General features: G+C 33.0%; 1 protein-coding gene across 1 annotated transcript; it reads left to right on the top strand.

The window, feature by feature from the left end:
• Positions 1-24,055: 24,055 nt before the first annotated feature.
• LOC145296795 (uncharacterized) lies at positions 24,056-33,366 on the top strand. Its single transcript, XM_080142904.1, has 5 exons — positions 24,056-24,152; positions 26,123-26,179; positions 26,606-26,644; positions 27,348-28,215; positions 33,263-33,366. Exons 2-4 carry the CDS (start codon positions 26,143-26,145, stop codon positions 28,181-28,183), a joined length of 912 nt encoding a protein of 303 aa, XP_079999030.1. The 5' UTR covers positions 24,056-24,152; positions 26,123-26,142; the 3' UTR covers positions 28,184-28,215; positions 33,263-33,366.
• The last annotated feature ends 38,723 nt before the right edge of the window (positions 33,367-72,089 follow it).

The following is a 72,089-nucleotide window of genomic DNA, read 5'->3' as shown; positions in this document are numbered from 1 at the left end:
TTGTACATGGTCCATTTATGCGGCTACATTAATTACTGGTGTTCAAGAGTTCGTGTATTCTTGTTATGTGTGTTTCATGTTGTTGTCTGTTGCCTCAGTGTGAGCCCAGTGTGTATATGTTGCATATCTAGACCCCCCTCTTATGTATGGCTTTGCTGATAGCGGTTGTAGTCATACCGTTGAAGTGTGGCAGATTCAGGTAGAAGGTGTTTGAAATAGCCTGCCGCATTCGTCTTCGGGGTTTGCTGATGTTTCCAATACTTGGTAAACGGTAGAAGTTAATCGCTAGTACTTGGCGAGGTTTGTTGCTTCTAGTGGTCTTATCGGTCTCTTTGCTGAATTCATAGTGAATGCGCGCCAACTCGTTCTTTGCATAGCTTATTGAGGGCCGATCGGGTAGGTGTGAAAATGTTTCTACATAAAGAATTCATGAGTCGGTGTTTATATCTAATTTGTGAAGATTACTTCATATTCAAGTGATTCTGTCTTGCAGTTTCGATGAAGAGTTCATTTTTCTTTGAACCTGCCAAAACAGCTCTTACTATTTTTTCTTTTTTTTTTTTTTTTTTTGCTTATCTTCTATAAAGATGATTCTCCTGATCCGTGGAGTCTTTTTGTAGCTAACTTTAAAGGCGTATATGAAAACAATTGTATTGTTTATGCAGTAGACAAATTTTGATTAAGACCTTTTCAGATTTATGCTTATAGTGGTATTGAATGTTAATTCTTTTTTTTTACATAGGCATCATCACTTCTCAAGGCCTAGAGACCACTCGAGGATAAGGGTTAAGAGTGTACAGTAGTCAATTGGACAATATAGTAATCGTTAGTAATGTAAATTCGGTAATTTTATTAACTTAAGTGGAACGGCTCATCAGGAACTTGTTTACGCTGGACTTGAAGACAATCAGATTGTATTCAGCTGAAAAACAGGAAAACGGAAGACAGTTCCACGGGCATGCACTTATAAGAAAGAAGCTTTTTTCATGGAATCTACGTTTATGTTTAGGCACAGATAAAGAGTGGGGGAATTATTGACAGTGTTTTCAGCTAGACGATTGTTTCTTATGAAAGTTTGGCGAGGAGGGATCATAGATTGTAGCTCAGTCGAACACTTGCCATGAAAATAACGATAAAGTAGAGACAAACTCGCAACATATTTTCTGTGAGATATTTGGGACTCTATCAAGGCAGGACAAGTTCTTTCTATCAGCTCCTGTCCAGATGTGGCAACAGTACTCCATCCTTATATAGATCTTATATAGATATAGAATTGCATCAGCAGTGAGATATCTACTGGATCGATAGGAGGATCCCATCATTTTCCAGCGTCCTTGGCAACAGATTTGATGTACGTATTCCATTTCATATCAGGAGTACAGGTCAAGCCTAGAACCTTGTCAAAACATAAAGCCTCCCTAAGACGAGAGCCATTCGTTTTAATTGACGCCAGATGGGGATCAGAGCGTTGATGATGTAAAGATAGAAGCTTAGTTTTAGATGCATTAAAGGAACCAGTCAGTCCTTTACCTATTGTACCACGTGCTCAAGATCAAAGGAGAGAGAATCTGAGAGAACTTGGTCGTTTACGGTCTTAGATGTACTATCATAGATGTCATCAGCATAAATGTCTACGAATGATGTAAGGATGTGATTTGGAAGATCATTAATGTAAATCAGAAAGAGAGTTGGGCCCAGGATGGGCCCCTGAGGGACTCCAGCAGTAATACCGTGAGCCTCTGATTTCTGCCCATTAACTATTACTCTTATGAACCTATCAGACAGAATTGATTTAATAATTTAGAAGACATTTCCAACTATACCATAGTTGGAGATCTTGTGAAGTAAACTTTTATGCCACACCCTATTAAAGGCCTTCGATATATCAAGAGCAATTGCTCTAGAAAGGTTGCCTCCGTTGAGAGATTCGCTAATCCTGTGAGATATAATTGTAAGCACATCTGCTGTAGATCTAGCAGAACGGAAACCATATTGTGTGTTACTAAGGAGGTTATTTTTGCTGAGATGATTGATTACGTCTCTATTGAACACAAATTACAGCACTTTACTCATGACGCGTAGGAGACTTATTGGCCTGTACTGAGAGGGAGATGAACGATCACCTGAATTCTTAAATACAGTGCATACTGATGAGATTTTCCACAATGATGGGAAGCAATTCTCCTTAAGACAACGTTTTGTAAGTATAGGCGCTTGTTCTGTTTTTTTTTTTGTTGTTGTTGTTGTGTTTTTTTAGTACTATAATTGGAACACCACCAGGACCGGTTGCTTCACTGGAATCAAGGTTTTTGATTAGTTGTGCAACATCACGTACAGATATTTGTATATCACATAGCGTGTTTTCTGATACAGGGGGAAATATTAGGGGTTGGCGGCCTTGGTCGCAAAGAGTAGAATGAGCTGCAAAGTTCTTGACAAAGAGTTTGGCTTTGTCTGATGGTGAGGAGATTACCTCAGGTCTATTGATTATAGTTGGGATAGAGCACACGCTTCTGATCAGAATCATGTTTGCTATTTACCAAAACTGGTGGGAACCAAGCTGCTGCTCAGCTACTTTGGACTTGAGGGACTGAGCATACAACTCTCTTGCGTTCTTTATTACTTTCTTATAATGGTTGCTGGCAGTCCTGAAAGCTGTTTTAGTCTCAATACATCTATTACGTTGGAAGTAATGGAAACAAGTGATTCTGTGCGCAATGACAGCAGCACATTCTGGAGAGAACCATGGCTGGCTATTAGGGTTATGGCTGGAACTTTTTCGAGGGTATGAAACGGTTTATATCTACAATTAACCATTCAGTCAGGTCTGATACTATAGAAGACACATCCTGTTTAAACATGGAACGCAGAAGTAGATTCGATATAAATGTACGGAAGCTATCCCAATCAGCCGTAGAGTATCGATATATTATAAGATTGAGAGGTACGTCTGAGGACTTATTACATTTCATTTTTATCTTAATTGATACAACAGAGTGGTCGGAAGATCCAAGTGGAGACAGAACAGAAACAACATAATTCAGGTGATATTGCGGCGTTCTGAGCTGATTTATCTGGTATGTCTTGCAAAAAACTTGTAAGTTTCAAGAAGTGTATTGGGCGAAATAAAACTTATCCAATGGTTCTTCAAAGTCTGTGTGTGTATACCTGAGTACGGTTGTTCGGATTTAGCTCAGTGTTTGTGAATACTAGTCTATACCTTTGCTACTAAGGCACACCGTTTACATGTTTTTACCATATTAGTGATATCTTCGCCTATAGACGGCTAGTACATAAAGCATGTTTGCTAGTTACTTCCAGGATGGCCCATGTCGAAGATTTTCAGTATTTTGTTCCTCTGTGTTTGGGGAATAATAACTTCCTCACTATAAAGCAGGAAGATGTTACATAATATACATGTGTGACGTAAATTCTCTTTGTTCTAATTTTTGCTTTGTGGGTTTGATAAATTTATCATCTACTGCGTCTGTCTTAATTTCTTGGAGAGTCACCGGTAGTTCCGAAATTGTGTTGCCAATCATCGTTTTTATCTCACTATTAATGCGAAATGCGGCGATTACAGACTCTAGCGGGGCGAGGCTCCTTCTGAATCGAAATTAACCTAGTCAATATGCGTGCGCGAATTTCTTGACAGAAATTGATTCAGATTCGAATTCGCAATTTAATAAACGGCTGCCAGTAAATGTGGGTTGTCCTTTACAGGCCCAAGTATTATTGGAACAGGTTTGTGATCTGTTTGAAGAGAAATTTCAAGACTGCGTAGATAAGGCTGATACTTTCTTTCTCTATTAAGGAGTATTGTTTTTAGCCGAAATAGTTTACTGGGTGCATAGGCAATTGTTTGTTTTTTTTATCCATCAACCATTTTATGTAGCAAATATGCGCCTATATCGTATTGGTTAGCATCACTCGCAATTAGGATGACGAGATTCGGATTAAAATATGTGATAAAAGGATGTGATGTTAAAACATTTATGTTTGCTTCAAAATCTGACTGGCATTCGTTAGTTTATTTCAAACGTCTTCACGTTTTAAAAAGCTGGTTTAGTAGTGAACGCAAAACATGCATTTTTAGAATAAATTTGGGAATATAGATCTGATAATAATTAACGAGACATAAAATCTTGTGGCGCTTCATACTACCGACATGTGACATAAATCGGTTCTATCCATATCAAGACGTTTGCTTTTTTTTATCAATTATGTGCCCCAAAGATCTTATTTTGGGTAAGAACAATTCGCATTTGCTATCATTTACTTCGAAGCCGAATTTTTTATTCGTCTGAATACTTTTTGTATATGATCATTATGTTATTCCATGTTTTTTTTCTGGTTTTAATAATGTCGTCAAGATATGCGATGATAAAGTCAAGTCCGCCTAGCGTAATGTTTATAACATGTTGAAAATTGACAAACGCTAGTCTTTCCTATCTGTAAAGACCTCGATGGGTATTCATACAGACTAATTTAGCACTTATTTTTACCTGAGATTTGAGATATGCATTGCTTAGATCGATTTTACAAAAACCCCTTACAACCATTTACTGTTGTACATACTTCCTCTGGACTTAGTAGGAGATTAATGAATTTTTTCTAATGACGCGTTCAGACCAGTCGAAAAGTCTGTAGTAACACGGATTACCTCTGATCTCTTTTCACGTAGACATTGAGTGTGGCCATCCCACCGACTGTTTTTTTTTTCGATAGTTCCAATCCGTCCAGCTCCTAATAATTTTTCAAAGGACGCAAATGACAGATTGCGTTTTCTTTTTAATACTGGTTGTATGTTTCGTTTTTATCAAAGTTCTGGGGCATCTTTTTACAGATCAGGTGCGAATACTTCTGTAAATTCGTTTCAAGTTCAAGATTTCATTCTCAGTTTCAGATGGAATTGATTTTCTTTTCCTGCAGAACGTAGATATCGGCAGGTCTTTTAACATAAAACCATGCATCTAGTCCGAAACGATAAGGTTCGTGGCATGTCTTAATACATAGATTTTTAACTTTTTGTTGTTATTTAATTATTGGAATTCTTTTGAGATGAGTAATTGGTATATTTTATTTATTTATATGCGGACTATATCCTCATCTTCCTTAGTTGTTGTCGGGGCCCGTGACGCAGTGGATAGAGACGTTTAATCTCTACAATTCCAGGTGAGCTTGTCTGAATATAGCGGTTTCAATCTTACCCAAATCTGGCCAGAGGATTAGTAGGATAAAACGTGGTGAGACGACAACAACTACGGAAGGCAGTAATGTTGAATAGCAGGGACTCATATTGAAGATGACGCGGAGAGTTCATATTGCGGCCATATAATACACGAAATACGATGATGATGATGAGAGAGACATTTATACATATTACAGTTCTGAGATGTTTCTTATAGCATATATTAGAGAGGAGAGAGAGTGATAGGGTGATAGATGCACAATTCTTATATTTCTTATAACACATAGAGCTAGGAGGAGAGATACATATTCTTGTAAGGGTTACACAATGTGCATTACGAATGATTAACACATTAACTTCTTGAGTGTTGAAAGATGACACATGACGATAGTTTTATAAAAACACAAACATTTGTCGAATGATGATGACGTCAGGAATTCACATTTGTTCTACATGGTTAAATCTTCTACCCTTCGCTTCCAAAGAGTCAGCTGACCACTGACTTCTAACTGACTGACTCTCCTGATCTCTGCTGACTAACTGTTGACTCTTTTTCCCTGATCTGACTAATTCTAGCTCCTATATTAAGAATCCCCCTTTTGCTATGACGTCAGAAGTATGTTTCCCAAACGTGACCAATTCACGTGGCTATGCGCACGTTTTTAAAAAAAAACACACTTCTGCAAACAAAGAATCCTCCTAACCTAGTTTTTAACTTAACTTATTTTTAACAATATATTTTTTATTTATATTGTTCATTCTTTTTGGCTAACATTATTCAGTTTTGTAACAGAAGGGACAATTAATTCTTTTTACGATATAAACAATATCTAGCTATTTATAATAAAATTTAACAATAGATATTTTTAACATTCCGATTTCTAACATTTTATTTCTTAACCTTGCTTACAAGGTTCGAGTCTCGGCTTATCCTAATCTCATTTTCACTCATCTAATGTTCTTATTTACATGGAAAGGGGACAGCCCTTTTCCTGTAACAGTAATTACTGAAGATACAGGTGAAGATTCGATATTCCTATCCCGTCGTGGTTAACAACCTTGCTAGGCAAAAGAAAGAGTTGGTCGAAACGTCGTTAAGCAACAACTATAAAAGATGCGGATAATAGTCTGCATATAAATAACATATTTTTGTTTTTTCCCAATATGGTCAAAATTTCTCCTTCAAAGTTAATATGTCTGCAATTTATGATCTCAGGAGTTGGGGTCTATTCATTTCTTAATGTATTTAAATGTAATATCGAATTTTCTGAACTTGTGTCTAATTGAAATTTAAATTCGTTATCCATATGTTTTATCGTCACATATTTGCGTAATTATGCTTAATTATTTTCGCTTTCTGGTTATATTTTAAATTTTATTTCTGAAATGGAAACGTTTGTGGCCTATTTTTTTACTCGCTAAGCATACTTTTAGCAGACATGAACTCTCTCGAACCCAATGTACATTTCTGCATCCAATACAATGGTATTGAAATTTCTTTTCTGAAAATTACTTTTCAGATGCATGTGGCCATTTTCCCGGGTTTTATTTGTTATGTGTGTTTTAGATTGTTTTACTTATTTATATGTGTGAGATGGAAGATTCAATATCCTTCGGGTTTGTTTTTAATTTATATATTTTGATAGTCTTCTGTTAATTTTTCAAGAGTTAAATTTAGTTCATTTTCTAGTGTTTATTTTTAAACAAGCCTACTGATTTCAGCATGTAGACCTGATGCCAGCTATTATACAAATACTAGGCGTTTGAAATTGTCTGCACTGAGGTCTGATAGTTTCAATTCGTTGCAAAATCATCTCCTCCATTTTACACTTAATTCAAGCAGTCCAATCGTTTATGAAATGAAGAAAATTAAACTTAAAAAGTTCTGTAGTAAACGAACATTTTTGGATCGGTGCAATGCTGACAGTTCTTGTATCTTCTGCAGTACGACGAAAATTACTTATCTTCGACATTAGCAAATAACTCTTCTATATGCTGTTTTTTTTTATTACATTTTCACCCCAAACAAGGCAAATTGCCACTTTGGTGTAGGGGGCTACTATCAGGGGCAACAACTACTGGGGTACTATGTAGAGATTTGGGCAGCAAGATGTCGGTTCACGTTACACTTGAACTTCTGCACGTCAGTACTGTTGGGGAAGCAGGGACCTGGAATGGAATTCCAGAGTCTAGCGGTTCTGGGGAAGAAACTATTGGAGTAAAAAAATATTTTACATCTAGTGATCTCTACTGTGTGGAGGTGGGATTTAGCAGCCTGTCGGGTTTGCCGAGGGTGCTCACGTCGTGGGGGCACAAGTGATTGCAGTTCGTCAGAGCATTCGCCACTAAAATACTTGTAGAAAAGGTAGAGGGATGCAACATTTCGTCGATTGGACAGAAGCTGAAGCTTAGATGCCAGTTCAAGGCCTATCAGGTTTGCGACTCTCTTTTGAACCTTGTCAAGGAGCGAGAGACTAGTAGCAGATGCACCAGCCCAGATGTGACAGCAATACTCCATACATGGGCGAATGGTGGCCTTATAGAGGTACAGGATACTTTCGGGTGTTAGTAGTTTTCTAGCACGGTAGAGATAGCCCACCTTTCTTGCAGCGGCCCTGGTAATGCCTTCAATGTAATTGTTCCAGCTCATGTTTCTTGTGAACGTTAGGCCAAAGAGTTTGAAAGATGTACTCTCAGATAAAGAGTCGTTGGCCATTGCTATAGGTGGTAGAGAGGGTTTCTTGTAATTATTGAATGAAACTAGTTTAGTCTTGGCAGCATTGAACGCGACCAACCACTTTTATCCCCATTCCACCACACATTGGAGGTCTTCCTCTAGTGTTTCTGCCATTTCTTTAGAAATGTGTTCATTCGTCTTCCTGTCGTGCCTGCTATAGAGTGTAATGTCATCAGCATATATACCCATCTCAGAGGCAATTTTGTCGGGGAGGTCATTTATGAATATCAGGAACAATAGAGGTCCAAGGATAGAACCCTGGGGCACTCCCGCATTTACATCATATTTTTTAGATGTACGACCGTCGAGGACAACGTGGATTTTTTTCTTATTTAAGAAGGATTTAATTATGTTAAGTATTCTACCAGTGATAGTGTATGATCTAATTTACCTGAGGGGACCCTCATGCCATACCCTGTCAAAAGCCTTAGATATATCTAGAGCTACTGCTCTGCTCTCCCCCGCTTTGTCCAGTGAATGGTATATACGTTCAGAGATCACAGTTAGGATGTCTGCTGTGGAACGGGCTTGTCTAAATCCATATTGTTTGTCAGTCAGAAGTTTAGCATCTGTAAGATGATAGACTAGAGCATGGTTAATTAAGGTCTCAAATATTTTGGCAAAAAGTGGGAGGAGGCTAATGGGGCGATAATTTGATGGGTCAGTCCTTTCGCCAGAATTCTTGAATACTGGTACAACAGAAGCAGTTTTCCAACAGGCCGGAAAGCAAGCTTCATTAAGGCATTTGTTGTAAAGTTTGGAGAGAACTGGAGCTACTTCGGCTGAGCACATTTTTAATAGCACAGCTGGGATAAGATCGGGTCCACATGCTTTTGAAGTGTCAAGGTTTTTTTATGATAGCATGCACCTGAGCAGGGGTGGTTTTCAGATCGTCTAGCGTGGCGTCTGTCCGCATAGGAAAGTCAGGTATGGGGTGGTTTGAAGGGTCCAGTGTGGAGTTTGAGGCAAACCGACCGACAAGTATGTTAGCCTTGTCGGTTGCTAAGGAGACAACCTCGTGATTGTTGGTTAGTGTTGACGGACAAGATTGTTGGTTAGTGTTGACGTGATTGTTGGTTAGTGTTGACGCACAAGATTGTTTCAGTATTTGCTGTTAGCTTTCAGGTTGTTGTTCCTTTATGCGTTCCTGTTATTTTACCATTTTTCCCTATATATGATGTTTTTTTCTTTGCGTTCTTGGTATTTTAATAATTTTTGTTACTGTTGGATTTGTAGTTTTACTAATTGTTCCACCGTGGTCTGGAATACGCCCATCTTTGGGCAAAATAAAGAGCGTACATATTATTATTTTTTTCTTTATTAAAACCGTGTCCGCTTAAACAAAGTTTTATTATTTTAGAATAACTGGTTAGAATAACTGTTAGGGTTAGGGTTATGGGTGGTAAACAGTGATTCATTTTCCACTGATTTTGCGCTAAAACACACGCTGGTACTTACATTTTTAAGGCTTTGTGTTAATTTATAATCATTTAGAAATAATACTATTGTTTTTATGTCTTTTTCTATAGAAAAAAATATGTTTGCGATACACAATTGATCTAAAATATTTAACAGCGAAGAAAAAGACACGAAAAATGTGTATCTCTTTTTTCAGTGCACACTAGTTTACGATCAACTGTAGTGGACAAACGGAGAAAAAGCAAACAAATCTTTTTCACGCATATATTTCTTACTTTTTTCGATATCATTCAAGACACTACATTAGTTTTGACGTGAAGGTTCACTCAGTGTAAAACAGGCTATTGGATATTTTCCCCGTCTTTGTTTCAGTTCTACACTCAACTCGCATTTGTTTTTTTTTTTGTTTTTTTTTTCAATACAAAGAGGTTTCGTTGGTTATTTTAATGTTTGTGTTTTGGACATTGGAATCTTTTGTTCGTCAGTGTTATATGAACACTAAGATATTTAAACTCTGGTATCCTTCGTAAATTCTCGAATCCTCATTTTGCCAGTATTATACTACATTGAGGTATTTAAACTCAGGTTTCCGTTATGAGTTCTTCGAAAACTCGTTTCGTCAGTGTTATAACCCCTTAATGGTAGAACTTCGCACGGTAATAGAGTAGCAAAATATATTAACAAGAATATCAAAAAGTGTAAGTTCTTTGTCTAGCCGAGGCACAACCTCACTTGCTTCCGCAGATATCGCCTCCCCGGTAATGGCTTGTCTGCCGGTATTTATTGTGTATGGATCAGTGCAATCGTAGGTAACATAGGTAGTTCTACGAAAACACATACACAACTTAAAGAATGACGATTTTAATTTGAAAAAAAAAAGATGTTTTAAACTAGCTTTACAAAACAAAAATAAGGGTTCGAGTTGAAGGGTAAAAAGAAAAGATAACACGGTGATGATTTAATTAGAAACAATGAAAAAGAAACGATAGTATTGATATGCCGAAAATGGGGGTGAATTTTATAAATTAATAAGTATAAAAAACATGAAATAAAAATATTTTGTAAGAATTAATTGTAAAGTAATTGTGTTGGTCTTACTGTGCTAGGGGGAAATTGTTTTAATTCAACTGCTTTCATATAAAAAAAGCATTTGACACACTCAGTGTTATGCAATGTTGGTTTTGAGAAATGGTACGTTTTCTTATGTTTATCGTTTAAGTTTTTAAAGAACAATAACAAACACAACAAGGGCAATGTTCTTAAAGTCGGCAATTTTTGTTTTTCCCTGATTTGTGACTAAATTTTGGCATGTTTTGTGCCTTCATAAATGGATTTGAACGATGTTTTCGTGATGTATGTGTAGCGTGTTTTGTAGCTGCTGTAATTAGATTGTATATATATATATATATACATATATATATATATATATGTGTGTGTGTGTGTGTGTGTGTGTGTGTGTGTGTGTGTATATTTGAATATTTTTTGGGCTGACTCGTAAAGGAGCAGGAAAAACCTGTTTTGTTTGACCATTATGAGTCTTGAATGGCTTGTTGCGATTACATACCGAGGAGACATATGAGAAATCTTTCCCTACATACGGAAAACAGACAGTTCATAATTGGACAATAGGCTATTATGTTACGAATCAGAAAATTTAAAAGAGGTGAATAGATAAATAGAATACCCAGTTATTCAAAGGACATGAAAGAGTGAAATTTAGTAAATCGAATTTGTGGTTCCAAATGGGAATTATATTGTTAATTCTCGACACACTTGAGGTAGCTTGACCTTAACAGTGTAGATAATAAGATACAACATTAAGTAACACTGAGCGGTGTTAATGTGGGATGATTCAGCTTCGTGTTCTGTAGTATTCCGGCGGCGCATTAAAAATAGTAGCTTACCTTTGACCTGAGTACGGTAGTTACGGGTTTAGCTGTAGGAACACTGTCAGTACAAGTCCAACAGTGCGATGCTGGAGTTGAAGGCTTTATCTTTCCTTTCGAATTAATAGTAATAATTAGGAGAAAGATGATTTTTTTCCAAAGGTTTGTGCCGGGATTGCTGAGGGGCCCAGAGATTTTAATCGAATCAGTATAATAAAACAGATACCTCCTGTTATTGTGAGTTGATCATTTAAGACATTGCAAGTAAGGTATTTACTGTTTTGATCACAAACGCATCTATAAGTACGAGTGATTTAGAGCGATCTGTTTGATCTGCTAGGAAAATGCATGAGTGTGCTTGAAAGTTGTTGACATTTATAGAGAGGAAGAATTAGAGGTTCAAGCGGGTGATATTTCGTCGAATTATGCGGTGTGGCGAAACATGTGCCTCTGATTGATAGTGGCAAAAGGTTGGATTGTTGGACATATGCTCTTGACCGTTAATTCGTAGAATTTACCCCTCTGCAGACAAATGCAATAGGGCTGTATAAAAAATCAAGCTTCAATAAAATAAAAAGCGGCCAACGACTTATGAAAGCTGAAAACAATAAGGATGGATAGATTTTGACTTTTTAATTGACTCGGAGTGTGTAAGAAAATGTTAAGATTGTTTTGTATTAAAAAGTGGAATGTCATTGAGTGTGGCCCTGCGATTAGCTTCATACAAATTATTTGTCTTCGCTCGTTTAGCTATGCAGTTTTCATACGTAAATATAATGTATAGAAATGGAATATTTGACAGTTAAGTGAATGGCTGTAACAATAATAATCGAAATAATAGTTGATAGTTGAGGCAAATAATAGAAAGACAAATTAAGATAAGTTAATATTTTAAGCAAATAGGAATTAAAAAAATAATTAACTAAGTGATGGAAGTGGAATTGTAAACAAATGGCAACCGTTTCCATTGTTGTTGTTTTGCCTCAACATTACAGCCAACTCATTTTATGGCTTTCTTCAGGTAATTAACCGCGACGAGATAGAGATCCTAAGTCAAGTAACTGTATCCTCAACAATTACTGCCTCCCATAATTGTGTGGTCTCACCAGGATTCCAATAAAAATAACATGTAATACCATTCGGTACGGATATGACAGTGGAAAACCAGATAAGAACGAAAACTCGGATTTCAAAGATCCAAAAACATCCGACCATAATCAGCTTTCGAGGTCCGTGGAGCAGTTGATAGATGTGTCTAATATCTACGGTTCCAGATGAGCATTCTCTTAAGATAGTGGTTTCAATCCTACTCAAAGCAGACCAGAGGTTTAGATAAGGGAATATTAACTATGGAAAGCAATAAATGCTGAGTATAAAGTTGCGAGACTCAGCATTCCGATCCCGTCGCGGTCAATCACCTGAGGAAGGCCTGAGTATGATTTGACCAAAATGTGGTAAAACAACAAAATCAACAACTATGAAGATGAGGATAACAATCTGCAAATAAATAATTAAATATATACAAAAATTATTGAACTCAAAAGATTCTAATTAACACACACACACACGTATATATATATATATATATATATATATATATATATATATATATATATATATATATATATATATGGCAATCAATATGAATTTAAGAAATACTTAGGAGAATAACACAGGGTGGACTTCATTGCTGAAGAAAAAAATCGTATGTGGGCCACGCATGCATAACATATTTACAAACTGTTTGGTTAGTAATTTGAACAACACAAGCCGCCTTCTCTGTACAGATCGATTGAATGATCGGATGGTATTTTTTTAGTGTTTCTGGTAGACACAGATATACTAAATCACAAACGTATATACTGCCGTAAATCCCGGGGATTCACCAAATTAATCCATTTTATTACCCAGGTTTTTTTTTCAAATAGAAGAATTTGTCATACGTGGTCTCTTGTTTGTGTTCTTTAATATCTGTTTATATTGATGCAAACGTTAATGATGTTCTCTGATGTTTTATAATGATTTTTTCTATGTTATATTATAATACATCTATAAATATATAAATATACATATTAAACTTTCATGCTTAAAAAATTTCTTAATCATTGCGCACATCTTAGGTTGTCTCCCACAAAGTTTATGTAATAAAAATCAATCTCGCAAACGACCTCATGTTTGCTTAGCCTGTAAAATCTCAGCAGAAAATGTAGAAAAGAAAAGACAAGCATAATTTTGGTGGTGTCAACGACAGAATGTTAAGCTGTGACTTTTTGGTGGCCTTACCTGAGGATGTCAGTAGACTTTTACGGGCGTCGTCATGTATCGACATATTACCAACGGATGAGTTATTGGTCCGGAAGCGAAACCAGAACCAATTACAGCAGCAGAAGGCACTAGTTGTGCAGCATCTAAACCGTATGGAGACAATGTGGATTCTCTCCCAGCTAATGCTAAGCATGAGAGCCTGTCTGCTCTAAATGTGGGGGTCTTAACCATTTTGTTAAGGAGTACCGGAATCGAAGTGGTACAACAAATCTTTATGCACGAGCACACAGAATACTACGATGTTATTGCTGCAATAGGTTAGATCACATATCTCGCAATTGTTCGGGAAACGAAGTTCGGGACAAGGTACTGTCGCCACCTTTGCCCCTTACCAAGCAAGTAATTCAGCATTGCCTGTTGTCGGCATCAAAATTAATGAGGTGTAATGTTCGGCACTTGTAGACACGGGATTTTCCGGTCTATAGTTAGCTCAAATCGCTGTCGGAAGTGGAGACAGTAACAAGCGGATGTAATGACCATTAATGGCTTATCCCAAGCATGTTGTGGTATAGGGACTGTCACAATCTGCACTGAGAAAGGTGACAGGAAAAGTTGACGTCCCGGTAATGCAGCAATAAACCCTTGGATACTACTTATTACTTGGAATTGATGCATTAAGAGCTCTAGGAGGCGTCAGTATTATAGCAGCCGGAGGTATAACGTTTGGTAGAGGGAAAGAGGTATGTGCATCTATTTCTGTTGAGGAAAAGGACTTCTCTGCTACGTTTGGCGACAAAGAAAGGGCCTGGGCTGCGAAATGGAAATGGACCATGATCGAATCGCCGGATCGGTTATGCAATACCATTTCAGAGTATGCAGTTTCTACCAAGAATCGGGTTGGATATGAAAAGGAACTGCAGGTGTGGATTGATAATGGTTGGTTAATACTATACCCATAAAAACGTCTAGGACCACCCAAAGGATTAATTCCACTTATGGCTATTGAACAACCGACTAAAAACAAAATTCGACCCGTGATGGATTATCGAAAATTGAATCAGAGTGTTGATGCCTTTACCAGAAATGCAGATGTGTGTGCGGCATCAGAAAGGGAGTAATGTAGCACTGCTGGATTTGAACAGAGCCTACCTACACATACGGGTTCATGAGTCACTGTGGTCATTTCAGACAATGATAATCAAGGGTGAACGATTCTGTTTGACGCACTTACGTTTTGTGCTTAAACGTAGCACCCATAATAATGATAGCTATTATGAAAACTGTTTTGATGCAAGATGCAGTGAAAGCTACTTCAGCTTACATTGATGGCATCTATGTTAATGAAGACATAATGTCTGCAGATGCGCTTTAAATGAAACTGGAATCTTTCGGTTTAATAAGCAAGCGCTTAGAGGATGGGGCGCTCGTGTTGGGCCTTGAGATCCGGGAGGAATGTAATATTTTACGATGGAAACGAGGGAGCCTGAGTCCAGATGTATCTAGTGTGTGAACGCGGTGCATCACGTTTTCTATTTGCGGTAAATTAGTAGGATATTTACCTGTCTGTATATGGCTCTGAGTGGCAACAGGAGTACTAAAAAGATTAGCAACTGCGGTTACAAAAGGATGGGATGACATAGTCAATGACGATTCTCTCCAGCAAATGATGATTGAAACATTGACTAAACTATGTAGAAATTACCCTGTCCGTGGAGAGTGGCATGTATCTGGACACGAACTGAATGCATGGGTTGACGCGAGTTCTTTAGTTACAGGTGCAGTGTTGGAATGATTGGGTTAGTTGTAGAAGATGCGTGCTGGCCTCGTCCGAAAGATAATGATCAGCATATCAATTTGACGGAACTTGATGCCACGCTGAATGGGCTTAATCTTCGCTGCAGTGACAGGCCTGGGTTTTATACCTCCACATTGACTCATTGTGGGTTTATCACTGGTTGACTGACACCTTAACGGGAAAGGCACGAGTTAAGACTAAAGCCGCAAGTTGATACGAAGAAGACTAGCGATAATAAAGCGTCTAGTTGACGAAAACAGTTTACAGGTTGACATTACCTTAGTTCCATTAGAGCAGAATGGGCTGATAATCTGAGTCGAGTGCCAAAAAGATGAATGGATATAATGAAGCAGGGATCTAATCCTCTCCCACTGGCATGCGCAAGCTTAACATATCAGTTACCAATTAATGGCAAACATTTCTTGACCTTAACAGACTGTGGCCGAGCGTGATTCACAATTTACAATATATGGCGTCTGTTGGCACAACGGGATACATCGGGCATTGCGCGACAATTAAGATCCATCTTTTTTTAACGTGGTTCCCCCGCTTGAAATCTTCAGTGATAATGCCTCTACATTATTATGTCAAGTATTTCAGTAATTCACAACCGAATTGAGGGAGGGGTAGCCTGCGTTACCGATGTACATATTTTCCTGAAGGTAACGGCATAGCGGAGCAGTGTCACCATACCGTGTTCGATTCCAGAAGCTGTGTACTGGTATAATGTGACAGCCAAGGACGATGCAACACCATCAACTGCGTCAGCCAATGGGATTTACTGGTACGAACAGCGTATAAAAGGGATACATGTCACACCATCAGTAGTTAGAATTGTCGATACACCGTATAAAGCTGAAGATCATGTTTGGATACAACCATCAAATGCTCGGTGCACGTTTGAGAGTGGACGAATAGAAAAAAATAATAAGTCCTCCGACTATGTTATTCAATGGTGTCCCACGTCATGTGAAAGATGTCCGCCCCTGTTGTGCCTCGTCTACCTCGGAGAACGATACGGAAGAAAACATACAATTCGAGGATGATCTTGATCCCCTACTGTCCCTTCAGATGAGCTCAGAAATGGTATCTACAGAAACCAGAAGAAGAAATTGTGGAACGTACCGGTGACGATGACGATAGTGATTAGGAAGATGGGAACAAGGAAATTATACCCCCAATTTTCCGTAGAAGTACGCGTCGAAGGCGATAGCCATCTCCCTGCTATTTATGTGATAGTGATATCAGGAGGAGGTATAATAGAAATCAATCTCGCAAAAGACCTCGTGTTTGCTTAGCCTGTAAAATACCAGCAGAAAATGTAGAAAAGAAAAGACAAGCATAATTTTGTAGGTCACGTGTTGGTGAACGTATGCCATTAATTTGCATATGTGCACAATTGATAAAAATGGGATGAATTCTACAGCAGGTTGGTTAAGTGGGATGAATCTTAAAGCAGGGCGTTGAGTTGAGTTTTTTGTTGGACAGCTTAGAACGAGAGCAAAGGCGGAAGATAATATCGAATACACGAGGATTTGTTGCGAGTTGAGAGAAGAAAGGAAAAAAGATTTTCATGCGTTATGTCGACAACAGGACGGTTTGACACTGGCAGTTTTTTTTTTTCCTTTTCCATTTTATAGTTTAGATACATGTGTTTGTATGTATAAAGCTTGCATGTGTGGGGGACCTATTGTGCAATCTTGTTACCGGTTGTATAGTTGGATCCCCTCTTTGTATATTGCGTGTATAAACCGGTTACTGGAATAGGCTGCGTGTTCGATAAGTTGGATAGTTGGAGGTCGTTGTTTGCAGATCATACAGCATAATAAAAAAACAATAAACAATATGTTACGAGTTCATTTAAGACATTGAAATGAAGCACGCTGAAACAGGATCATATATTTACATATGTACAAGGAATATTTATTTACATAGAAAGGTTACGAACGTTACAGAGTGTTTGTGTGCTTATAAACTAGCATGCATGTAGATAAACGTTCGTTGCGTTTATGCGATTGTGAATATATTCGAGAGTTCATCGAAGCATACGTTGGAAGTTAATTGTGTATCTAAGTGTTTGTTTCTTATCTTGAGAAAGGTAAACGCCCTGTCGAGGCGTGGACGTAATTTGCATGCCACTCACATTTTAGGTTTGAATTGAAGGGAAACTGGTGTTGTCAGCCCGATATCGAATGGGAAGAGAAAAAAGAGACAGAGAAAACAGAAGCAGGAATTCAGAGCGCCACCAGTTGGGCAAAACGGAGGTTACTACAAGGGGACAACCGATGCGTTGTTTAAAAGGTGTATGTATGAATGTGTGTGCGGTTTGCTTAAACGCCTATTAGATTAAAAAGGCATGTCCCTATACATGTTATTATTATAACCCGATGAAGATCCCAAGGAGTGTTTGCCGATATAAGAGTTCCGTTTTAGACAGTTCAAATCAGGGAACGCCTAAGAAAGTTCAGCGTCTATTTTGGTTACTCAGAACAACTTTCACAATACGATAGCTTGGCCTTGATTGTCTACAAACAAACAGTTTAATTACGGATTATGGTTATACTGTTTCCAAAAAAATCAGCAAATTCATGGAGATAGGAACGGCCATACGTCACATTTTTTTTTTAACAGCGGACCACAGTCCTTCTCAGGCGTTGTGGTAGGCACTTCTCTTTCAATAAGAATAACTGAAAAATAACTCAAGTTGAACGTCGTGTCCGGTAGCACTGTTAAGCAACCTCGCAGAATTAATAAATAAAACTATCAGTCTTTTTCTGTTTATAAAAATTATATTAACAGTAAACTATATAATTACAGATGTCTAATATAATAAGAGAGTCGCCCGTAGTTCCAAAACACTTTTTCATAATAAACACGAACTAATAAACAGTTAGTTTGAGAATCTGTCAGTCACAACGATCTTCTGTTTTCTCCCTTTCTAGTTCTACTTCTTGTCGGCTTGGCAGTAAGCCGACTATTCACAGTGAGAGTTGCGCGGGGGAGGTGGTAGAATCAGCGAGCGTTAAAATTCCATTTGAAGGCCAGTTAATAATAAGGGAATTAGGGAAAAAATTCACGTTCTCAGCCTGCGGTTTTGGGAGTCGCCGCTAAGAGCTCATTCAGACTTTCTGCAATCGAGATTCCTGATCTAACTACGAAATATGTTCAAAATCCCTTGGGCATAAGCTCATATAATAGGGTGTCTGGCGCTCTCAAGATAGTCGGTGATGACCGCGTCACATCCCCTTCTCTTCTAATTGGTCCAGTACCAATTATACATAATCACCTCTCCAGGGTCCTTGTCCATCATGGTGGTTCTCGCGCCGACGATTCTTGAGGGAATGACCTCTCTGTCATGTACTTCTCTCGGTGTTACCATTATTAGCAAAACAATGTTAGTTAAAAATATTATCAATCTCAAATCAATTCAGCTGAAGTTATTTTTCCTTATTTTGGTTTGCGTCATTGACCAAACAAATGGAGTCAGCAAGGCTATCTGAAATTTTCTGGATTTGTTCACATAATAACAGCTCTAACTGAGATATATGATAACCCTTATTCGGCCATCATAGGTAGATAAGTCCCATTATCATTCATTGTTATACATTTATCTAATATATGAATTTAACTTTTAAAATGTTTACACATAAACATTTATTTCATTTTATTTACTCTATCGTTTCATTCTTATCTTGAGATACATATATTAAAAATTGTTCTGGACGAGACGTTAGACCGCATTCATTTTGTTTGTATTAACACTTATAACATACTTATGCAAAACAAATGTTTAAACTTTTACTAAAATAAAACAAATCAATGTTTGAAAACATTTACTTTGTATTTTTACAAATACTTTTTACATTCTTCTTTTAAGGCTCACATAACTCACATAATTTAAAATTAGATTTGTTTTTATTTTGTGCACTATACTCTTTCTAATTTATCGAAAATCTCTTTTTTCTCCTGTCGATTTGTTTTAATTTTACTTTATACAAAAAAAAAAATTTTAAAAATGAAACAAATTCTATTTTACAGATACATATTACATGTATATTTATAGAAATCCCTCGCAACTGAAGACAAATTTCTATTTTAAAATTTGATACCTTTCTGGGGGAAATCATGCATGATAGGGGACAAATTCTAAGTATATATGTTGATAGAAAAGATGACCTGGGTTAAAGCCAGATTCCTACGTTTCTTTTCTGATTTCAAGTAATAGGAAGCTATTGCTCGAGATACTGAAATTGAAAATATTAATAGTCTCGCCTAAGTTTAATTATATGTTATGTTTATTTTAACTGTTTCTTCTGTTCCCTTTAGATACTTTCTTTTTCTCTGAAGAGATTTTTCCTTTCTGTAAATAACTGTTCACCTTTTCTTTAAATAATTCCTCCAATTTTTCTTCAAGTAATTTTCTTATCCCGTAAATAAATAAAAATTTAGGAGCTGTAAACGTTAAATTGAATATATAAAGATATACTTATCTTTTGTCATCCATTTCGCGATTAGATATATTTATATTAATTTCAATTATATTTCTAAGGCATTTGTCTGTTTGACTAAAATACTAATTATTCTGACAATTGTTCGATATTTCAACAAATTTATGTTACATTTAGATTCCGTTTTTCCTAATATAAATTAAAACATTAAAATGTCATACCATAAACAGATTAATTACTCTATATACTTTATATTTTAAATATATGATAAAACAAATACAGTCAGTTATCTTTGACACTTCATATTGAGTTATCCTACAAGAAGAATATTTAATTTCAGTGAATACACTTTTCACAATAACAACAAAAGCGAAATCCAAAAAATGTCTTCACCATCGAAACCTCATTCGACAAAAAACCGCACAAATCCTCAAATTGTCGTTTGCCAATATTTACAATCCAAAAGCCACTACACGACTCAAATCAACCAATGACACACAAGCAATTATTAAAATATAAACAGAAGTTCTCTTGGCTGTTATTTTTAAACGAATTTCAATATTTTAATTTGTGCAAAAACGAATTATAAGATATATTTTCATCAACCCTGCGTCAGTAGAAGTGCCGAGTGGCAGTATCCAAGTCATTAAACACAACTTAGCAACGCCTAGTAATTCAGTTAGTATATATATATATATATATATATATATATATATATATATATATATATATATATATATATGTATATACTAGCCGGGGTACCCAGTTGTTTGAAGATGTGTGTTTAACGAGGAGGGGGGTAAACTAAATATTAAGCGAAGAAATAACCCTGTTTAAATAAAAAGAAAGCGATGCTAAACTTCTTTAAAAAATCGGCAAAATGAAAACAAGAAACAAAAAAAAACAGCGAACAAACGTAAATCTTCTTTAAAAAAGAAATCGATAAACACAAAGCATAAATCAGGGACAAATGATAGGCGTGTTCGGAAAAACAAAAATAAATAAACACAGCGAAAGGCGAAAAAAATCCCATTCCAGTTTTTCTAAGCAACTACGAAATAAAGAAAAAACAAACCGGTGTTCTTTTGTAACTGTCCCTTGTGGGCGATCCCGCAACGGTGGTAAGTGGTGGTGCGGAAAGGAGGAATTTATTAGAGAGAAAAGATTTTACCACTTCCATAGACTTTAGGCGATTTTGGCAGTGAACTCTCAACAGAAAGAATATAGAAATCTACGAAAATCGAGGAAGTGGATAGGTAATAGGCCTATACCACACCTCAGATATTGTGCTGCAGTTTGTGCATATTACATTTGCATGAAATGTCTTGATTTTTAATCCTATTAAGGTCAAAATCAGGGGAGGGAATGAGTTCGTTATATATATATATATATATATATATATATATATATATATATATATAAGGAATATATGTATATATATTCTAGTCAGGATTTCCCTGGAAATCAAATAAAACGTTTTTGTGTAGTTTACAATAATATTTAACTAATATATATTTCAATACACACATACCACGTATATAAATAGATATACATTATATAAATATATATTTTTAACTTAATGATTTCCTCAAATTAAAATTAATAAGGATACGTGTAGCCAACTTACCTTTAGCATGATTTTATCGTATATATATATATATATATATATATATATATATATATATATATATATATATTATAAGAAAGCTCTATTCTTAATGTATATATTTCATTAATTATATTTACAATTGTAATAAATATAAATCTCAATGAAATTGAATGTTTGCTTTTTATTCCAAATACCAAAATATGCAATCAATTTATATGGATAAGTTTCATTATGTTTGTTTGTTTTGTTTTCGGTATTACATTACACATTACAAGTGTTTCGTTCAATAGCGGAAAATTACTAAATAATTCTTTAGAGATAAATAGATATTACTCGGAAAATGTGTAATAGTTTTTTTTTAATGAAAAATGATTTAGAGATCTTTCGCCATGTAACGAAACACTTGTGAGATAGAATCCTATGGAATTGTAAATGCCTGCTTAAAAGAAAATAGGAGAGAAAAAAAAGAAATATTTAACATTGTGTTAATTATTTCCATGATGTAGGATTTAGAATAAAATTATGATACGTATATATATTTTTTGAAGGTTAATATATTTTCCAGAGGTAAAGTAACAAATTATTTTAAGGGGGTTCACACAAAAGTACTCAATACCGAAGTAGGGCAATATATACTTTCTATTAGCTTTACATAAGCATTAGTAACTTCTGACTGGCTGAACGAAACATGTCAGATTATTAGCGACATATAAATGCTTATGTAAATATATAAAACAAATAAAATGTATATATATTTATATTAATATTAATATATATATATATATATATATATATATATTTCTGTAGAAATATATTTTTCTTATTATATATCAATCCTTGTATAAGAAGCTCAATGTGAATACAGAGCAATATATAGAATAAATGACAAAAATTTATATTCCAAAATGCATGATGTTGACAATTTTATATTTTATTCCTTTACATCAATTGATTTGTATAGTTCTTGACAGTGTCTGTTTCGTAGCGCAAAATCAATCACTTAATAATTATATCAATTAGTGAATCTATTATGCCCTTAACTCACCAGAGGAATTAAAATGTAACACGACATGGTGAGAATCCGAAAGTTTGGAAGAGAAGCTGCAGTTACCTTTATATTTTACCATTACGTCATCTTGGAGTTTAATCAAACAAAGTCCTTCTTCTGATGAGTTAAGGGCATAATAGATTCACTAATTGATATAATTATTAAGTGATTGATTTTGTTGATTTTGCGCTACGAAAGGGTTACTGTCAAGAAGTGTAAGGATCAATTGATGTAAAGGAATAAAATATAAAATTGTCAACATCATGTATTTTGGAATATAATTTTTTGACATTTATTATATATATATATATATATATATATATATATATATATATGTTTAAAGAAAAAATAGAAAAAACCGAATGAAATTATTAAAAAATCAACGTTTCGTCCTTGTTTCCGAGGACATCTTCAGGATAATTGAAATAAAAATGTGATAAAAGAAAAAGTCATAGATCACATTTTTATTTCAATTATCCTGAAGATGTCCTCGGAAACAAGGACGAAACGTTGATTTTTTAATAATTTCATTCGGTTTTTTCTATTTTTTCTTTAAACATAACGTCAACCACCGCTGGTATATTTTTTCATTCCTTATACATATATATATATATATATATATATATATATATATATATATATATATATATATATATATATATATTGAGGGAATTAGACCAACAGTCTAAAGAGCGGAGTTTCTTTTAATGTATTAGTAAATGCATTAATATTATTAAAAGAAAACAGTGCTCGGTTTAATGTAGATATATAATAAGCTCGATAGGCATATATATCCTAAAGCTATTTTAATATTGAGTAAAATGATTCATAATTTATAATTAAATATCGGTTTCAAAAGGAAAAACAAACAAAATCAATAAATCGGACGATCGTTTCGGAAACGATGTTTTTATTGAAATAGACAATACGTCTTGAACCATAATTTTATCATTTGATTTTATAAAACAAAGTCTCCTCATCAGCAAAAAGAGTGGGGGGTGTAAGACAGCAAAAATAAAACTAGCATTTTTTAATTAAGGCAGATATTTCTGGAAAATATTTTTTAAAATAAGGAAAAAAGTTTCATGTTGATAAACAAAATTAAATAAAATAAAAAATAAAAATAATATCGAGTTGAAAAGAGGGGATATCTTTAATATTTCTAATAATAATAATAATAATAATAATAATAATAATAATAATAATAATAATAATAATAATAATAATAATATATAGACTTATATATGCATATATATATATATATATATATATATATATATATATATATATATATATATATATATGCATGAACGTTGCAAATGTTTATTTAGTGTACATGTACACAAAAGTAGAATTAATATATTCTTTCACCATTTTCGAATCAGTCACTTCATATTTTTCATATAACGTGTTACTTACTTATACACGTATGCAGGTTATATGTATGTAGGTGGAAAAACTAGGTTCTTGATTTTTCGGAATTGTTTTGTTTACTTAATTTACTTAGTTGCATTTTAATTTTAAACATTTGCATAAAAACAATTCTCATTTGCAATTCTCGGTGCAGAATTAAAACATTCTTTTCAAGTTCTCATATAAAGTTGACATTGTGGAGGCTAAAAATGCACCAAAGCTGTCTAACCACTACTGGTGTTCCACATAATGAGAGCGTAGGCTCAGGACATTCTATAAAAACAGCCTCTTTTCGAAGAATATCAGTTCTCAGCGACTCATTCGTCCACCAGCGTCTTCGGGTAAGTAGTTTTGTTTTACTTTTTAACGCTGGTCTGAAAATAACGTTATTCTCTTTCACTATATTTTGTCTTTGCGATTTTGAAATACAGTTTTCTAAGATATTCTGCTTCAGGTATTTTGTTTGGCCTTTAATAAGTGCAAACCATATCTTATTATGTGTTTTATACTAAGGATAAAAACCATCATTTATTTGTGTTAATATGATCAGTTATTAATTATTCGTAAATAAATGAAGAAATATTTCCAAAAACTTTTTTAAAAAAACTACACCTGTTTTCTGTCAGGTAAGGCAACCGTTTTTAAATACAGCAACTATTTAATCGGTTATGTTGTATTTCTTTTCATATGTTTTTTGTGTGTAAAACTAGCGATAATTATTTTATCCTGAAAACTATAAGGTCGTTATTGTTTTGTAAAAATACCAAATCCTAAACGAATGTTTTCAACCTTCTTATATCGTGCAAATTAAACAGATATCTTAATAGATAGAAACTGCTATGTAAATTAAATATTTGATTTTATATATTTTATTTATGGAAAGTATAGAAAGTATAATAATACATTTTCTAAATACTTATTATAAAATCAATTAACATATACGCTCGTCGTTCTTTAGATAACACAGGGTGGAACGATAAATTTGTCACCTTAAACAACACTCCACTACAGCTTTATTTTATAGCTTTTATTTAAAAAAACAATTTAGGTAACTTGATTTAATGTAGTGCTGACATCTATTCAATTTAGCCGCGTTCAGCCTCAAACACCGCATCTATACGGGTCCGGAACTAAGAGCAAGCCTTTTTGTAAAAGCTCCAGCGGGAGCTCGGCGAATACTAAGCGGATAACATTAATAATGCTGGCTTCGATGTTGTGGGAGGTCATATTGGTGATGTTACCGACGTATGATCAAACGAAATAGTCCAGCGGTTCAGATCAGTGGATGAGGGACAGTGAGAAAAAAATACAAAGTCCTGTCACTCCTTCTGAAGTCAAGCATGGATCTCTTTAGACTTGCAGGCAAGCGCCGAGTCCCGCTGCTACACTCACTGTTTGCCAGCGGTCACCTGATGGCACAAGGGTATCACCACACTCTTCAGCACATCCAGATACACTTTGGTGTTGATTTTAAGCCGATTTCGAAGATGTGAGGTGGCATGTTGTGGCCCTCACTTGTAACCACACTGTGGCCGGAGACTTCGTTGAACTGTGCCCTAAAGCGTTTAACCGTCCGGATTTACATTTTGAGGGTACTGGCAATGGTCATGTTGACATAACTTGGATCGGTAGAGAGCATGAGTTGTACAACGACGCATTTCCGATCTCGTTCCTTAAACATTGTGTCAAAGGCCCCTATCGCTGTTGGAATTTGTACACAACTGTCCAGTTAGTAAATGGTCTGCAACAAAAAAAGAAAAAACCTGTTTTCATCAAACGGAAATGGAATAATGCTGTCTTTTCTCGGACGACAATTTCATCCTTTCATCCCGTAATATATGAGGATCTAATTTCGTATTTGTTAATTAAATTTGAATCAAAACCTAGCTTTTGTAAATAGATGAATACTTATCACAAATGCCCTTGTAATCCGAAAATTGCAGTAAAGTGTTGCCTTGTTTTCGAGCAAGAAAATACCAAATTGAATCCGAATATTTACCCTATTTTGAAAGTACATTTAGTTACGACTCGTTGAATATTCGAAAGAAAAATGAATTAACATCAACAGTACAAAAAAAAAATTCATGACACATTTTTGTGAAAATTTGTAAAACATTATCCGTTACAGAAATTCCAAAGATCATTAAATTATTTTGAGCTAAATTTTACTTCTCATTCATAATGTCCCTTGTTGCAGTGACCTTCGACAATTGATGTCGTTTTTTGAGATATATAATGGAATTCTGATATTATTTAAAGGGTAAAAAAATATACTTATATAAATTTATCTTCTGGTAAAATTTATTTGCAGTCAATATCCGAGAAGACAAAATGGCAACCGGTCATATTGTTTCAACCTTGCTTGCAGGTAAATCATTTTTCTGTTGTTGTGATTTAAACTTGATAAAATACAATTCGGAATTTGATTAGATTACTTAGTAACATTTTAAAGTACCTAAAGTAAATATTTTAGGGTTATTTCTCTTATTTCAATGATGTTTTAAATAATTTAATAAAGTTGAGTTATGTTTGAAATAGACTTCTTTTCAAAGAGCATAGTGTATAGAGTAAAATGTTACTAAACAGTCATATTGAGATTCACAATTATTATATATACATACATAAAGTCTGTTTTAACAAAGATTTAATTTTTAACAATTTGTAATGATTAACTGAAAGTGATCGTTATGCGGGTACTTATTAGAGAATACCGTTTCCATCAAGTTTGCTTGAAATTTTTATTGTTGTTTGGATCCGTTTTGATTTTATCTAAAATCATTCTATTTTTTTGCAGTTATTGCACTAAGCAGCTTTACCGATGCCACAATTCCAGGTAAGAATTTAATGTGATTTTTATTATTATTATTATTATTATTATTATTATTATTATTATTATTATTATTATTATTATTATTATTATTATTATTATTATTATTATTATTATTTTAAATGTACCATTGTAATTCTAATTAACGTTAATTCTATCCAGGTTAGACGAGTAAACGCACAAAATGTCAATGATTTTACTGCGGTAACAATATGCTTTCTTGAATGACCTTTCTATATGAATATCAGGAATTACTGACATGTGTCTTATAAACAAACACAGAGTGTATGTAGAAATGATTCATAAAACCAACACAAGTAGAAATAAATAAACCAGTATCTCTTTCACTGTTATATTTATGCATACAACTTATATATGAACAATGCGATACTCGTAATGAAATAAAATGAAACGTTCCTTGAATCAGTAATCGTTTTTACATGAGAAATTATTATTAGAAAATGATAAAATGTTTTATCTATGTCTAAATAGAATGCAATCTTAGGAACTATTTTTAACAAAGCGATTAATTTACGAGTAATTCAGCATCGACCTAACCATGTATAAAATGTATTAGAAAATAAAATTACAATAATTTAGAAAATAATGTAAACATGTTGTTATGTGTTTTTATGTTTGTTATTACGAAAATATTTGGCATAAATTTCCATTTGGTTTAGATGAAGCAATTCATTCTTCCATATTACAGCGTTCCCATATTCCGGTTGGGGTTATGGACATGGACTTGGTGGACTCTATGGTGGATACGGGCTTGGTGCAGGCATTTACGGTGGATACGGACTTGGTGGATTATATGGTGGATACGGTGGATACGGACTTGGTGGATTATATGGTGGATACGGTGGATACGGTGGATACGGACTTGGTGGATTCAATGGTGGATACGGTGGATACGGACTTGGTGGACTCTATGGCGGCTACGTATCTCATGGTCCAGTTCATTTTGGTGCTGGTTTCGGAGGCCTCTACGGTGGGTATGGTGGATATGGTGTTGGAGGTTTCTATGGTGGTTATGGTTTTGGAGGTCTTCACAGTCACTATGGTATTGGTGCTCATACAGTAAACGAAGTATCCCACAGGATTCAACCCCTCGGCTACGGCATTGCCTATCAAGCTGGACATGCAGTTCACAGAGTAACTCGACCAGTCGCTCATCATGGTGTCATTTCTCAACGTTATGCCATTCCTCACTATGAAGTTCGTTATGTTAACTATCCAGTTGTAAATCGTTACATCCAAATGATCACTGTTACCAAACCATACATTGTACCCCGATATGAAACACACTTTCAACAATATCAAGTTCCAGTGCCTCGATACTACGTATCTATGGCTCAATACCCCGTCGTCATTCCGAAAGTTCACATTGCCGAAAGCCATCAACCAGTGACACATTACAGCCATGTGACCCAGGATTTCCATCAACCAATCTACGGTGTACATTACCCAGTTGGCCACACTGTTGAATCAAAAGTTCATCATGTGCCATTCGTTTATGGTGCAACACATTTCGGTCCGTACTAAAAGATCATCTCAACATATGGACATTAATCGATGTGAGTATCTAGTTTGATATTTAACGTTTATATATTTCCCTTATTGTGTACGTTTGCTTCTTATAATAATTCCAAATATGATCAGTATAGAATAATTTTAAATGCGTTAGACAAGGCTAATGCTTGTAAATTGAAAGCGATAGAACATGTTTGCCAAATGCAGGTACAGGCGTGCGCACAGCATTAAAAAAAATAGCAAATGTAATCTTAATATACAGGTTGTGTAATATATAAACTAAAAATCTCTCATTACAATGTATGGTTGAAACAGAAAAAAATGTTTATAATAATATACAATAAATCGTAAATAATATTTATTGTATGTTTATATGTTTTAAACGCAAACATCTACTCAGATCGAAGTAAAGGTAATCTCATATGCACGCACATATGCAGACTACAGCACAAACAGATGCGCTTTATTATGATTAACCTTCATTAAATCTGTTTTTGTTGTTGTTTTTTGTTATATGTAAACGTCATTTTTTTCATTTTCATTAGTAATATTTTTCACATTAGAGCAGTCGACTTCATTCGATATAAAGTTCAAATAATTTTAGTAGCTCTTACTGGTAGTGTAAAATTTATAGATGTATCCTCATTATATCTTTATACATATATTAAACTATTTGGATATTTAGATAATTATTACAAACATAATATATATTTACACATCACATATAACACACACGCACACACAGATATATATATATATATATATATATATATATATATATATATATATATATATATATATATATATATTAGTGTCGGGACGATTAATCGGAATCGAGAATCGGAAAAATCGGAGCTTTTGGGGGTATCGGAATCGGAAAAATTTGAGTTTACTTCCGATGCCAAAACCGATTCCTTTAATTATCTTTTTATTTGATTTTGGTTTAAGAAACCTCCTCCACTGCTTGGAGTAATAATAAAATAAATATTTATTGATTGAAACTTCCAGTAAGGCTAAAATCTCTAGGTCATCCCCTCACAAGTGTGTTTTTACGTTTAGAAAATATAGGCACATTTAAGATATGTTTTTACAGTAATCGGGACAAAATTACACTTTTATAGGTATTTAGAGATTTATAAAGAATCAGAATCAGAATCGGTAATTGTATCGGAATCGGGAATTTAGTACGGATTCGGTAATTGTATTGAAATCAGGAAAAATATTGGAATCGTCCCGTAACTAATATATATTACACGCTCACATATATAATAGGCAATCATGCGCACACACATACATACGAACACACACATGCTAACACACACGTGTACTCGCACACACACACACACACACACACACACACACACACATATATATATATATATATATATATATATATATATGTGCGCGTGTCTGTTATACTTTGCTTATTTTTTCTGTTATTCCATTTAGTTCAGAAAGTATAGCATAAAATAAAAATTGAGATTCGTACGAAATTCCAAGCTGTGCCCTAAAGCGTGATGGTCAGGAGAGCGTGCTATCAAACTGCTGGATGTACATGTCGTTTGTTTAGTCGAAGATGGCAGATAAAAAATTTAATTCCTTTAAAAATATTTAAGGTTCAGAACTATGGGGGAAATTAAAACTAACAGGCAGTCAACTAGGCTTTATGCAACGTTCACGAATTTTTCTTGTGTCTTGTTTGAAGACTCTCTACAGTCTTCGTTGAAATTTGGGGTTTACACGTTGTAAATTCAATTCATTCCAGTAGTACTTATTTAGTGACCCGGAGGTAAAGGCTTAGTAAACGGAGTCAAAGATTGGCTTCGTAGCTGTGTTCGAATCTCCTGACTAGTAAGAATTGTCACCTCATACACTGATGATTGCGAAAGCATGACACACTTGTGTCTACAGATATAAAAGATAATTTATATATATATACATATATATACATATATATATATATATATATATATATATGATTGCTACTTCTTCACAGAAGTTTGCCATCTCTTCCTTAAGTGTTATTCCGTCCGTGTGCACGTAGGTTACTCTCCAATTCAGCTTTAGTATAACATGAAAGCTCGCAAATGTGGTATAAAAACTTTCCTTCTTTTAAAGGTGAATCCTCGAATGCCGTGTCAGGTCACTTCTAGATTTGCAGATTAGACCACACATATGACAACTTTGCATATATATATATATATATATATATATATATATATATATATATATATATATATATATATATATATATATAGTCTTTGAAGTTTTTAATCTTCAAAACACTACAAAAAAATAAAAAAATATTTTTATCATTCGTTAGAAAACTATCCAGTCAGTAAGTCATTTAATCACCTGCAATCACTGCATCAACCCGCTCTCGAATTTACGATAACACTAATAATTTATTTTTTAAGGGACCATCAGTTTCTTACCATGAAACACTGTTTCGGGGATTTAAAAGCAAAACAGCATATTACATCATGGCTCCCCAGAAGTGTTGATCAAACACCACCTCCCTTAATCTTAGGAAGAAGACATGTTACAAATATTTGATCTAATTTCCTATTCTTAATTGCATTATCTAACCTTTTCATGCTATAAAAATGAATGTTTTACCTGTGTGATTCATCAGTTTCCAAATTTTAAAATGGATATATTTTTTAATTTACTAGTCTTGTATTTATAAGATTAGGATTAATCCATTTAACTACTTATCACCCCCACTATGATTAGTATTTTGTATATTTGCATTCATATTTATTTAAAATTAAATATGTAAAGGTTAAAACTATTTATACATATATACATTTATTATTATTATTATTATTATTATTATTATTATTATTATTATTATTATTATTATATGTAATTATAAATACATTTTATGCATTACTAATATAGTTTTGGATGTGTGTGTGGGTATGTATGTGTGTGTGTATAATTTATGTATTCCATTTTACTTCAATTGAAGTTCTAAAAAAAACAAGGTGTTTTTTTATGACTAATACTTTATTTTTCTACATGATTATATATATATATATATATATATATATATATATATATATATATATATATATATATTAGAATATTCCATCAACATTCTGGTTTACCTATCAAACACTGATTTCAGAGAATAATTTTCGTCTCCCCAATATACCACTTAAACATGTAGTATATCTTTATTGTGATCTTACCTGATTTAAGAACACGCATTCATCTACTATAAGGGAGTAAATGTGAATTTACTTGAGATAACTTGTACCCCATGCCATATAAAAGCCAGTGTTAGTTCGTCATTATTTCAGCCGCGAATACTATGTAAGTTTAAGGATTTAGTCAGGGTTACTTGTAAGAAACTATTCTCATGCTAGGTTGTGCTGACAAACCCCCTAGAATGATATCATAGACACCTAATGAAAAAGGTTACGTAAGCATTCAAGTCTTCTTTTGTCTAGTATAGTATTCAAGGCCTCTTCGAGTTCTGTATATGAGATTGTGTAACTACCCAATTCGTTCATTCGTTCGTTCGCAGGTCGGTTTTGCAACGTTCGGTCAAGCATTTTGCTGGGTGAGACGGGCCTTTTATGTTGACTAGTACTGGAATCGAAGTTTTTGAAGTATTTAATCCATTTATTGACAGTACTTCTCCGCCGTAATGGTTTCGCTTTCATTAAAAAAAAACTGTAGTGAACGAGATCGGTCGCAGACCACCAAACAATTAGCATGACTTTCTTTTGATTCAACTTTGGCTTCGGAAAGTGTCGGAAACTTTTAGTACAACGCTGGTTTCGTTGCCACATTTGTGAACTTTCATATAGGACTAAATTGGGGCTTCGTCGACGTCTAACCACTGAGCTGAGCATTGCCGGTTGTCGTGAAGAACCCACTTATCACTCGTGAATAATTACCCGGTCGAGAGGAGTGTCGTTCTTGTTGTGTAAAAGAACGGAAGATGACGTTTTATAACAGTGTTTTTTTTCTTGTTTTTTTTTTGTTTGTTTTTTTGTCGTTCAATTCGTGATTTAAATTTTCAAGTTTTTTTTTTTTGTCTTTCCACTCTCTCAAGTGGTCGGAAATCATCGTATTTGTTACGTCTAATTCAAAAGTAAGTCCTTGAACATTTGTGCGTGAATTGGCTTCGACTAATGCTCTTCATTGATCGTTGTTAACATCCGATGGTCGATCACTAAGCCCGTCATCTTCAAAACTCTTTTCTTCGCCACGAAATTCATTTAAGCCACCATTGTCCGTTGCATACAGTAGTAGTTCTTGGGCCAAACGCTTCGCTAATATTGCGAGCTCTTTCCGCAGCTTTTTGGCCTAGCTTGAATTGAAATAATAAAGTTGTGCTAATTTGCTTTTTTACATCTTGTATTCAACGTTCTGCAAGGAAGACATAACTGTTTTGAACGATTGTAATTTAAACGGTTATATAGAGGAAAAACGCTCTTTAAAAGTATATATAAAGTAAAGGTATTATAAAGAAAACTTATTTGAAAATACATTATTTGAAACGAAAATTTAAAAATTTCACAAGAATTTACTTGTCAACCAAATATATATACATATATGATCGAAAATGATTTTGCCGCCTTTACCTCTCATAAACTGTAAACAAAAATATAGCATTTTGTTTTACAGACAGCTTCTCATAAACTATTTAATAATTAGTATTAATCATATTGCCTCAAAACAGAAATAAAGAATGAGAGATACAAAATGGGAAAACAAAACACGCCAAACACATTAGAGACATTATTTAAGCAGGCGATCACATTTGAACAAGAATCATAAAGCATATATCTTTCAAGCTTTCTATTATACACAAACATCCCCCTCACAGACACACACACACACACATATATATATACACATATATATATATATATATATATATATATATATATTTAAAAGTATATGTGTATTAATAAATAAATGCAAACCGAACAACCTTTGCTTTTATTTAAAACATACTCTGTAACGAGAGAAAATAGGATATTATACTGGTCTGAGGATTTCGATTGTTATTCGAATAATAAATATAAACAATGATATTGGAGTGAAAGTTCTTTTTCTTTTTCATTTCAGGGATTTCTAAGGATAACCTGGTTTCTGACAAGGCTGGAATTCATAAGCAAATCATCTTTTATATTATGTAACAAATAAAACAATAAAAAAGTACCCTATATTCATCATGTGATTTTCATTATTTCTCTTTTTTATTTGAATAAAATCAGTCTATAACGTTACAAATAATTTTAAGGGGTTGTTTATACAATCTTTGGACCAATATTAAATTTAATGGCATGCAATGGTGTTGTTATAAGGCATGAGAAAAATACTAATACAATTATCTATTTATCTATTAACAAGTCGCATATTTCTTCTTCTTCCCCCACTTTTTTTCCTCACTTTATATTTTTTCTCATTTTGTAGGGGGGGTGGGGAGTGGCACTTTAACATGCTCGGCTATCTCCCACTCTGCCGTAAGGACTCTGACAGACATATGCACGGACTTGGAGTCTACATTCGTAACACCCTCCCCCTGACTAGAGAAACAAACCTAGAAACGGACGATCAAGCCTTTATGTGCTATAGACTAAACATACAACATAACATTAGCTACTTTTATTTTCTCTACCGCTCTCCCTCGACCCAGGACTGCACCATAATAACCAAAGTCTCTGACAGCATAGACACAGCACTCTCCCTCGACACTAGTGCACAAGTACATGTATTTGGTGACTTTAATGTTCACCGCAAAAACTGGCTTGGATTCTCTACTCACACAGATGCAGCGGGCAGCTCAACACATAGTTTCGCTATATCTCACTCCCTATCATAAATGGTTACGTTTTCAACCCGTTTCCCTGACCAGCAAGAACAACACGCATCACTTCTAGATCTGTTTCTGACTACAGTTCCCGTGGATTGTATAACAAATGCCACAGCCCACTCGGGAACGCTGATCATGCAATGATAATGGTAGAAATCGCCCTAAATTCTAGACCCAAAACTGAAGAGCCAGTGCTCAAAACAACGAGATATTATAAAAAGGCTGACTGGGAAGCCATCAAAGATCTCATCAGAGATGCCCCATGGGCAAATATGTTTTCTCTTCCTACTGAACAGTGCGCAAATGAGACAACTGAATGGTTCAAAACAGCAATTGAAACACATGTTCTCATGCGGATATTTTATAGCAAGCCCCACTCTCCCCAATGGTTTACTTCGACTTGCGCAACTGCCATTGCTCGAAGGCAGCATGCATACCGCAGATTTAACCGACATAAGTCCAGTTCAAACAAACAGAAGTATATAGAAGCTAGAAGTAACGTTAAGAAAGAAATAGCGACAGCTAAGAGAGAATTTACTGAAACCACTAAAAAACGCGTCGAAGCACAAAAATTAGGAAATCGTGACTTCTGGAAAAACTACAACAGTGTAGTAAATAATGGGCAATCAACAATTCCCCCACTAACCAACAATCTAGAGGTTATTTGCTCAGCAACCGACAAGACTAATATGCTTGCCAGCCGGTTTGCCTCGAACTCCACACTGCACCCTTCCAACCACCCCCTGCCTGACTTTCCCTTGCGGACAGACGTCACGCTAGACCATCTAAAAATCACTCCTGCTCAGGTACACGCTATCATAAAAAACCTTGACACTTCAAAAGCATGTGGACCTGATCTCATCCCAGCTGCGCTATTAAAAAAGTGCTCAGCCGAAGTAGCTCCAGTTCTCTCCAAACTCTACAACAAATGCCTTAATGAATCATGCTTCCCGGGTTGTTGGAAAACTGCTTCTGTGGTACCAGTATTCAAGAATTCTGGCGAAAGGACTGACCCATCAAACTATCGCCCTATTAGCCTCCTCCCACTTTTTCACCAAAATATTTGAGACCATAATTAACCATGCTCTAGTCCATCACCTTACAGATACTAAACTTCTGACTGACAAACAATATGGATTTAGACAAGCCCGTTCCACAGCTGGCATCCTCACTGTAATCTCTGAACGTATATACCATTCACTGGACAAAGCGGGGGAGGGCAGAGCGGTAGCTCTAGATATATCTAAGGCTTTTGACAGGGTATGGCATAAGGGTCTCCTCAGGAAAATTAGATCATACGGTATCACTGGTAGAATACTTAACATAATTAAATCCTTCTTAGATAAGAGAAAAATCCAGGTTGTCCTCGACGGTCGTACATCTAAACAGTGTGATATATATGCGGGAGATCCTCAGAGGTCTATTCTCGGATCTCTATTGTTCCTAATATTTACTAATGACCTCCCGGACAAAACTGCCTCTGAGATAGGTATATATACTGATGACACCACGCTCTATAACAGGCATGACGGGAAAACAAATGAACGCATAACTAAAGAAATGGCAAAAAACACTAGAGGATGACCTCCAATCTGTAGTGGAATGGGGACATAAATGGATGGTCACATTCAATGCTGCCAAGACTAAACTGGTTTCATTTAATAATTACAAGAAACCTTCTCTACCACTAATAGCAATGGCCAGTGACTCCCTGTCTGAGAGTACATCTTTCAAACTGCTTGGTCTAACGTTCACAGGAAACATGAGTTGGAACAATTATATTGAAACATTGCCAGGGCCGTTGCGAAAAAGGTAGGCTCTCTCTACCGTGCTAGAAAACTACTAACACCTGAAAGTATCCTGTTCCTCTATAAGGCCACCATTCGCCCATGTATGGAGTATTGTTGTCACATTTCGGCTGGTGCATCTGCTGCTAGTCTCTCGCTCCTAGACAAGGTTCTAAAGAGAGTCGCCAATCTGATAGGCCCTGAACTGGCATCTAAGCTTCAGCCTCTGTCCCATCGACGAAACCTTGCATCCCTCTGCCTGTTCTACAAATATTTTAATGGTTAATGCTCTGACGAACTGCAGACACTTGTGACCCCACGACATAGACACCCTCGACAAACCCGACAGGCAGCTAAATCCCACCCCCACACAGTAGAGATCCCTAGATGTAAAAGATCTTTCTATTCCAGCAGTAGCTTCCCCAGAACCTCTAGTCTGGAATTGCATTCCAGGTATTGCTTCCCTAACTGTACTGACATGCAGAAGTTCAAGTGTAACGTGAACCGACATTTTGCTGCCCAAATCCCAACATAGTGCCCCAGTAGTTGCTGCCCCTGATAGTAGCCTCCTACACCACAGTGGCAATGCGCCTTGTTTGGGGTGAAAATGTAATTTTAAAAAATTACTTAAACGAAACGAACTAACATTGGATTCCAGTTTTTACAAGAAACTTTAATAGTCAGCCGCCAGCGTTCTTCAAATCTTGCACCGATTAGTCGCTTCAATATTTTATTTACTGTCTTTATACTTCTATTATGTTTGCATTTATTTCATATGTGGTACTAGGGAGAAGGAGAAACTGACTTCCTATTTTCGGATTAGCTACTTATTCATTCTTTATTTTGATACATTGTATTTCTGAGAGTTTCATTAGCACAATTACTACTACGCTATCGATATTGGAATCAGACGACATTTAACTTGGTTAACACCGACAACAAAGAAAGCATTACAAAAAAAAAACCCCAAAACAAACCAACATTAAACAAAAATAAAAAAAACACGGTCAGTTTACTGGTTTTATTTATTCATCTTTTTCTTTTTCATTGAAACAATAAAAAAATAAAATCTAATAAACATATTTTCATTATACACGGTAAGTTTTATTTTTTTAATTTTGTTTTTCCATTAAAAAAACAAAAAAAATAGATTTGAATAAACATATTTGCATTTTACGCAGTAACTTTCTTCTTTTTCTTCTTTTTTTTCTTTGGTATTCTTTCACGTTCGTTTTGTTTTTTATTCCTTACAATTTTACGCGTCATATATTAGCTAAACCAGGGCGGGGGGGGGATCTATAAATATAAAAGCTAAAATGTGTGTGTGTGCGTGTATGTGTGTGTGTGGGGGTGTTCCTTTACCCTAAACTGAGCCTCCTCCTGCTACTACGACAATGACGTCATGTTTGACATAGAAAACGTTGATGTTAGTTTCAACAACCTGCAAGTGTTTTAAAGGGTTACTTTTTTCCGTTCTTAATTGTGTGTCTCTTTGGCGTAGAAGTAACGCGTCAGGCATTTTTCCCGCCTTAGTCTCGATGCTTCGGGTTCGAGCCTGTCTTCCTACCTTTTCCTTTTTTTTTACATTTGTTCGCGGTTTTGCTTTGCTTTGGTTTTTCCAATTTTTTATAAAATCGTGTTTTTTATAATATTAAAACAGGGCCACCCTCCAACATACACATCTCCAAACACGCGGGCAACGCTAGTATAGAAATATTGCATGCAATTATGTATTTCATCAATGTAGTAGTGATAATGTCAGTAGTTTTAACTTTGTACTGCAACAACATTTTAATAACAAAAAAAACTAAAATATGAGGAGAGTAATTCTATATAACATAGTTACCCATACTGTTTTAACGTAAAGCTATGTTCTATGCATACAACATAGATACCTAAATTGACAGAAAGTTGAATCCATTTAAAGGCAAACTTAGATAAATACAGTACACGCAGTTCAAATAATAATAATAATAATAATAATAATAATAATAATAATAATAATATATTACTGTAGATTTCAGTAATAATATACAATTAAAAACATTATTAATACACGCTACAAAACATACAATGTACCTACAGTGTATGCAGTTAAAACAAGCCAAAAACTATATGGTCCCCTGACTGAGTTTGGCTATAGCATGATGAAAAACATTAGGGTAAAACAGCCAAATGAAATCGTTTCATGACAAACGATGCATTAATTTGAATTCAGTACCATTCAAAACCCCTATTTAGACACAAGTATTAATCTTTGGAAAAAAATAAAAACTAGCCCCAAAAGGGTTGTTTTTTACCTCTAAAACACCCTGGGGTTCAAGCCGCACAATTTTCCCAGGGTAAAATATTATGTTCCCAGATGTATATTTATATGGTCTTACTTTTGGGTAATTTTCAGCAAAATATAAGGATCGGAAAAGATTCTATTGTGAGCACACCTACCAAGATGAAAGCGATAGTCGAAATTAATACCAATCGTGATCTAAAAAAAAAAAAAATTAAAGAATTTATCTAACCGGAATGCATCAAATTTATAGAAATTTTGTTCAAATGCAAAATAAATATATCTTAAATATTCAGAAAACCTAGTTATGCTGACAATATTTGTTATTCAATGAAAAAAATTAATAATTTGCCGGATTGCCGCGTTGATTCCTATTTCAGTTATATAAATACTTTAGAGTGTAATGATTTTGTCATTTCTTCCAAAAATATTTTTACTTAAACCATATTTGTAATATTTCTAAAAATGATAACTTAAATAGAGTAAGTTATAGCGAGTTAGGCACTTGTGCATGACATTGGCCAAGATACACAGTTGCCAGATAATTATTATTTTTCAAGGCCAAATGTTAAAGAAAAAAGGTTAAATTCAAAAAAGAACCCACACTTTTTGCGATAAAAAGGCAGTTGATATTCCTATGTTATTCAAGCGAACGAAATACTGAATTTCACGTAAAACAAATGGCACCTACGTAATTGTCATGTCGAAAATACTAACGTATCCAAAAATTACGAAAAACAAGGAGATAGTACATTAATCTCTATATAAATAAAATTAAGTCATTTTTCCCCTCTGAGTCTGACCTTAATAGAATTAAAACTCAAGACATTTCATGCAAATGTAATGTGCACAAATTTCAGCACATTATCTGAGATGTGCTATAGGCCTATTACCCTTACACTTCTTCGATAACACCGGTTTGAGTTCTTAGTTGCTTAAAAAAATGGAATGGCATTTTACCTTCGGCTGAAACGCAACTTCCGATTATTCCATTGGTTACTTATACCATTTCTTTTATTTCTCCCCCCTTTTTGTTTTTAAATTTTTTACTTTTTTTCTTTTTTTTTGGGGGGGGGTGCAAGTCAAAGGGTTAATTAAATGAAACGAACTAACCTTATTTCAAGGTTTTACAACAAGCTTTAACATTCAGCCGCTAGCGTTCTTCAAATGTTCAAACGATTACTCGATTTCTATATTTTATTTACTGTATTTTTCCTTCTATTATGTTTTCAGTGATTTTATACATGATGCTAGGGGTAGAGCTGACTTCTTATTCTCGGATTACTTACTCATTCATTATTTATTTCTATACATTGAATTTCTAGTAGTTTCATAAGCCTACTTACTATTACGCTATCCATATGGAACCAGACGACATTCCAATTGGTAAAAAGCGACAACAAAGAAAACAATGCAAAAAAAGAAAACAAAACAAAACACATAACAAACTGTTATGCTTACACCTAACAATTATATGGTTAAAAATACGTTGTTTTTTTTTGCATAAAACAAACCAACAATAAAAAAATTATGACTAAAATCTATTAAAAATTTTTTCATTATACACGGTCAGTTTTCTGGTTTTATTTATTTCTCCCCCCAACCCATTTGTATTTTTCCTGTTTGTTTTGTTTATTGAATTTTATTGCAAAAAACACCAACAAAAAAAAATAAAAATAAAATAAAATAAACATAATTGCATTTTACACGGTGAGTTTTCTGGGAGTTTTTTTCCATTATAATTCATTCCAATTCGTTTTGTTTGTTTGTTTGCTTTATTTTTTCCTGTACTCTGCGGCTGACACCGATGACTGCCGGTCTAGCCTGAGCAATGCTTGACGGAAATTCACGAAAATTCGGGTCAAATTATGCAGGACTACCTTCATTTTTTTCTTTTTTGTTCACTTTTTCTTGGGCCCTAAACAACTACAAATGATTTTTTAACACCCTTTCTTACATTTTTCCCCCAGTTTTTGCCATAAAGTCTTTCAATTATATGCGCATAAAACACATACAAATAATATTATACATATTTGGGTCCTTTTCTTTACCAGGGGGTGTAAATACAGTTTCATTTCTTCGCCTGATTGGACACTAACAAAACAAATTCAACATAAATCATTACGGGCTTATTTCATTTACAAAATAAAGTCCGCTGTTTGCATTTACAGAACATTTACTCCCGTCATATATTAGCTAAACCAGGGGGGTGGCGCATCTATAAATATTAAAACGAAAATGTGTGTGTGTGGGTTCGCTTCTTCTTGTGTATGTCCGCGAATGATTTTGCTTGCATCGAAAAAATAGGTCAGACTTCCTCGCACATGTTCATTTCACTTCATAAACCTTCATATAACGCCCTTATCAGTTCCTCTCCCTCGTGGAACAGCAGGTTAGGTGACTGGCTTCCCCCCCCCTTTCGGTTCCACATTCGCGTCCAGGCTTCGGGGTTCAATCCGACCTTCCGACCAAAACTTCTTTTTCTTTTACGCCTCTTTTTAACACACACACCTACAAATACCCGGACAACGCCGGGTACCCCCGCTAGTTATTAATAAAAAGAAATTTGTGAAATTGGTATTTACGGGCGAACTGCGACAAAAATATTATGTAGTTTTGCATTTAATGACCCGCGCTGAAACAATAATATTTAGAAACCTATTATTTAACATGGGGATGGGAGAGTGTTTTGTGACAATTCTGTACTTTCACCTAACAATTTAATAAAAATGAGATTTTAAAACTTGAATTTTACTTGTAAATACTATTTAGCAAATAACAGGGGTCGTTAAATGACAAAAGCACCAAATAATATTTATTTTATTAAAATAAATTTGTAAAAACAATTATTGTATTAACATATAAGACACTTATGCGTTATACAGGCAGTGCCATTTTGTTTAGTTCGGTTTCATTGAACGACCGATAGGGGACGCAATTTTTCAACCTTATTCAACAGTGAGAGACTCATACATTACACGGGCGGGGGCATATTTTTTAGGGGGGGGTTTCATTGAACAGCCGATAGGGGGCACAACTTTTCAACTTAATTCAACAGTGACAATAATTAAAACAATACTTTGTTATAGTTTTACTTTTACTCAATCAAGTTTTTAATAAAATTTTATTTTTCTCTTACGGCAACTTCTTTTCGTTAAATTAAAAAAAATCAATGATGCTTCAATTCAAAAAATGTTTTAAAATTATTTGAAAAATATATCCAATGTTGCTTTAATTTTTATTAGAATTCTATTTTCTTACGATGAGTTTCCATTAAGTTGTTTGAAAAAAATCGAATGTTCCTATTTACTTGCCTCCCCGAGAGGGCAGAGTTAGACACAAGGTCGATTTTAATGCGGGGAAAGGAACAAAAATTAAAATTGTCTCAGTCTAGAAGGATTTCTTCTTCAGTAACTCAGCAAAAAAAGTGGATGTGTAGTATCAGAACAGATACTACACTTTGCTCCTATCCAAAAGACCAAGTAATGTTGCTTTAATTCAGAAAATGCATTTTTACAAAGTTTTCACAGCTATATTTTGATACATTTTTGTACAATAACTTTTGATTTTCAAGTACGTTGGTGTTATTTATGTTTTCATTTATTTTGTGTGTTATTGTTCAACAAGAAATTATGTTTTACTAACAGGACCCGCTAACCGGCGTTCCCCGGAGAAAGCATGGCCCTATCCTATTGTAAAAAATGGAAAGTACGGTTGAAATGGCACTCATAACCTCATCATGTAAGGACGGCTTTCGGACTGGTAACCGGCAACGTTCCCATGTTAAGAACGGTTTTCGGACTGATCACCGGCAACATTCCCATGCTAAGGACAGCTTTCAAAATGGTCCCCGCAACATTCCCATGTGAAGAACACCTTCGGAATGGTCACCGGCAACATTCCCATGTGAAGATCGGCTTTCGCAATGGTCACTCCATTTTGGTAGTGTGGGTGTTTGTGAAAATATTTGCCACGAATGTGACTTTGATAGTTACTGTCAAGATCCCCACGCACAAATACTATGAACCAAGAAAGAAGTTAGGGGGTGGCAGTGTCGGTTGGATATTGGAGATTTGATTCCCACCCGTGCATAATAATCTGGTGGCATAATACATGGGGGTATATATATATATATATATATATATATATATATATATATATATATATATATATATATATATATATATATATATATGAGGAAAACTACTTGTATCCGGCAAATATAAATCAGATGTGCTTAATCAGCATAGCGGAAAACCTACAAAAGTTGTCATTTTTAAGAAAAGTGTGTAGATGGATCTAAGGTAAAACATGCTCTATAATTACCCCCTCGTAATAACAGTAAAGTACTGTTGTTGTTGTTGTTGTTGTTGTTGTTGTCGCCCAACCCTTAAGCTCCTCATGGTAAGAACGGCTTTCGGAAACTTTTCATATTAAAACGACCTTTTCATATTAAGAACGCCTTTCGGAACGGACCCCCCAACTCCTCTAGTTCACTGCACCCCTCCGCACCATATTAAGAACGGCTCTCGGAATAGACACCCTATTTTGTGAGTTGGAACATAATCGCTCTAATTTTCCTGTCATAATGTAGGATGCTGAAACCAAACATTAAAAACACGTTCGTTTAGTTTACTAAGATTAGTTCATTTATTCATCATAATTTTGGACGCTAAAATCACACATTAAAAAAGTTAAGTTCGTCTCGTTTATTGAATCGTTCATTTAGTCATCTCATAATTTTGTATAGTTAAAACAGATATTAAAAAAAGATTTAAAAAAGAGTATAATCTAGGGAAATAACTTGATGTAACTTAGGAATAAATCATTGAAATCAACGCTGTTTTCTAAATTAAATAAGATAAAATAGGCTAAAATCAAGGGAAATAACTTGATGTAACTAATGATTAAATCATTGAAATCAAGGTTGTTTTCTCTATTAAATATGATAAGAGTTATGTAATAATTTTGGACGCTAAAACAAAATTAAAAATTAGAATTTCGTCTAAGAATCTTAGTAATTCTTATTCATGTCGACATTTTGGACGTTAAAAAGCAACATTACAAGTGAATTTAGTATCGTTTACTAAGATTCGTTCATGTAGTCATTCCATAATTTTAGACGTTAAAAACAAACACATGAAAAGTGAAGTTAATCTCGTTTAGTAAGATTCGTTCAGTTAGTCATGTCAACATTTTGGACGCTAAAATTCAACATTGAAAAGGTGAAATTCGTCTAGATCAAGATTCGTTCATTTAGGCATGTCATAATTTTGGACGCTAAAAATAAACATCCAAAAAGAAAAGTTCGTCTTGTTTAATATGATTCGTTCATTTAGTTATGTAATAATTTTGGACGCTTAAACCCGTTAAAAAAGTGAAACATTATGAAAAAGCTTGTTACGTTTAGTAAGATTCGTTTTTATAATCTAGGACGTTCACAACGCTAAAAGTAACTAACGAACAGTATGTTCAATCGATGGAAGCATGTAAAAAAATATATATTCGGAAATTTATATCTGAAGCTTTATTACGAATATTTTTTGTTAAGGAAAAAGTAAATGTTACAATAAGGTAAATTAAACAGTCGTCGTTAACCTCTCGGAAATCCGACGGTAGGAAAGTATATTTTTTAAACAATGTGCGACAATATTGTGTGTAGGTAAAATTGAGTGTTTTTTGTAAAAAAAATCCACATTCTTTTTATCCCTTTTTAATCAATGGGAACGAAACCAGAATTTTTCCATGCTCAAATATTACATTCCAGATGAATATCACTGTGGTCTTGCTTTTGGATAATTTTCAGCAAAATCTAATGGTCGGAAAATATTCTATCTACCAAAAAAGTGCTACTTTTTGTGATCTTGACCGCTTTTGGTCCCTCTGTGGACACAACTAGAATTTTCCCAGAGTCAAATATTACGTTTTCAGATGTATATCATGTGGTCATACTTTTGAGTAATGTCAGCAAAATCTAATGATAAGAAAATAATCTATGCCCCGAAAAGTGTTATTTTTTGCGATTTTGGATTAAAGACAACATGTTTACCCCTTTTGACTCCCTGGGGACGAAGGCAAAATGTTCCTAGGATAAAATATTATGTTACCAGATGTATATTTATGTGGCTTTACTTTTCGGTATATTTCAGCAAAATCTAAAGGTCGGAAAACATTCTCTGTTATTTTTGCCCATTTTGGCCACTTTTGACCCTCTTGGAGAAGCAAACAGAATTTTCTAAGAGTCAAATATTACATTTTCAGATGTATACTCACATGGTCTAGCTTTTGAGAAATTCAACAAAATCTAATGGTCATAAAATATTTTTTCTTCTGAAAAGTTCTATTTTGGCCCATTTGGACCCATTTTAAGCAACTGGTAAAGCAACCAAAATTTTTATAAAAAATCCGAGAATGTTACATTCCCCCCCCCCTCACCTAGTTGTAACATCATGCAAAATTCCAGGAAAATGCAATGAGTAGTCAACAAGAATTTTTGGAAGGAACAGACGAACAGACAAGAGTAAATTCTTACGTCCAAATCCGACTAAGTCGGTGGACCAATAAATACGTACTGCATTGCAATATCTACTATAAAAGTGATCTACTATTGTAGTGTTCACACCGTACTTTCTTGTTAAACGTCTATATGGAGCCTCTCAGAAAGTTTGTAGTTGAATATTAAAACACTAAACATTTTTATTTTGCCTGTCTTTACTCGCTGTCTTGTGTGGATGTCCTTCAAATTAATAAATGTTGGTTTTTATTTTTTAATGTAAAATTTTTCAAACCTTACTGCCAAACTAATATATATAATAATGTTAAATGCCTAACCCACAAATATGCGGGGCTGCAAATGGGAAATCACGAAGAGGTGAGGCTATACATGAAAAAAACAAGCCAAGTCATTTTGGATTCTACACATGAGAGTCAGCAGGAACATTTTCGATATCTTGTGATTCGTCTACTGGAAAATGAAACTAATTTAAACGCTTTTGGTGGGGTAATGAGATTGTGGATCAGGAGTTTAATGTTCAGTGTAACTAGCAAAAGGTAACAGAATCAGAGAAAGTTATATCTGCTACCCTTCCTGTCACCAAGCATGTATCGAAAAAATTAACCTGACTTTGTTTTAACTGAAGTACATAACAAGAATTCCAACGAAATTAAAAGGATACCGTTATGAATTGAAAGCCAAATTATAAGTTACTTCTGTATTGCTTTCAGATTTCAGTATTGAAATAAATAAACTGACCTTTAATTTATTGTAATTATACACGTATCTTTAGGTGTGTCAGAAACTGACCTTACGAATGCGTGAAAAAATATAGAATAATTCGATCCCATGTCTTTCCAAGTTTATAATTACTCGAAAAATGTAATTCAGCCCCTATTTCTTTTCAATTAAAGGAGCAATGACCACGGTTTAAATTAAAACAAAAAAAAACGTGGTTTAAAAAAAGGTTTTAAACTTCAAACTCTACAGGTAAATCTCTAAAAAATACTTCTTTTTTTTTTGCTTTAAATTTGAATATATTATTTATTGATTTTTTTATCTTCAATTTGTGATATGTAAAACTTTGGTGAGTAAATTAATTATTTACTTTTTAATAGACATTTCAAAATTGGCGGGGGGGGGCGTGAATTAAAAAAAACGTTTGTCTAAAATATTATATTCGGTTTATTGGAATGAGCATAATATCTCACATTGACCCTGAAAATATCGTAAAAACTGAGGCATTAGAAAAATTTTGATAGATTTTTAAATTTAAAAAATTGAAAAATAGTTAACTCGTAAAATTCAATTGATTTCATTACGTAAAAAAATGTTTTTTTAAAAATAAGAAATATAATACTTCTATTACTTTTTATACAACTTTAATAGTTTATTTTGGACGTATAATCCATAAAGAAAATAAACAACCCACTTTTAAAAGAGAAATTACGATTTTTTTTATATTTTATTGACAGTTTCGTGTTAGAGGTGTCAAAAATTCCCCCAAAATTCCGATACACCTAACGTATCTTTTAATGACAAATATACTTTAACTAGAAGATTACCTGGCGTTGACCGGTATTTAATGTAACGTAAAATTACTTTAAAAAATGAAATTAAAAATACGGGCGAAAACTGAGACTTCCACATACGAATATTATATTTTTTCTAAAGAGTTCACTTCTTGTAAGAAAAATACACTAGGCCTGCGATCGAAACCAAAACTCCAAAAGTCTGTAGATTAAAAATCCGTTGGGTATATAGGTTGAGAAGTATCCTCACTTTTATAGATATATAAATTCATATCCTTTTGTACCCATTACGTCACAAAGTTCAGTAATTTACGAAAGAGTATTTGGATCTGGAGAAAATATAATAAGTTTGGCCAGGAGATGGGTGAATGAAGCTAGATATATCCGTGCGCAAGTGATGAACCCATATATATGAACACAACCACGTCCACGCATGCATGTATATACGCATATGCCTGTACACACACATATATACATGCATACATATATATATATATACATATATATATATATATATATATATATATATATATATATATATATATATATATGTATATATTAGTGTTGGAAGGATTAACCGAAATCGGGAATCGGAAAAATCGGACCTCTTTGGGCGATCGGAATCGGAAAAATTAAAAATTATTGCCTAATTTCCGTTCCAAACCGATTCATTTTTTTTTTTTTTTTTTGCAATAAAAAATGAAAGAAGCACAAAATGTTTTTTTATTAGAAGTTATTCATTTACAACATGAGACTGAGAGGTGCCACGGAAGGATTATAAATCACATCTACAGATTTAAGATTGATTCACAGAGTTTAATTTATTTTATTTACTAGCATTTCAGTCCGGCGTTGCCCGGTTGTTTTGAGGTGTATGGTCAGTAAAAAAAAAAAGTGGTAGTAGGAAGGCAGGCTGGAACCCGTGCCGTGAAGGAGGAAAAGAACGGGGAAAAAATGTGACGTCTTCGCTGTTACGACCACCGTCAAACTGGGAGTAACGTGGGTTTTAATTAAGGCTAGACAATCGAAAACAGGCGACGACTTTCAAAAATATCGGAGGGTGAAGAAATTAATGTTTTTAGCCAATTTTTCGGTACTTTTCGTCAGAAGGGTCGAGCTTCAAACGATACTGATCTTGTGAAAATCCGTCGCCTCTGTCGAAAGTTATAGGCAGACATGCAAACATACATACATACATACACACATTTATATATTGATAGCACAAATTTTCGGCACAAACCGATCAAAACGCTTGCCCTATCTCTGAATATCTTTTATGTAAAATTTCAAATGTTTAGACCAGAAATTGTCTGAGTAATTTGGTAGAGACCACAAAAGTCATTTTTTTTTATATAATTTATATATATTTTTCATAATATTATGACCCCTTAACATTTATTGTTTTGGGCTCGAATCAAGTTATCAAGTTAGATCCATGCCCAAAGAATCTATATCTAAAATGTTAATTGTTTATACCCAAAATTGTCGGCGGAGTTTGGTAGAGTTCTCAAAGGTTAAATCGTTTGACTGTGATCCCTTAATAGCCAAATTTCTGGCCGAAAATGAATTACACAGATTTTTCCAAATCTCAGTACCTTGTATATTAAATTTCGAGTCTGTAGACTAAAAATTGACAGAGATATTGCGTAGGGAAATGTACACAGACAGGTTCGAACCCGTACCGCGAAGGAGGAAAAGAAGGGGAAAAACCTGTCGTCTTTGCTGTTACGACCGCCGCCAAACCGGAAGTGATTTATGTTTAAATTAAGGATAGACAATTGAAACGAGAGGATGACTTTCAAAAATATCGGCGAAAAGCCTCCCCCCCCCCGTAAAAAGTGCTTAGGTGAAGATATTAATGTTTTCAGCCAATTTTTCGATACCTGTCGTCTGAAAGGTCGAATTCAAAACGATACTGCTTTTGTAAAATCCGTCGCCTCTGTCGAAAGTTTTAGGCAGACTTGCAAACATACATGAATTTAGGAAAACTTGTCCCGGGAAAACTCGTCTCGGGAAAACTCGTCTCGGGAAAACTCGTCTCCGGAAAACTCGACCCCGGAAAACTCGACCCCTTTCGCTAGGTAGGAAAACTGGTCCCGTATTGAATAAATATCGATTGAAAACACATTTTATGATCGTTCTTGAAGGAGATATTGTTTTTTAAAATAGACTATATCCCCCCATAATATTTTTAAAAAATATTTTTTCTTGTTTAATGTTTTTTTTTTTGGTTTTTTTTTAAATAAAATCGATTTTCTAAGTGTCCGTTTTCTACCTAACTGGCTAAGTTGGTGCCCGGAAAACTCGTCCCGGGAAAACTCGTCTTGGGAAAACTCGTTTCGGGAAAACCCGTCTCGGGAAAACTCGTCTCCGGCAAACTCGTCCCCTTTCGCTAGGTAGGAAAACTGGTCCCGTATTGAATAAATATCGATTGAAAACACATTTTATGATCGTTCTTGAAGGAGATATTGTTTTTTAAAATAGACTATAGCCCCCCATAATATTTAAAAAAAAATATTTTACTTGTTTAATGTTTTTTTTTTAAATAAAATTGATTTTCTAAGTGTCCATTTTCTACCTAACTGGCTAAGTTCTTAGTGGTTTCACTTATTTTAAAGCGTTTATTATGTTCATACAAAGTTAATTACAATTTTTTTTGTTCTTATTTGAACGATGTTTTTTGGAGTCATAAAAACAATAATAAAAAAACAAAACAAAAAAATTAAAAAAACAGGGAGCGATTCGATTCTTCGTTACTTTTTTTGTTTTGGTTTTTTAATTATGATAGTTTTTTTGTTGTTATGTTTTTGTTTTCTCTCATACCAAATGCACTCATGCGTTATTTAAAATTATAATTTTATCAATTATCGACATTTATTGTCGTCCTGTCAAATTTTGCAAAAATTAACTAATAAATTAAAAGCGAAATATTTTTTTGGCGCGAGAGATGCCATGTGCTAACAATCTCTCGTTAACTCATTTTTAATTTTTACTTTAAAATTCTAAAATCAATCATTAAGAGAAAAAGTAATCACTAAATAAATTTATTAATCAATTTTATTGAAAACTCCGCTATCGTTTATCAAGAATCTTTTTAATTTCATTTTTTGTTGGTTGTTTTTTGGAGGGAGATATAGTTTTTACCCCCTCCCTCTCTCAAAATTATATTTTAAAAAATATTAAAATTTATTATTTTCTTTTTAAAACCAAATCTCCCTTAGTAATTTCTTTAATTTTCTATTTTTTTAGCGATTATCAACACCCCTAAGATGTGATATACCGGACATTATTTCTCGTTCTCATGTAACACTTTTGTTTGTTTTCTGTGTTTTTTTTCTTGACCGAATAAACGATTCCAAATAAATTAAACAACAGTAAATAAGTATATTTTTTTATATTAATATTTAAAAAAAATATGCGGTCTCGTTTATGAACATAATAAACGCTTTAAAATAAGTGAAACCACTAAGAACTTAGCCGAATTGAGGAAAACTAGTCCCGGGAAAACTTGTCTCGGGAAAACTCGTCTCGGGAAAACTCGTCTCCGGAAAACTCGACCCCGGAAAACTCGTCCCCTTTCGCTAGGTAGGAAAACTGGTCCCGTATTGAATAAATATCGATTGAAAACACATTTTATGATCGTTCTTGAAGGAGATATTGTTTTTTTAAAATAGACTATAGCCCCCCATAATATTTTTAAAAAATATTTTTTCTTGTTTAATGTTTTGTTTTTTTTTTAATAAAATCGATTTTCTAAGTGTCCGTTTTCTACCTAAGTGGCTAAGTTCTTAGTGGTTTCACTTATTTTAAAGCGTTTATTATGTTCATAAACGAGACCGCATATTTTTTAAATATTAATATAAAAAAAATTTACTTATTTACTGTTGTTTAATTTATTTGGAATCGTTTATTCGGTAAAAAAAAACACAGAAAACAAACAAAAGTGTTACATGAGAACGAGAAATAATGTCCTGTATATCACATCTTAGGGGTGTTGATAATCGCTAAAAAAATAGAAAATTAAAGAAATTACTAAGGGAGATTTGGTTTTAAAAAGAAAATAATAAATTTTAATATTTTTTAAAATATAATTTTGAGAGAGGGAGGGGGGTAAAAACTATATCTCCCTCAAAAAACAACCAACAAAAAATGAAATTAAAAAAATTCTTGATAAACGATAGCGGAGTTTTCAATAAAATTGATTAATAAATTTATTTAGTGATTACTTTTTCTCTTAATGATTGATTTTAGAATTTTGAAGTAAAAATTAAAAATGAGTTAACGAGAGATTGTTAGCACATGGCATCTCTCGCGCCAAAAAAATATTTCGCTTTTAATTTATTAGTTAATTTTTGCAAAATTTGACAGGACGACAATAAATGTCGATAATTGATAAAATTATAATTTTAAATAACGCATGAGTGCATTTGGTATGAGAGAAAACAAAAACATAACAACAAAAAAAAACTATCATAATTAAAAAACCAAAACAAAAAAAGTAACGAAGAATCGAATCGCTCCCTGTTTTTTTAATTTTTTTGTTTTGTTTTTTATTATTGTTTTTATGACTCCAAAAAACATCGTTCAAATAAGAACAAAAAAAATTGTAATTAACTTTGTATGAACATAATAAACGCTTTAAAATAAGTGAAACCACTAAGAACTTAGCCAGTTAGGTAGAAAATGGACACTTAGAAAATCAATTTTATTTAAAAAAAACCATTAAACAAGTAAAAATATTTTTTTTAAATATTATGGGGGGGGGGCTATAGTCTATTTTAAAAAACAATATCTCCTTCAAGAACGATCATAAAATGTGTTTTCAATCGATATTTATTCAATACGGGACCAGTTTTCCTACCTAGCGAAAGGGGACGTGTTTTCGGGAGACGAGTTTTCCCGGGACGAGTTTTCCCGGGACGAGTTTTCCGGGCCCCAACATACATAATTTAGGAAAACTCGTCGCTGGAAAACTCGTCTCCGGAAAACTCGTCTCTGGAAAACTCGTACCCGGAAAACTCGACCCCGGAAAACTCGTCCCCTTTTGCTAGGTAGGAAAACTGGTCCCTTATTGAATAAATTTCGATTGGAAACACATTTTATGACCGTTCTTGAATGAGATATTGTCTTTAAAAGAGAATACACATCCCATAATATATTTTTTTAATATTTTTATTTGTTTACGGTTGTTTTAAAAAAATTAAATTAATTTTTCTAAGTTTTCGTTTTCTACCTAGCTTTGAAAGTTTTTCGTGTTTCAACTTATTTTAAAGAGTTTATTTAGTTTTTTAAAAAATAATGTCGTGTTTTACTTTTGAACAAAAAATGTCCGACATAAGAGGATGACGTCTTAGGAGTCTCGATAATTGATCAAAAATAGAAAATTAAAGAAAATACTGAGGTAGATATAGTTTTTAAACGAGACCCCCCCCTTGCAAAAGAAAACAAATTTGTATATTTTTAGGTAATGCGCATCCCATAATATTTTTAAAAATATTTTTACTTGTTTACTGTTTTAAAAAAATTAAATTGATTTTTCTAAGTTTTCGTTTTCTACCTAGCTCTGTAAATTTTTGGGGTTTAAACTTATTTTATAGAGTTTATTTATTTAAAAAAAAATAACAAGTAATGTCGCACTCGACATTACTTAGTAAATAATTTTGAACAAAAAATGTCCGAAAATTAAAGAAAATACTGAGGTAGATATAGTTTTAAAACGCCCCCCTCACACACATACTCCAAAAGAAAATATATTTGTATATTTTTAGGTAATGTCCAAGATCACTGCTCGGAAAAAAATCAAGCTAACAGAAGTGGATACGGTTGATTATGTAACGAAACTAAACGGAAGACACGAAAAACGAAACCATATATTTATTTTTAAAGAATACTTTAGTTTTTAACATTTATTGTGTTATTACGAAACAAAAAGAAAACGCTTTTTGTATTATCAAATAATAAAACAAATATTTTATTTAGAAAAATTCGTACTTCACAGGAAACGTGGACCCTGCATAAACAGTGCTTTTATTTAATGCTTGCTCCTCCAAAGCGCAAAAGGTTTTCTTTGGTTTATTTAATCACGAAAACTTTTTGAAGGTACTATTTGAGGCCAAAAAGGGGGGTAACAGCATTCTTTGAATATGTATGAAAAAATAATTTAACAAAAAAATAATATTCAGCGGAGAAAATAATAAAAAAAATTAAAATAAAAGGAAATAAAATAAAAACAAGCACTAAATAAAATTATTCACCCAAAGAAAAAAAATTAAATAAAATAGATACACGCGCGATTAAAAATAAAGTCACGAAGAAAGTGAAAGAAAACGCTTTGAGGGAGCAATCATTAAATAAAAATCCATTTATGCAGGGTTCACGTTCACCGTGATTTACCGAAAAATTAATTTAGTTTTAACACATTTTTTGTTCACGAAACAACACTTCTGCAGTATGCGCACTGTGGGCATCTTTTCTTAGGCATTTCCGTTTCACTAAACTGTCGCAATGTGGCGCATCTCTATCAAAAAACATTTTAATTATTAGCTTTAATTGAAAAAGATGTTTCATTTAAAGTATTTATTTCTTCGAAAAAAAAAGAAGCTATGTTAAAAATCTAATGTTATTTTTATTGCAAAATTGTTTTATTAATTCTTACGCAGACTTTTAAATAAATGTTTTTACAATTATATATTAATGTATTTTTATACAATAAATGTTTTGGTTTTCAAATATTTTTCTGTTCAGAAAAAATCTTATTTGTTACTTATTTGCCGCGTTATTTGACCGAGAAGAAATTGAAGTTATCGCCCCCTAACAATAGCCGCCGTCTGTATACTGTACAACTGCCCCTGAAATGACTTTTAAACGATACCCTCCCATGTTAAGAATGGATTTCTAAATTATAACGTTATTATTTCAGTGCGATACCTAAATTACACAAGTACCGTGTTTTCTTTTTTGTTGCTTTGTAATAACACAAGAATTATTTAAACTGAATTAATTCTTCTAAGTAAAATAATTGCTTTCTTTGATAATATGTAAGTGTTTTCTTTCTTTTATTTTTGTTTCGTAATAACACAGAAAGTGTTAAAACTAGAGTATTTTTTAAATAAATATATGATTTCGTTTTTCGTGTCTTCAGTCCGTGATCAAGTTTATTTTTTTAAAACAAGAGTTAAAAATAATTTTAGAAAATATTATGGGGGTGCATAGTCTCTTTTAAAAACAATATCTCCTTCAAGAACGGCCATAAAATGTGTTTTCAATCGATATTTATTCAATAAGGGACCAGTTTTCCTACATAGCAAAAAGGGGGGAGTTTTTCGGGTACGATTTTTCCGGGTACGGGTTTTCCGGGTACGAGTTTTCCGGGTACCCATACATTTATATGTTTTACCCAAACCGATTAAAAAGCTTGGCCTATCTCTGAATACACTTTATGTAAAATTTCAAATGTTTAGACCAGAAATTGTCTGAGTAATTTGGTAGAGACTGCAGTGGTCAATTTTTTTATGTTTGGCCCCTATTATGACCCTTAACATTTAGAGTTTGGGGCTCAAATCAAGTTATTAAGTTATATCCATGTCCAAGGAACCTATATAAAAAATTTCAAGTGTTTAGACCCAAAATTGTCGGAGGAGTTTGGTAGAGTCCTCAAGGCCAAATCGTTGAACTTTGACCCCTTAACAGTAAAATTTCTGGCCGAAAACCGGTCACATAGATTTTTCCAAATCTCAGTACCCTGTATATCAAATTTCGAGTCTGTAGACTAAAAATTGACAGAGATATTGCGTAGGGAAATGTACACACACAGACACGTTCACTTTATTGAAGGATAACTTGCCTATTCCCTTTGTAAACTTTTCGCACTTATTCGCTAAATGTTTTGATACCCTCATCCAGGGAGTTCATTTGATTATTAAAAGGTTAAATGCTCTGGACGGGTTTTTTAAATTTCGTTGGCGCCAGCTGAATATTGCCAGTGTCTGTGATCGGCGTCTTTATAAAGTTTTATGATGCTCATCCTTAGACGCAAGTGAAAAATATAGATGAAAAGCTCCTACGAGTTTATCAAAATCTTGAATAATGCATAAAGAAACTCGCGCCCGAAAAACCCGTCCACTGAAAACTTTTGTTTTGCTATGCAGGAAACTTGTTCGATTATTGAATAAATATCGATTGAAAACATATTTTTATGACCGTTTTTGAAGGAGATATTGTTTTTAAAAGAAACTACATCTCCATAATCTTTTATATATATATATATATATATATATATATATATATATATATATATATATATATATATATATTACTGTTCTTTTAAAAAAGATAAAATCGATTTACTACCTAGTTGTTCGTTTTCTTGCTAGCTGGCTAAGTTTTTTGTGGTTTAACTTATTTAAAGCGTGTATTCAGTTAAAAAAGAAACTTCAGACTGCATAATATTTTTAAAAATATTTATACTTTTTTTTACTGTTGTTTTAAAAAGAGCAAAATCGATTTTTCTACCTATTTGGCTAAGTTATTTGAGATTTAACTTATTTTAAAGCGTTTATTCAGTAAAAATAAGTCGCATCGACTGTGACGTGAGAACAAGAAATAATGTTCAATATGAGGAATCACTTCTTAAGAGTCTTGATAATCGCTCAAAAATAGAAAATTAAAGAAAATACTGAAGGAGATTTAGTTCAATCTTCGAAAAGTTGAAATATTTAAATTTAATACGGTCAGTGATTAAAACTTCGTTTCATCTGAACGTAAATTTATACTACTGGCGGTAATAGTAGTAGTAGTAGTAGGAGGAGGAGGAGGAGGAGGAGGAGGGGGAGGAAGAGGAGGAGTAGTAGTGCTATCTATATGTTAATACGAGAGCGTGTGCGTTATTTTCTGTCACGCTTACATCCAAGCCGTTTAATTGTTATGTACTTCCATTTCTTGTAATAAATAATTTTACCAAGAATTCTTCAGAACTTTTGGTTTCGGTTTCGATTATAGCTGATGGCCCTCAAGTCATTTAATTTTTATAGAAATAACTAGCATGGGTGCCCGGCGTTGCCCGGGTATTTGGAGGTGTATGTTGAGCAAAAAAAAAGCGGTCAATTATTTTATGTTTGACCCCTATCATGACCCCTTAAAATTTATTGTTTTGGGCTCAAAATGTCCAACAAACCTATATCTAAAATTTCAAATGTATAGACCCAAAATTGTCAGAGGAGTTTGGTAGAGTTCTCAAAGGTCAAATCGCTTAACTGTGACCACTTAATCGCCAAATTTCTGGGCAACAACGGATCACATCGATTTTCCCAAACTTCAGTACCCTGTATATCAAATTTCGAGTCTGTAGACTAAAAGTTGGCAGATTTATTGCGTAGGGAAATGTACACACACACACACACACACACATACATACTTTCACTTTTATAGATATATAGATTTTACTACGAATTCTTCATAATTTGGGTTTCGGTTTCGATTATAGCTGATGGCATTCAGTCATCTATTTTTTAAAAAAATTTTACCAAGAATTCCTTATGAGTTTTGGTTTCGGTTTCGATTATAGCTAATGGCACTCCAATAATCTATTTTTTTAATAATTTTATCAAGAATTCTTTATACGTCCTAGTTTCGGTTTCGATTTTAGCTGATGGCACCTTAGTAATCTATTTTTTTAATAATTTTTTTATCAAGAATTTTTCATAAGTTTGGGATTCGGTTTCGATTCAAACTGATAAACACACGTCATATAGATATTTTTTTATTTTTTAAATCACAACTCTATAATATAGATAGAACATTAACTCTTTAATAATATATACGAAATCTGCAAGAATTAAAATATTATATTTAAGCGTATTTTACGACCTGGCTATGCCGGGCGTCCCTGCTAGCTTGGATAAATACTTTTGCAGTTTTAACAAAATGGGTACAATAATATCAGAGCGTCTCTATTTATGCTGAATATCTACACAATGCCAACATCAATATATTACATATGAATCGATCCCTGTAGAATTTCCACAAGTCTCGCTAATTATTGTTATTATTATTATTTGCATCTCATTTTAGTTTTTGTTTACAGCAAACCAAATCAATTTAATAACCCACCAATTTTTCATAATTAAAATAAAATTTTAACTTCATTCATAGAGAGAATACACAGAATAGTAAACAAAGTTCATGCCCTCCCCTTGTTAAAAATGGTTTTCTAAATAGTAATCTGCTTATAAATCGACGACTATATTCAACTGTTTATGAAAACTTTCAAGTAGCATGTCGTACACTAACGACGAAATGATACAATCCGGCTTTGTTTTAAAATCAAAATAAATATTTTCTTGTCTTACAATTTTCAATCAATTACAAGGAAAACATTTGAGAGAAAAAAATATACACTGAAATTACCCGGAAATTTGAAATTTTGCCAAAAAAAAAAAAAAAAGAAAAAAACAAGAAGACATCACTAATTAAATATTTATTAATTTTAAAAGAATCGGAATCGAAATCGGGAATCGTATCGGAATCGGAAATTTCAGACAGAATCGGTAATTGTATCGGAATCGGAAAAAAATTTGGAATCGTCCCATCACTAATAATTATATTTATACGTAAGCATACATATACACATATATAATAGGTATATAAAGGAAACTGTGTGTTACTCTTAGCAATAAAGTGACTAGCTATGGAGAAACCTAAGAACGTAAAGGCAGGTAGAAAAGGGGTAATAGATATTAAGAAAAGAGAACGCAGTTGTTACTTCAAGATAAGTATATTACATATCGAATTTAGGAAAACTCGTCCCGGGAAAACTCGTCTCGGGAAAACTCGTCTCGGGAAAACTCGTCTCCGGAAAACTCGTCTCCGGAAAACTCGTCCCCTTTCGCTAGATAGGAAAACTGGTCCCTTATTGAATAAATATCGATTGAAAACACATTTTATGATCGTTCTTGAAGGAGATATTGCTTTTTAAAATAGACTATAGCCCCCCCCCCAATATTTAAAAAAAAATATTTTTATTTGTTTAATGTTTTTTTGTTTGTTTTTTTTAAATAAAATCGATTGTCCGTTTTCTACCTAACTGGCTAAGTTCTTAGTGGTTTCACTTATTTTAAAGCGTTTATTATGTTCATACAAAGTTAATTACAATTTTTTGGGTTCTTATTTTAACGATTTTTTTTTGGAGTCATAAAAACAATAATAAAAAAAACAAAACAAAAAAATTAAAAACTGGGAGCGTTACTTTTTTGTTTTGGTTTTTTAATTATGATAGTTTTTTTGTTGTTATGTTTTCGTTTTCTCTCATACCAAATGACTCATGCGTTATTTAAAATTATAATTCTATCAGGGTTTGTATTACTGTACACATTGATTCGAAAAAGTTGTATTTTTAAAATATAATTTAGAGAAGGGGGGGGGTTAAAACTATATCTCCCTCCGAAAAACAACCAACAAAAAATGAAATTAAAAAGATTCTTGATACACGATAGCGGAGTTTTCAATTAAATTAATTAATAAATTTATTTAGTGATTACTTTTTCTCTTAATGATTGATTTTAGAATTTTGAAGTAAAAATTAAAAATGAGTTAACGAGAGATTGTTAGCACATGGCATCTCTCGCGCCAAAAAAATATTTCGCTTTTAATTTATTAGTTAATTTTTGCAAAATTTGACAGGACGACAATAAATGTTGATAATTGATAAAATTATAATTTTAAATAACGCATGAGTGCATTTGGTATGAGAGAAAAAACAAAACCATAACAAAAAAAAACAAAAAAACTATCATAATTAAAAAACCAAAACAAAAAAAGTAACGAAGAATCGAATCGCTCCCTGATTTTTATAAATTGCTTTGTTTTGTTTTTTATTATTATTGTTTTTATGACTCCAAAAAACATCGTTAAAATAAGAACCAAAAAATTTGGTATTAACTTTGTATGAACATAATAAACGCTTTAAAATAAGTGAAACCACTAAGAACTTAGCCAGTAAGGTAGAAAATGGACACTTAGAAAATCAATTTTATTTAAAAAAAAAAAAAAAACATTAAACAAGTTAAAATATTTTTTTAAAATATTATGGGGGGGGCTATAGTCTATTTTAAAAAAACAATATCTCCTTCAAGAACGATCATAAAATATGTTTTCAATCGATATTTATTCAATACGGGACGAGTTTTCCTACCTAGCGAAAGGGGACGAGTTTTCCGGAGACGAGTTTTCCGGAGACGGGTTTTCCCGAGACGAGTTTTCCCGGGACGAGTTTTCCCGGGACGAGTTTTCCGAGCACCTTACATATCTAATGTGCATAATACAATATTATTGAAGGGTAACTCTCCTTCACAGGGCGGTTGTCTGTAATCTATGCTTGTGTCTATATCTAGTAATGAATTCATTCTATTTATTTAAAATATTATTATGTTTATATTTATGTACATTGTCTTGTTTCTAGCAATAAATTCCATGTGTGTGAAGACAACCTATTGAATGTTAGAACTGTAGACTTATCACATGTGTCACGTTCTCATTTTATTCTTTCTCAATTGCCTGTCCAATTAATTTTCATTTGCGTTGATGGATTTAAAAACGAGAGCCCCAAACCGTTTTTGCCGAATTTCCGGGTATATATGTCGATATAAAGTTTGATTTACTCTTCTTTGAATTGTACACAATTTATTCGCATTCGGTATCCCCTGTTGTTTATTTCTTCCTCTATTTCAATAACTCGTTGCCAATTACTGCCAGTGCTTCATTATTAAATTATTATAGGTATTTACCCAATGTGAATGATAAATCCCCTCTCACATCCTGAGATATCTAAAACCGTGTAATTTAAAGAAAAACAAAATCAACATAACAGTTTGAACTATAATTGTTCTAAATTCCGCATGAATTAAACATTAATAAGATTGATTTTATAAAAACGCATACCACTCCTCATCTAAAAAGTACTGTAACACACACACACACACACACACACACACATACAGATATATATATATATATAAAGTCATTCGCATGCATTACTGTGTCGTTATATTACAGCTGTGTGCGTGATTACACCAATTTCTATAACAATAAAGCATGAGAAGATGAAACATTCGTTGATCACCCTTAAATTCCGGACATATATATATATTCAATCCTGATCTATATATAATTAAAGAATATAAAAATAAATTATATTAGATCTTATAGTGATATAAAGGTGCTTTAGAACATTAATATAATACAAATAGAAACGAGTAAAAATAAATTATGAAAAATAAAGAAATTCATGATAGTTAAAAAAAATAATCATGAGTTCAAATACGGTATGTAAAAGTAGATTTGTTTACTTGTTCCATTGAGTTTCAATTTTTTTACAATTCAAGGAATAAAATTAGTACAATGAAAGTAAATAATTACAAGTTTGCATGCATTTCAAAAGTTGGAAAATTGTAAATAAGAGAATATCTATAATTTGTTAAAGGAATAATTTTTCAGGTAAGTATGGCGCTTCGAAATTTGCAAGAAAAACAATGTCCGATGAAATTATTTAAAATAGTGTTTTTTAGTGTGTTCTACGGCAGTTAAACGTTTTTCGTGTTTTCAATGCCGAATTCAGTTATTTATTCATTATTTTTTTGTAGAAAAAGGTTGTTTTATTTTGCAGAATATGTTTAGTTTTTCAAAGATAAGAAACAAAGCAAAAATACTAATGTGTGATGTATTGAGAGCCAGAAATCTAGCATTTGAAGACAACATTATCTGATAGCACAAATGATAGAGAAAATTTTAGCATTAGTATATATTGATTAAAATGGCCTAATCCGGGAACAATGAATTGATTGATTGAACAAAACACAATTATAGAAAACAAAGTAAAATTTATACGAAGAAATTGAACGAAAGTGAAAAAATAATTATTTACAATTTTTTTAAATATATGAAGAAAGTAAGAAAAGTTAAAAATTTAAAGATATGAAACATTTCCCAAAAATAAGCAAAAGCAAAAAAATAAAATTTGCAAATTTGCGAGATTTGTTAAAATATTATCTTTCTAATAAATGATTCAGTATTTCCCTCACGAATTCTTACAATAAACGATTTACATTATTTCTCGACAGTGGGAGGGTATAGGTATGGAGGCTCTCTCAGCAAGAGTTTGACTTAAAAAGACTGCATCCAACGCTCAAACATGGGGAGTCACCGTTATAGTATGGAGTGCAATTTGGAATGATGGATGTGCAAACCTAGTGGAGCACGAAAGAAAACATCCATTCAACTAAATATGTTTCAATATTACATGAATGACTCCTACCAATATTCTCAAGTGGTATAATGAACCAAGTTAACCATCTATTCATGCTAGGACGACACAGCATTGGTTGAGCTAGAATTGGATTAATAAACTTCCATAGCCAAGTTAGTCCCTAGATATGAACCCAATTGAAAACCTTTGGGTCATATTAGACCGGAGATTTCGCAAAAGGAAATAGAAAGCTTTAGTGCGTGAGACATGGCAAGAAATTCGTCAAGATGATATTCATCAATTGATCAATGGCATGCCTAGAAGGGTCCTGGCATTAAAAACAGCAAAGCGAATGCCAGCCAAGTATAATTTGTTAAATGTGTGACCATTACTTTTTTTGATTCTGTTCTATAAATTATATGTTTATTGAAACAAACTGTTTCCATGGTATCTATTATTTTCGGTCGTGTCTGTATATATATATAAATATATATATGATATGTCTTTCTTTAGATAATCGTAACACAGGACATTCACCTAGGGTTAATACAAAGTTTATTTACAAAAAAGATACAAGGCGAGAGTTGTCTGTCTGTCTGTCTGTCTGTCTGTCTGTCTATTTCGGTGTCTTCGAACTCTCTCCTTCTCTATATGAATATTTCTATATTGTCTATATATTATTGTAAAGAGGGATACTAGGTCATTCCATTATACCACTTCCCCCCCAGGCTAAATCCTCCCTAGAATTTGGCATTACCATTTAGTCCTTTTTGAGCGTGAACCAAAGAGTTCATCCCTTTTCTTTTTTCTTTCACTTTTCCTTAAAGTTTGCATTTGTGAATTCTTCGATATTTAAGAGTGACTAGTTTACGGAGTTACTGATACTTCCCTTGGTATTTCCTTGTGGTTTGGGGGTTCAATTTGGAAAATACTTCCATTGGTAGCTCTCAGTTTTCGACCGTTTCTCTGTATCTTGGTCTCACTTGGTTTATATGTCTTTTATGGGAACAATTGGTCGAACACAAAACATACTTTTCTGGTAAACATCATCTCAGCTGGTAAAAAATTCGCATTAGTATTCTGGTTTGGTGGAATCCTATAAATTGTTAGCAGTTTTTTTATAATCGTTTCTTTATTGTCGATGTTGTTATTCTTTTTCAATGTTCTTTTGAAGATATCGACAAACTTTCCTGCTTGCCTGTTAGAGCGAGGGTTATAAGTTGGTGTCGTGATATGTTTCATGGCCAGTGACTCACACTAGTCCTAAATTCTTATCATGTGAACATAATACTATTGTCACTAACAATTGTGTTTGATACTCCAAAACGACCAAATACGCTTTTATAGTGTTTGCAGCTGTGGGGTATTTGTATTGATAAATTTTAGGACATTTTGAAAAACTATCCACGATTCCCAGGTATTAACATCCTTTCTGTGTAATCTATATGGATGCGTGTCTAGGGGACATCTATTTTAGGCCAACGTTGCGTCCTTATGGGTGGGGCTTTCGCTGCTAGTTGGAAACCTTTGCATAATTTTAACATTTTTTTATATTCTAGTCCATTTTTGGCCAGTACGTATATCCTCTCATTAGATCTTTAATTCTGAAGATTCCAGGATGGCCTATATATTAGTAACACTTGCAGTAATACACTCTATTTGCATACATTATTTTCGTTTTGTCACACTTATTTTTGATCTTGTTGTATTCGTCCAATTTCGCTGGGTTTTTTTATTTCTTCAAGTAGTTCTCTAACAATATTTATTAGTATGTCTGTTTGTTCTTTTAGTGCTGCTATAACCTTTTCTTCAATCAATTCCGTTTTACTTGAAATCAATCTAGACATACCATCTGCGTGTGCAATTTTGTTAGACGGTAAGTGTTGCATTTTAAAATTGTAGTTGAGCGAAATAATCGCTCTATCGCTGCAATCTGTTTGCAGTATGGGGAGAAACACTTTTTTTCTGAACAAAAAATTGACAGTAATAGTTTATGGTTAGTTTGCAAGACTCTTTGGATGAATCTATGAAATTTTTTCATAGCGTACACAGTTGTCAGAGCTTCTTTCTCAATCTGATTGCAATTTATTTCTGAGAGTAATAAACCCTTGATGCGTGAGCAATTGGTTGCAATAAATTCATATAGAACTAGCAGTACCCTCTAACCGGCGTTGCCCAGTGGAAAGAGCACACACATCCCGCGAAAAAAGTAAAGAACGGTTGTTGTTGTTGTTGTTGTTGTTGTTGTTGTTGTTGTTGTTGTTGTTAAAGACACCCCAAACTCCTATATGGATATTGAACAAGCCTCAACTATTAAAAAAATAAATAAAAAATGTCAGCGATAAAAAAATTAGACACAGTAGTCAGTCCAGGTGGAGAGATGTGAAAAAAATTGCAAGTAGTAGGGAGACAGGCAGGCAGGCAGGCAGGCTTGAACCTGTGTAGCAAATTATGAAAGGAATATGAAAAAAAGCAATCCATTTAGCTAAAGAGAGAGAGAGAGATAGAGAGAGAGAGAGAGAGAGAGAGAGACGGTGAGTGAGTCTGTAATTTTTGATGGACTAAAAAATAGGAAATACTTTATCGGACAGTTTTAAATCAAAATAATATATTTTATTTAAAATATAAGACTCATTTACCAATAAACTGAAAACATAACTTCTCATTTTTATGTCTGAAGTAGCCTCCAACCCTGTTATCCAAAAATGGGACACGTTGGATCGACACCAGTATACAGATTAATCACATTGTTTAAAAAATAGAAGGATTTAATGTGTTTTATGTTACGATTAAAAAGTTCATTTGTTTTATGTTATGATTGAAAATTTTTATTAGATATTCTAAAATTTATAAGATTGAACAATACAGACAATACGTTGTATAACAAATAAAAAAGAAATGAAAAAGGAAGATGTAAAATGATTAAATGTGTTTTAATTTATCATTTAAAATTTTTAATTTATAATTTAAAATTTAAAACATTGAACTATACATATAAGAGTTTGGTTTGATTTTAAATTTTTTATTGTTCTCGGATGCATATGATGATGGGCGGAAACACTGCTTCCTTGTTTGTACGTCTCCAAATGAATTCAATATTTTACTTCATCTTTATTATTTCTTTTCGAGAACAAAACTAACATTTTATTTATATTATTCGATGTTATTTTATAGAATAAAATACATGTAGTCATTTTAAAACTTCATTTTGCATTATTTTTTTTTTGTTTATGTGTTAAACAACGTGGTTAAGTTTAATTTAATTTTAATCACAGGATTACATTTTCAATAAGAACGTAAATATAAACAAACTTCTGTATACGATACAGATACTGGTGTCGACACAACGCGTCCCTTTTTAAACACTCTTAACATATATTATTCATTTGTTTACTTTTTAAGCCTGATCTTTATTCTTTAAAATTTAGTCTGAAATCACTTTTTCTAATTAAGCCGGTTATGAAAGTTAACATGCTATTCTTCTCTTCTTTTTCATTTTCGATCCCATTTAATTGGAGAATACCGCAGTGTCTGAAAAAAAAAATTTCCATTATTTAAGTTGCTTTGAAAACTTTCCAGCCGGACTATATGCATCATTACACTGGACTTAATTTTGGACTCCATTCTCTCTAAAGAACTATTTTCGCGATTCGGATTACCTTGAGTGAATTTTCATGAAAGCTGAAATATTATGCGCAGTTTGTTTTTATATTTTTTTACATATCCAACATGTTTTCACTTATTCTTCGTGGCAATTTATGACTACAATAAATTGCGGTTTCACTTGTGCTATAACTAGGAAATTCTAGCATGGCTACACATATAAGCTGCTGATTAATTTGTGTCCTCTGATGAGCAGAATATTAAGAATATCATCTTTGAAACTCCGCGGAATAAAGACTTTGTAAATTGCTTTGTGGAGCATTCAGTTGAACAACAAATTTTGATTATAAAGTTCAACTAGGGTATGGCGCATGAGGCAGAGTTTTGTAGCCCAATTCGTTCAACTTTTGCACGGTTGGTTTAGCAACATGCGCGCGGGCATTGCTGTGGAAGAGAATTGGGCCTTTCTAATGTTGGGTATTGTTGTCAAAATTTCTGATGACTTTTACGCATTTGTTAACAGTACTTCTCCGCCGTGATGGTTTCGCCTGCATTCTAAAAACTGTAATGGATGAGACCAGTCGCAGACAACCAAACAGTACAACCTTCTTTTTGTATAACTATGATTTCGGGATAGGTCGTGCAGCTTCGTCTCGTGAGCTGAGTCTCGCCGGTTGTAGTAAAGAACCCACATTTCATCGCAAGTCACAACCCGGCCGAGAAACGGATCCTTCTTGTTGCGTAAAAGAAGAGAAGATGACATTTTATAACGGCGTTTCTTTTGGTTGTCGTTCACTTCGTGAGACACCCATTTATTAAGTTTTTGTCTTTCTCCAATCTCTCTAAATTGGTTAGAAATCTTCGTATACGTTACGTATAATTAAGAAGCAAGTTCTCGAACGGTTGTGCTCGGACTTTGGCTCTTAATTGATCTTAATTGATCGATGCCCGATCAATACGCTCATTATCTTCAAGACTCTCGTCGTTGCCAGGAAATTTCTGAAACCATCATTGTGTTGGGCGCTCTGTAGTTGTTAATAGGCCAATCACTGCGCTGATATCGAGAGCTGTTTCAGCAGCTTTTCGGCCTTGCTTAAATTGAAGTAAAAAAATCTGCGAATTTTTCCATCTTATATTCAACATTCGGAAATATAATACATAATTATTTAAACCGATTGTAGTTTACACGATTAGATAGAGCGAACAACGCTCTTCAAAATGATATATAAATAAAGGCATAATAACGAACAATTTATTGAAAATATATCTGTCCTTGGGAAGTAAACGGAAACATTATTTTTACTCCAAGGATATTCTTTTATTATTATATTTCATTCTTTAAATGAAATCAGTATTTTATGTTTTTCCGAGTAATGGCAAGATATATGTCCCACTACGTATATGATAATATTTTGGTATGGTGTTATGCAGATTACTTTTGATGCACTTGAACAGCACAATTGTTTCTGGTAGGAGAGAAATATGGTAAGACCAACGACGAAGATCCATGGCGATCTTTTTTATGGAAGTCATCATAAAATAAAAATGTCAAAATCAGAAAAATGTATATAAGTCTTATTATGTATTATTGTATTCTATTTGTAATAGTGTATTTGGTGACTTGACACGTTTAAGATAAGCGCGATTTTATTAGTTTCCCTCATATTTATTCATATTAATTTTATTTTAAGTTTTTTTTCATCGTCTTGTTCCCGTTGTTTCTGCAAATGTAAAGGTATTTTCGAACTCGTTTTCTAGTCATTTCTAATATGTAGATTGGCATCTCCACACTTGTTATGTTTTGTAGTACTTGTGTTTAACGAATTATTCGTCTGCTCTTCATGTAATAGCGATATACAAATCCACGCTATACGCTACGATTCTAATTCAAATGGATACATCATCTTAACGAACTTTCGAATAACTGTCTTATAAAATTTCTTCAGTTACCATTTCACTTAAAATACAGTTTCACGAAATTTTGAGAAGTTAAAATATTTCATAAATTCATCTGAAATATCGGAAAAGTAGTTTTATTTTTTATACTAGACTAAATGATTTGAAATCTATTTAATACTGAAAATTTAATTCACATGATAAATGATGTCTTGTATCAGATTATGTGAAAAAAGTTACTTGTAGTTCACATGATAAATGATGTCTTGTATCAGATTATGTGAAATAAGTTACATGTAGTTCACATGATAAATGATGTCTTGTATCAGATTATGTGAAATAAGTTACTTGTAGTTCACATGATAAATGATGTCTTGTATCAGATTATGTGAAAAAAGTTACTTGTAGTTCACATGATAAATGATGTCTTGTATCAGATTATGTGAAATAAGTTACTTGTAGTTCACATGATAAATGATGTCTTGTATCAGATTATGTGAAATAAGTTACTTGTAGTTCACATGATAAATGATGTCTTGTATCAGATTATGTGAAAAAAGTTACTTGTAGTTCACATGATAAATGATGTCTTGTATCAGATTATGTGAAATAAGTTACATGTAGTTCACATGATAAATGATGTCTTGTATCAGATTATGTGAAATAAGTTACTTGTAGTTCACATGATAAATTATGTCTTGTATCAGATTATGTGAAATAAGTTACTTGTAGTTCACATGATAAATGATGTCTTGTATCAGATTATGTGAAATAAGTTACTTGTAGTTCACATGATAAATGATGTCTTGTATCAGATTATGTGAAATAAGTTACTTGTAGTTCACATGATAAATGATGTCTTGTATCAGATTATGTGAAATAAGTTACTTGTAGTTCACATGATAAATGATGTCTTGTATCAGATTATGTGAAATAAGTTACTTGTAGTTCACATGATAAATGATGTCTTGTATCAGATTATGTGAAATAAGTTACTTGTAGTTCACATGATAAATGATGTCTTGTATCAGATTATGTGAAAAAAGTTACTCACAGTTCACATGATAAATGATGTCTTGTATCAGATTATGTGAAAAAAGTTACTTGTAGTTCACATGATAAATGATGTCTTGTATCAGATTATGTGAAATAAGTTACTTGTAGTTCACATGATAAATGATGTCTTGTATCAGATTATGTGAAATAAGTTGCTTGTAATTCACATGATAAATGATGTATTGTATCAGATTATGTGAAATAAGTTACTTGTAGTTCACATGATAAATGATATCTTGTATACCATTATGTGAAATAAGTTACTTGTAGTCCACATGATAAATTATGTCTTGTATCAGATTATGTGAAACAAGTTACTTGTAGTTCACATGATAAATGATGTTTGTATCAGATTATGTGAAATAAGTTACTTGTAGTTCACATGATAAATGATGTCTTGTATCAGATTATGTGAAATAAGTTACTTGTAGTTCACATGATAAATGATGTCTTGTATCAGATTATGTGAAATAAGTTACTTGTAGTTCACATGATAAATAATGTCTTGTATCAGATTATGTGAAAAAAAGTTATTTGTAGTTCACATGATAAATTATGTCTTGTATCAGATTATGTGAAAAAAGTTACTTGTAATTCACATGATAAATGATGTCTTGTATCAGATTATGTGAAATAAGGTACTTGTAGTTCACATGATAAATGATGTCTTGTATCAGATTATGTGAAAAAAGTTACTTTTAGTTCACATGATAAATGATGTCTTGTATCAGATTATGTGAAAAAAGTTACTCACAGTTCACATGATAAATGATGTCTTGTATCAGATTATGTGAAATAAGCTACTTGTAGTTCACATGATAAATGATGTCTTGTATCAGATTATGTGAAATAAGCTACTTGTAGTTCACATGATAAATGATGTCTTGTATCAGATTATGTGAAATAAGTTACTTGTAGTTCACATGATAAATGATGTCTTGTATAAGATTATGTGAAAAAAGTTATTGTAGGTCACATGATAAATGATGTCTTGTATCAGATTATGTGAAAAAAGTTACTTGTAGTTCACATGATAAATGATGTCTTGTATCAGATTATGTGAAAGAAGCTACTTGTAGTTCACATGATAAATGATGTCTTGTATCAGATTATGTGAAAAAGTTACTTGTAGTTCACATGATAAATGATGTCTTGTATCAGATTATGTGAAAAAGTTTCTTGTAATTCACATGATAAATGATGTCTTGTATCAGATTATGTGAAATAAGTTACTTGTAGTTCACATGATAAATGATGTCTTGTATCAGATTATGTGAAATAAGTTACTTGTAGGTCACATGATAAATGATGTCTTGTATCAGATTATGTGAAACAAGTTACTTGTAGTTCACATGATAAATGATGTCTTGTATCAGATTATGTGAAATAAGCTACTTGTAGTTCACATGATAAATGATGTCTTGTATCAGATTATCTGAAATAAGTTATTTGTAGTTCACATGATAAATGATGTCTTGTATCAGATTATGTGAAAAAAGTTATTGTAGGTCACATGATAAATGATGTCTTGTATCAGATTATGTGAAATAAGTTACTTGTAGTTCACATGATAAATGATGTCTTGTATCAGATTATGTGAAACCCGTTACTTGTAGTTCACATGATAAATGATGTCTTGTATCAGATTATGTGAAATAAGTTACTTGTAATTCACATGATAAATGATGTCTTGTATCAGATTATGTGAAATAAGTTATTTGTAGTTCACATGATAAATGATGTCTTGTATCAGATTATGTGAAATAAGTTACTTGTAGTTCACATGATAAATGATGTCTTGTATCAGATTATGTGAAAAAAGTTATTGTAGATCACATGATAAATGATGTCTTGTATCAGATTATGTGAAATAAGTTACTTGTAGTTCACATGATAAATGATGTCTTGTATCAGATTATGTGAAATAAGCTACTTGTAGTTCACATGATAAATAATGTCTTGTATCAGATTATGTGAAATAAGCTACTTGTAGTTCACATGATAAATGATGTCTTGTATCAGATTATGTGAAATAAGTTATTTGTAGTTCACATTATAAATGATGTCTTGTATCAGATTATGTGAAATAAGTTACTTGTAGTTCACATGATTAATGATGTCTTGTATCAGATTATGTGAAATAAGCTACTTGTAGTTCACATGATAAATGATGTCTTGTATCAGATTATGTGAAAAAAGTTATTTGTAGTTCACATGATAAATGATGTCTTGTATCAGATTATGTGAAAAAAGTCACTTGTAGTTCACATGATAAATGATGTCTTCTATCAGATTATGTGAAATAAGTTACTTGTAGTTCACATGATAAATGATGTCTTGTATCAGATTATGTGAAAAAAGTGACTTGTAGTTCACATGATAAATGATGTCTTGTATCAGATTATGTGAAATAAGTTATTTGTAGTTCACATGATAAATGATGTCTTGTATCAGATTATGTGAAATAAGTTACTTGTAGTTCACATGATAAATGATGTCTTGTATCAGATTATGTGAAATAAGTTACTTGTAGTTCACATGATAAATGATGTCTTGTATCAGATTATGTGAAATAAGTTACTTGTTGTTCACATGATAAATGATGTCTTGTATCAGATTATGTGAAATAAGTTACTTGTAGTTCACATGATAAATGATGTCTTGTATCAGATTATGTGAAATAAGTTATTTGTAGTTCACATTATAAATGATGTCTTGTATCAGATTATGTGAAATAAGTTACTTGTAGTTCACATGATTAATGATGTCTTGTATCAGATTATGTGAAATAAGCTACTTGTAGTTCACATGATAAATGATGTCTTGTATCAGATTATGTGAAATAAGTTATTTGTAGTTCACATGATAAATGATGTCTTGTATCAGATTATGTGAAAAAAGTTACTTGTAGTTCACATGATAAATGATGTCTTCTATCAGATTATGTGAAATAAGTTACTTGTAGTTCACATGATAAATGATGTCTTGTATCAGATTATGTGAAAAAAGTGACTTGTAGTTCACATGATAAATGATGTCTTGTATCAGATTATGTGAAATAAGTTATTTGTAGTTCACATGATAAATGATGTCTTGTATCAGATTATGTGAAATAAGTTACTTGTAGTTCACATGATAAATGATGTCTTGTATCAGATTATGTGAAATAAGTTACTTGTAGTTCACATGATAAATGATGTCTTGTATCAGATTATGTGAAATAAGTTACTTGTAGTTCACATGATAAATGATGTCTTGTATCAGATTATGTGAAATAAGTTACTTGTAGTTCACATGATAAATGATGTCTTGTATCAGATTATGTGACAAAAGTGACTTGTAGTTCACATGATAAATGATGTCTTGTATCAGATCATGTGAAATAAGTTATTTGTAGTTCACATGATAAATGATGTCTTGTATCAGATTATGTGAAATAAGTTATTTGTAGTTCACATGATAAATGATGTCTTGTATCAGATTATGTGAAATAAGGTACTTGTAGTTCACATGATAAATGATGTATTGTATCAGATTATGTGAAAAAAGTGACTTGTAGTTCACATGATAAATGATGTCTTGTATCAGATTATGTGAAATAAGTTACTTGTAGTTCACATGATAAATGATGTCTTGTATCAGATTATGTGAAATAAGTTATTTGTAGTTCACATGATAAATGATGTCTTGTATCAGATTATGTGAAAAAAGTGACTTGTAGTTCACATGATAAATGATGTCTTGTATCAGATTATGTGAAATAAGTTACTTGTAGTTCACATGATAAATGATGTCTTGTATCAGATTATGTGAAATAAGTTATTTGTAGTTCACATGATAAATGATGTCTTGTATCAGATTATGTGAAATAAGTTACTTGTAGTTCACATGATAAATGATGTCTTGTATCAGATTATGTGAAATAAGTTACTTGTAGTTCACATGATAAATGATGTCTTGTATCAGATTATGTGAAATAAGTTACTTGTAGTTCACATGATAAATGATGTCTTCTATCAGATTATGTGAAATAAGTTACTTGTAGTTCACATGATAAATGATGTCTTGTATCAGATTATGTGAAAAAAGTGACTTGTAGTTCACATAATAAATGATGTCTTGTATCAGATTATGTGAAATAAGTTATTTGTAGTTCACATGATAAATGATATCTTGTATCAGATTATGTGAAAAAAGTTACTTGTAGTTCACATGATAAATGATGTCTTGTATCAGATTATGTGAAATAAGTTACTTGTAGTTCACATGATAAATGATGTCTTGTATCAGATTATGTGAAATAAGTTACTTGTTGTTCACATGATAAATGATGTCTTGTATCAGATTATGTGAAATAAGTTACTTGTAGTTCACATGATAAATTATGTCCTGTGTCAGATTATGTGAAAAAAGTTATTGTAGATCACATGATAAATGATGTCTTGTATCAGATTATGTGAAATAAGTTACTTGTAGTTCACATGATAAATGATGTCTTGTATAAGATTATGTGAAATAAGCTACTTGTAGTTCACATGATAAATAATGTCTTGTATCAGATTATGTGAAATAAGTTACTTGTAGTTCACATGATAAATGATGTCTTGTATCAGATTATGTGAAAAGAGTTACTCACAGTTCACATGATAAATGATGTCTTGTATCAGATTATGTGAAAAAAGTTACTTGTAGTTCACATGATAAATGATGTCTTGTATCAGATTATGTGAAATAAGCTACTTGTAGTTCACATGATAAATGATGTCTTGTATCAGATTATGTGAAATAAGTTATTTGTAGTTCACATTATAAATGATGTCTTGTATCAGATTATGTGAAATAAGTTACTTGTAGTTCACATGATTAATGATGTCTTGTATCAGATTATGTGAAATAAGCTACTTGTAGTTCACATGATAAATGATGTCTTGTATCAGATTATGTGAAATAAGTTATTTGTAGTTCACATGATAAATGATGTCTTGTATCAGATTATGTGAAAAAAGTCACTTGTAGTTCACATGATAAATGATGTCTTCTATCAGATTATGTGAAATAAGTTACTTGTAGTTCACATGATAAATGATGTCTTGTATCAGATTATGTGAAAAAAGTGACTTGTAGTTCACATGATAAATGATGTCTTGTATCAGATTATGTGAAATAAGTTATTTGTAGTTCACATGATA

This window comes from Euprymna scolopes, chromosome 1 (genome assembly GCF_053919585.1).
Source record: "Euprymna scolopes isolate OS-2025 chromosome 1, ASM5391958v1, whole genome shotgun sequence".
NCBI lineage: Eukaryota > Metazoa > Mollusca > Cephalopoda > Sepiida > Sepiolidae > Euprymna > Euprymna scolopes.
This window is presented reverse-complemented; position numbering and strand designations above follow the sequence as displayed.

What these genes read in the sequence shown, in the direction of transcription:
- LOC145296795 (XM_080142904.1), top strand. Translation starts at nt 26,143, where the DNA reads ATGGCAACCGGTCATATTGTTTCAACCTTGCTTGCAG. An exon ending in TGTTTCAACCTTGCTTGCAG is followed by an intron (nt 26,180 to 26,605) that starts GTAAATCATTTT and finishes ATTTTTTTGCAG; the next exon opens with TTATTGCACTAAGCAGCTTT. An exon ending in TACCGATGCCACAATTCCAG is followed by an intron (nt 26,645 to 27,347) that starts GTAAGAATTTAA and finishes TCCATATTACAG; the next exon opens with CGTTCCCATATTCCGGTTGG.